General features: G+C 36.2%; 1 protein-coding gene, 1 long non-coding RNA gene and 1 pseudogene across 2 annotated transcripts; all 3 read left to right on the top strand.

The window, feature by feature from the left end:
- Positions 1-7007: 7007 nt before the first annotated feature.
- LOC121420421 lies at positions 7008-16477 on the top strand (annotated as a pseudogene).
- A 5271-nt stretch (positions 16478-21748) lies between these two features.
- LOC121420420 lies at positions 21749-25163 on the top strand. The gene is made up of 2 exons (XR_005970756.1): positions 21749-22555; positions 22626-25163. It is a non-coding gene; the product is annotated as an uncharacterized LOC121420420 (long non-coding RNA).
- Positions 25164-30191: 5028 nt separating this feature from the next.
- On the top strand, positions 30192-51145 carry LOC121420419. The gene is made up of 11 exons (XM_041615047.1): positions 30192-30690; positions 35150-35479; positions 36015-36250; positions 37828-37924; positions 38584-38691; positions 39516-39584; positions 40372-40533; positions 47075-47236; positions 48617-48653; positions 49507-49586; positions 50749-51145. The coding sequence occupies exons 1-11, from the start codon at positions 30567-30569 to the stop codon at positions 51009-51011; spliced, it is 1668 nt and encodes a 555-aa protein (XP_041470981.1). The 5' UTR covers positions 30192-30566; the 3' UTR covers positions 51012-51145.
- The last annotated feature ends 16607 nt before the right edge of the window (positions 51146-67752 follow it).

The following is a 67752-nucleotide window of genomic DNA, read 5'->3' as shown; positions in this document are numbered from 1 at the left end:
TATACTAAACCTACTACCACCACTACCACTACTACTACTACTTCTACTACTACTACTACTACTACTGCTGCTGCTGCTGATGATGATGATGCTGCTGCGACTTCTACTACTACTACTACTACACTCTAAAAATGAAGAGCTAATTTATCACTTACAGAACTTGCACTTCGGAACTTTCTTTTTCTGGTTCAAATTTGAATTCCTAAATCAACACTCCGAGGTGTAGTCACTATTAAGTGTACTACTTTTACCGTGTGAGTAAAAAAAAACACACAAAAAACATGACACCTCACGTATCCCTAATATAAGGAAAAGAATTATTACATATTTCCTGAAAGGGTATGTTCCCAATAATGATCTGGTACCATATTTATGTGGTACGTGTTAAAGCTTGAATGACCAGGAGGTACTCTTTGCAGTGATGTAAATTTTTAATTGCGCCAAATTACGGCATGACTGCAAAGAATTAATCTATACACAACAAAAAAAGTAAGTCCCCCCTAAATCAAATTGTTGTAACTTTTGAACGGAATTATTTTGAGATATGATATTTCGTAAGTGGTTTTCTACACTCATTAGACAACTCCTGGGCAAATATGAGATTGATCAGTTGAGTCATGCATGATTAATCAAAGATTGAATTAAAAATGACGATCTTTTAAAGTCACAAGAGTCGTGTTTCAGATTGTGCAAATACAATGTTGGACAAAAGTTTTTTTTTAGTTGAATTTTATGGTGTTAAACTGGTTTACTGTCTATCATTTAGCCACTCCACACACAATTTTGATATCGTATGTTCATGGTTGAGTGAGCACATTGTATTGCAGGGGCAGCGGAAGCGGTGGGAGGGGGTTCAGCCCCCGCCCCCCCCCCCCCCCCCATTTTTTTCAAAAGCATGTACAAAATGTAAAAAATTACCATACGATGGTGATTTTTTGCATGGTCATCACCCACCCTCCCACTTTTGGCCCAGCTCTCCCCCCGTGGCGGACCGTGACCCGGAGGAGACAAAGCATTGGGGGGGGGGGCACAGCATTGTTCACAGACAATGCAGTGCCCCCCAATGCTTTGTCTCCTCCGGGTCACGGTACGCTACTGCCCCCCCACTTTGAAAACCGTTCCGCGGCCCCTGTATTGTGACGTATCATCATAGGGGGTTATGGTAGTATCATTTACAACTTGTTAGATCATGTTAAAATTTGAAAATGCTGGTGGCTCCCCCGATTATAGGCCCCTCCCCCATTTTAAAATTCTGGGTCCACTACTAATTTGCCCATAAATTAAACTGATCATGAGAAATTGTTACGAAAAATACATTTATGCCGTATAAAAAGTGTTCATTCCTAAGTTTTCGAATGTGCTCGCTCAACCATGAAAATGTGTTAAGTTCGGAAAGTGTGTGGTGATAGAAACGATGAATGATAAAACAAAAACATTTGAAACCGAATTTGCCCTCAACATTCACTTTATTACCCTTTAAAATGAGTCTGTGACATTGAAAATACCAATTTTCCCGCTTTGATGCGTGCTCACTCATCCGTGAATAAACATATCGATTTCATTTTTGCACAGAATTCTGCCCATAGGTTGATAAACATTACTGCCAAATGACATTGCTAAAGACAGCATTGAAAAAAAGTTCCACCATATTGAATGAGGGGTTACTTATTCTTAAACATATGCACCCATAATGTACACAAGTCTATGAGAGAAGAAGTCAAAATTTTCACAAATCTGAAACGAGGGTTTGTTTCACAAAAACCGTCCATGATGGACGGTTTTTGTTACTTCTGCCAACAGTTATTTCATGAAACTTCGCACATGGCTTCAGAGTAACACTATCCAAAATGCGCGCACACCAAAAAAAACCATTCAAAACGGCACAGAGTGGGGCCAAGGCCTTGAAATTTCTTCTCATTTGCATAATTTTCGAATATTGTGTGCTCATTGATCATTAAACATCGGGATTTTCATAAAAATCAAATCAAACGAACTATGCAAGGAGGTTTTTAACAGATATCCATAGTTACGAATTGCATTTTTTTCCAATAACGTAAAAAAGAGAGCATCACATTCATTCAAGCGTGAATGTTTAATTAAACGCCTTTGAATCATTGAAGCATATTAAATGGTCGTGAACATAACGAAAAAGTTGAGAAAAGATCATTTTCAGTTACCAAAATGAAACAATACTTGCCTATGATATTTGAAAATCGTATTTTTTGTTTTTAATAAATGTTCATTGAACCGTGAACCGATGAATATTGTTGAAGATACTCTTCACAAAAATAACTGTCATCATATTCTTTCTTTCTTACTGATACAAATGTGTAAAAAATCCAATTATTGAAAATTTGGACTTGTGTTTATTCAACCGTGAAATTTGGCCAAAAAAGTTGTATCGCACTTTAGAAAGTACCTTTTACAAGCCTTCTGACTTTTTTTCATGATAAGAATGTGGAATTAGTTCCAGTAAAATGGAATCAAAGTCATGATATTGGGCTTGTGACTTTTGAAAAGTGACATTTTTGCCTTCTGACGGTGCTCACTGAAGCATGACGCAAAATAAGTCCACAACATTTACTCAGGGGGTAGCTTATAAAATTACCTACACGCTCATGTAAAAATATACTAAAAACTCGCATTGGTTCGGAAATTATTGATGTTTGTTTAGGGGGGGGACTTACTTTTTTTGTTGTGTATATATGTCAATAAACATGGGTTGCATTAAAATCAATTTCTACACACCTTTTCAGTGATGTATATTTTATTTTTAATAAACACATTTTCATATCAATTCTTAAGTTAATTTCATTAAGATGGATTGGCAAATATGTTTGCTAACTCGTAGATCTTGACATAAGAGTGACATCTGGATTCATTCATCGCAGTGTTGCCTTACTTTGCCGCGCAAGTCCAAATTTACATCACTGTAATAATTACCTACTGATCATCCAAGGGTGACTTACAACATAAATATGGTATCAAATTATTCGGGAGAAGATACTCTTTCCAGACATATATAGTGATTTAGTATTTATGACATATTTTTCCTTAAAATGGGGATTTGTAAGGTGTCAAGTTATTTATTACCGGGCATGGTGGCTCAGTGGTAGAGCGTCCGCCTCATGAACGGGAGGTCGTGGGTTCGATCCTCGGCCGAGTCATACCAAAGACTTATAAAAATGGGACCTTCTGCCTTCTTGCTTGGCGCTCAGCTTTTAGATTGGAGAAGGGTAATAATAACATGTTATGTTATGCAGGGCCCGCTGGTAGAGCAGTTTCCTAACTGAAGTGGCTACCCTGGGTAAATAAAAACGTTATTATTATTATTTATTATTATTACTCACTCGGTATAACTACCATCACCACTTAAACATTATGAAATAATTAGGCAACGTATCAATGCGACACTTTATATAATTCTTGTTAATGTATTAAAAGGCATTTATCTCGATCGTATCAATTTCAACAATGAACTACTTTTTTTTTAAGAAATATTTGTCGATATTGATAATGATAAACACCTATTGGTAAGCTGTATTTGTCCTATAATGTATGTGAACTATAGCCACTGTGATTTATATTTGGCTGACGTGGATCGCCATAATTAAGAAATCTCTTCTTTTCCAATACCAATGTCAGCTAATAGAATGCTAGTTAATCGGAAGAATAACTTGATGTTTGTTCATGGGAACATTCAAAAGCATAATGTGCACAATGCACCACAAAGCTCAACAAAGAACGTGACATTGTCTGCTTGCGTGGGTTGGAGGGTTTTGATAATGTCACATTGGCGCGGGGTGGGGCTGTCGAAATGTATTTGTGGAGCAAGAGGGGGACAGAGACAAAAATAAAGAGAGAGGGAGTGAGAGAGAAAGAGAGAGAGAAAGATGATGGGGGAGAAGGGGGGGGGGGCAATGGATATCTGAACGTATGATACTTTTTTCTGTTTGTCTTCACTCTATTATGTCAATGTTGTCTACTACTGTATAAAGCGCTATAATACACATGTGAATAGCGGGTTAGCCGATTCTTTTGTTTGAATTAAATGGTGTATGCAAGCTTGAATAAAATTTCGTTTTTTGTCAATATACATCAAATATATTTCCTCGCACTTAAAAAAATAATTTCATGTAGTGACACACTGCTTCCTTTTCACGACTTCTTAAACTGATTGCCCCCTTTTAAGGTCTGAATATATATAACATTTCCAGCCTGTACTAACGTTCGCAGTAGTCGATTTGTGATATACATGATATATGTCGGTTCGAATTCCTAAAATAGTCCTTAAAATGTCTTTTATTCTGGTCTGAATATTAACATTTTTCATTTTTCAACATTTCGTTGGTGAAATACTTATGGTCTTAATGAATACCTACAAAATATACTCAGATTGCCCCTCTTAGATCTAAATTTCCAAAATTTTCAACTCGCGCTTCGCGCTCGCGTTATTTGATCATTGAGATACATATCCGTTTAATAGCATTGTCCTTAAAGATTTCTTTATTAGGTCAGTATTCCTTGCTTTTGAGTGCGTATCCCAGGTGCACTTAATGCCTTGCCCGTACCCCCATGACATGACCCATAATATGCCACTGATAATCATAACATAATTATAGACTCATGTTTTTATATGAATTAAAGATAATCAAAATCACTAAGAAAATATGGTTCTAAACAAATAGGATCTACTTATAACATTCACAATTTGAAGGAAAAGGTTTTTCATCATAACCACTAAGCATGTACCTTACAGTCAGTGGCAGATCGGGGGGGGGGGGGGGGTACGTCCTTCCGTGCCCCCCCCCCCCTTAGAGAGCTATTATCAAAATTTGTAATGTATAAATATGCTGTATGTACCAAAGTTTACCCCCTTTTGAAAGTGAGGAATTTTTTGGTTTGCTTTTCAATTTTTCTGCGGACACTATGACCTTTGATTGTCGGTTAAAACCTTTTTTATTCTATTTTTCTGTATGTCAAATTTTCATCTGGAGAATGTGCCTACCTTTTGGAAAATCCCGGATCCGCCCCTTTCTACAGTAGTTGTTTAAACAGTTGTTTAAAATCTAATTCAACCAAGTTTATTTGTTAGTATTTAATCCTCAATAACTTCAGCATTGCTTTTAAAACTGTTAAACAACTACTGTAAGGTTCATGTGATAACATCAGCATTCAATGTTAAACAGAGTTTATACTGGGCATTAAGGGTTATGCATGGATGCAAGCCTAATCATTATTATGAATGTTCATGCAAGAAAAAAAAACACCATCCTATCTTTTCTATGTACATGCTTTTACCGCAGAATGAACTTTGGTACAAACAGAACAAGAACGGAAATATCGCAATTTCCGAAACCTGTTATAAATATCCAGTGGGCAAATATTATACAGATATTGACTAATGGGGTGTGTAATATAAACATTCTTTGGACCGCCGGATTTATATTTTCACGAGGGGTTATATTTTCCCGAAGCGCGCAGCGCTGAGGGAAAATATGATCACGAGGGAAAATATTAATCATTAAGGCGGTCCAAAGAATTTTTTTACACATCCCATTAGTCAATATCTGTTATATTAGATAGCCTTTAATGATGTAGATAAAAATGGCCTAACGATGCGTGCAGCCTGTTGTTTACGATAGTCACAGTGATTGATAGAACTGGTATAGATCTAGATGTAACTTTAGTCTACTACTACTCTAATGCAGTGAACGGCCCTTTTCTAATCAAATCAAGTTTGTTTTAGGCCTAGCCCTAGATCTAAGTTAGAGTCCAGTTCAGATACTTTAGTCTCACATATTTCATTTCCGTTTAGTTGGTAACATCTAATCCACAAGAGGGCGCCATACACGTAGAAAAGTATATTCACGGACCGGTTGGTCAATATATTCATCGAAGGTGGACCGGCTGGGAAAATACACGGATTTCGATCATATCACGTGACGCGCAATTGACCAATCGCGCTTGGCTATATGTCTTGGCTATCTAATATATCAGTCTATGATACATATTATATCATTATGTGCAAGTATTTCCTGCATAGTTCAGTATTTTTTTGCTTTTGTTGACTTTACAAAGAGACAGTGATGGACAATAGATGATAAACTAAGGTCCACGATTTTTAAACAAAACTAAAATGTTAACACTTTGAAATGGAAATTCCGTTGATACATGACATAATCTCATTGGATTTTATTTGGTTTATTTATATTTGCTGTCTTTTGTAAAACCCTTTTTTCGTTTACAAATTCATGTTTTCCAGGAGAATTCGAAAATCCCATGCTGTCCCCCAATCCCATGTGGTTAGGACTTAACGTCGAACTTCACCCTGAAGAAAACTTTGTTGTAAAAATAGCAGAAAAAATTGTAAAAAATATTGGTGAAGGTTTGAGGAAAATCCGTTAAAGAGTAAGAAAGTTATGAGAGTTCAAAATTTTGGATTTGTGACGTCATAAACGAGCAGCTGCCCCGTGTGTTATGTAATATAAAATGCATGAATTTCAAATTTTGAGTGGCTCCTGATGACTCAATTTTGTTTTCTATTCATGATCGGGTGTGAAGTGATTTGTATATTGATATACAAAAGGTACAGTGAAAACCAATTTCAATTTCCTGAGAAAATGACTTTTCATTTATTTTTTACTATTCGCAATGTAGGAATGCTGCTCGCATATGACGTCACAAATCAAATAATTGAAATTCTAATAACTTTTTAATTATTTGATGAATTTTTCTCAAACCTTCGGCAATATTTTTTATTATTTTTTCTGCTATTTTTACAATAAACTTTTTGTCAGGGTGAACTTCCCCTTTAAGCTCCCACATACAAGATAAAGAAAAAGGGAATACTGACTTTCCTATCAATTTCTTAGACAAAAATGAAAGAAAATAATTTGTTTATAATCATTTTGGAATGGGGGGGGAACTAAATGGGAAATGTCGTAGGCCTAGAAAAAAAATCACCAATGATAACCCTCCTTCACCCCGACTTTTTGCAGCCCTTGTAGTCACCACGAACCCAACCGCAACAGCTTACAGGGGCAGAAGCATAACCCTTCCCTGCCGGTTCGAGGGTAAACCGACAGCCGTCTACTGGTACAAGCATAACCGGACTGCACCCGACGCTGAACCCAAAGTTCCCGTGCAGTATTTTCAAGGAAAGGTGTTCAATGATGAGGAACCGCGGTTCAACATGACCGCGGATTATTCGATGGTCATATCGGATATCCGGGTCGAAGATGAAGAGATGTATTCATGCAAACCGGTTTTAGAAGACGATTCGACAGGAGAAAGTTTCACAAATCTAACTGTCATAGGTAGGTTTGATTGAGACGTAACGTCTGATAATTTCATTAAAAACAGAAATGAGTGTGGTAGAGTTTCAACGGGTCACAGTTTATGCTTAATGTTCTCCATACTCCTATATATATATATGACGAAGACATGAAGTTTGCGTCGAAAAAATTGTAGAATACTTGGAAAAAAACTCTATTGTAACTGCAATGCATTACCTCTTGTGTGTCTTATGTGTGTCCAACACGCGAAATGTAATGTAATTTTATATATATATATATATATATATATATATATATATATATATATATTATATATATATATATAGATATCATCGGCAGTATTATCGAAATTTTATTAAATTCAATGCTGAATAAAACGACTAATCTGTCAAAAATATCTATAGTATATCTCAATTGAAATTAATTCATCGAAACCTGACTTTTTGAAAGCAATGTTGGCCTAATAACGTGATATTCTGTCGATCGAGTCTATTTCCTGTTTGGGCAACCTTTGGAATGATAATCTGTTGTTCGAATCTGTGCCATGAATGATCATGGCTATCTGCATGGTGCATACACGATTGGTGACACAACATTTGCTCCCGCGACAATTGCTCCTGCGGCAATTGCTCCAGGTTAAATTTTGTCTAAGATGTAAGTTTAGGGGGTATCATGGTGTTAAACCAAGGGTTGAAGATTGTCATTCGATTAGCGTGGGGAATTTAGAGCGGTCCGGCGACAATTGCTTCACTCTAAATTGCCCACGCTAATCGAATGACAATCTTTTGCTCCGGCGACAATGCTCCGCTCTAAATTGCCCACGCTAATCGAATGACAATCTTTTGCTCCGGCGACAATGCTCCGCTCTAAATTGCCCACGCTAATCGAATGACAATCTTTTGCTCCGGCGACAATGCTCCGCTCTAAATTGCCCACGCTAATCGAATGACAATCTTTTGCTCCGGCGACAATGCTCCGCTCTAAATTGCCCACGCTAATCGAATGACAATCTTTTGCTCCGGCGACAATGCTCCGCTCTAAATTGCCCACGCTAATCGAATGACAATCTTTTGCTCCGGCGACAATGCTCCGCTCTAAATTCCCCACGCTAATCGAATGACAATCTTTTGCTCCGGCGACAATGCTCCGCTCTAAATTGCCCACGCTAATCGAATGACAATCTTCAACCCTTGGTTTAACACCATAGAACCAAACTATTACTTATATTAGTAGGCCCTAAGGGTTATCAATTAAATCACTGTCAAATTCAATCGTAAATCATATTATTTTCCTCCTAAAGCAATCTAGCATTCTTACGTTGGTTGGCATTTAAATACAAAAATAGCACTTACGTAAGATCTTCATAAACGGTCTATGTTCTATGATTGCAAGTGATAGTTATTAATCGAACGCTCTCAATTGCCCTTTTCGCTATTTATTGGGAAACTTAGAATCCCATCACACTATTGTTTATGGTAAAAAACTGTGACCGTTCTATACGTTTTACTTCTTGCTTCTGTTATATTTTTTTTATAGTATAGTTATGCCGATTAAGAGTATTGTCAGCATTATAAAAATCATGTTTATTATCATTACTGTATCTATTATTATTGATATTATAAATTATCATTATTATTATCACTACTACACTAAAACATGAACTGAATTATTAATATCATTATTATCGTTATCGTAGTTGTTATTATCAGTAGTAGTACTAGTACTAGTAGTAGTAGTATTACTATTATTATTATTACTATTATCAGTAGTAGTAGTAGTACTGCTACTACTACTACTACTACTACTACTACTACTACTACTACTACTACTACTACTACTACTAGTAGTAGTAGTAGTAGTATCACCATCATCATCTATCTTAATGTTACTTGCATTATAACAGCCTTAGCAGTACCCCTCGAGCCAGTCGTCCCGGACTGCAAGCCAACCGAGCCCGGTAAGTGCGTATATGAAGTAGAAGGAGTAGTCAAAGAAAGTTTTGAGCTCAGATGCAAGGTCGACGAGGTGAAACCAGCCGTTACACTGTCATGGATGGCTCAGGATGGGGAGAAGAGAGCATCGGTGGAAACTCCTTTAGGCCCCGATGAAAATGGACTTTTTAGCGTTGTTTCAGTGTTTACGGTGAGAAATATATTTGTTTCATTTATTCTCCACTCGTTGGTTTGATGACCCTCTTCAGCCACAGACTGTTCTTCTGAGGGGTCCAGTGTACACGTTTAAAAAATGCAATCAGTCCTATACAAAATAACTTACGACTACAAATTACGAATACAACAAAAACAAAAAAGTGGGTTTGGGGATTGCGGGGGTGGGGTAGCATGCAGTAAGGGGGAATTTTAATAGATGTTGAACTAATGTCGTCCGAAGTTAATTATCTTGACAAGTTTCAGGTAGGATGTGCGATACTAACTTGTTCCATAGCTTTCCGCCTTGAAAGAAGAAACGTCTTGTGCCATATTCAATTTTGGGGGCAGTTCAAGACCCCTACATGAGGCAAATAGAGAGATATACTAATTAGATACGTACTGGAAGCGTAGTCAAGCAATTTTAAGTAATCAAATCTGATGAACTACTGAAGTATCTTTCTCATGAAATAGGCCCATGTGCCAGAGGTTCACAATTTACGGCCCGCGAAGCTTCTCAATCTGGCTCCTTTTAAACCACTATGTTACAATATGAAATATACCTTAATATAATCGCATTTATGACCATGCAAGGAGCCATGAAAGAAAATGATAGTCCAGATAATTTGACTTTTAGCAAAGTTCAATGAATTTTGAGTCGTATCAGTCTGTACTATGTACAGTAGTTTATGATTTGATGTTATGAAGATAAGCCATTGCACTTATTACATCACACAGTTGGATTTAAATGTAGTAACTAGTTTCAGCATATTTAGATTGGACGCCAGAGTGATGTAAACTTGTTTTGTTTGTTTTTCTTTGTAACATTGATACATGTAATGTTATTTTAATATGTACACACGGACGTTCAGAAGAACAGCCATTGGCTGAAGTTCGTTTACCGTGTTGAAATGAAATAAATGAATGAATGAATACTGGTGGGATTTGTATAATTTCTACAATGAACATGTTAAATAATTCATACCAGACCACCTTGACCAGTAAACATCTTGCACCAGTTCCTTCGTCTGGCGATCACTAATTTTGTACCAAGGTTTCAGGAACTTGTTCACTTTCCCACTGAATGAAATTGATTCAAATTAGGAGAAACTTCAATTATTAGAATCTACGACATGCAGCCATGGTATACAAACCTGTAAAAGATCCTTTCACTACACCTGTGCCCTCAGTTCAAATATTTGTTGAAACTGACATTCATAAGTTTTGATAATACAACTTTCTTCAATGATTACTATTGAATATGGTTGCATTTTGTGTATTTGCATCAACATGGGTTATGGCTAAAGACAAAGAAATAAAAGATGACAAAAGAATATCACGGCCCAGTTTCACAAGACGTCAACGGTGGCCTGGGCTGACAACACTCACAACAGACAATTTTCGACTCATTTTTTTTTTTTTTTTGGGGGGGATAATTGAAAACAAATGAAAGGGGAAAGAAAAATAACTCCTCTTTTGAGGTGAAAGAGGGTGCCCTTAATATTTATATTTATATATTGATCAAAATTTAAATGACTGATGTCACGGCTAATTCACATTTTACTCACCTTTACCTCTGCTTTCTCTTAAAAAAAACTTGCAGGTATTTCGAAACGAGATTGGAGAGAACTTTGTTTGTAAAGCCACTGGTGAGAGTGTAAACGGAACATCAACATTACTGGTAACGGTAAAGTATCCAGAAAGTGAGTAAATTAAGCTCCATTGTTTTTATTTAAAGTTTTGACCACCGTACCGAGAACCAAGATTTTGAATAAACCTCAGTACCATACATGCTATAACTTTTTCAAAGAAGAAAAACTGGACAAAAAATTGGGATTTTGATATTTCTCCGTTCTGACGGCGGCATATCTGCAGATTAATGAGTAGATGTTATATCGCGCCAGTATAAGAAAAAAAATCATGATATTGGCGTATATGTAAATGATATCTAGGTGGCAATGGGCGTATAAATAATCATGGCCCTTGGGAAGCATCCCCGAAATTTTAATAAGGGGTTCTTACTGTATTGTCCATCGGCAGCATCCCCCACGAATGAAAATCGTTAACACAGCGCTGTACATAATTGCGAGAGAGCAAACCATGATCAAAATATTAGATATTTTGATGTAGATTGAATAGGTTAATGAATGCCATTTGACACAGAAGGTGATGTAGATTAATACGTCCAGCTGCCTCAATACTTCAGAAAATTCGAAATCAATCTTTATCATTATATGCCTACAATAATCTGTGATCATTTATATCTAACATTATTTTTTCTCGAGATATGACAAACTACCTTTGACGCGAATATTACACTTTACACAAGACGTAAAATTCTGATGAGGGATACAGTAGTCGATCACACCGCCAACCTCCATGCGCAGATGAGGTGCTCATAAACATTCCTGTGGAACGCCCGCGCTAAAATGCATTAAGTCAGAAATATGAAGGTTTTTATTTCAACATTCATTTTCTGCACAAGTTTAATATCATAATCAAATGTCTCATTTTGTTTTTATTTTTTATTTTTCTTCTCGTTTCTTTTTTTCTTCTTTAAAAAAAATTTTAATCAACAGAAAAGGGCCTCTCTGGCGGAGCGAAAGCGGTTATCGCAATATTTCTGATTCTCCTAATCGTCATTTTCGCATTGAGCATCGCCTATCTATTATGGAAAAGTAAGTGAAATAAAACATAGGAAGATCTAAACTTTTTTGGAAGAAACACGACAATACAAATTTTCCCATTGTTTACACCATTTTGTTTAGTTTATTGAATAAAGGCGGTATACTATGAAGATTACGATTGGAGAGGCACTGTCCGTGAAGCCCATTTTCGAGGCATGAAATTATGTTATATTCAAGGTTTGTCATTCTGCGCATGTGCAGAATATTTTTGTATTTTAGCAATGAACAAGAGCCGAAAATCAAATGCTACCTAAAGCGATCGTTTGTTGACCCTTTCAAATGCTCATTATCCACCTCTCCCCTCCTCGTCAAAGAAAATTATTCAAAAGTTCTTTCATGTTTAAGAATTGTAATTGGCGCGATAGGGAATAAAAAACAACCCCAAAGAGTGAAACTAAACATGTGGAATGTGATGGATGATAGGTGTGAATAAAATAACTTAACTTTGAAGAAATTACGAATTCTGTGAATGGAGGCTATGTGATGTGGTGGGGGTAATGCAACAAATCATATGTAAAAAATAGAGAGCTGAGGCAATGTAAAAAAAGGGAGTAGCTGAAGGGGAAGGTTATCCTGTCGAAGAAACTGTTGTAAAAAAGATTTAAAAAATAATACTAAATATTGGTGAAAGTTTGAGGAAAACCCATTAAAGATTAAGGAAGTTATTGGAATCTTAAATCTTGGATTTGTGACGTCATTAACGAGCAGCTGCAACATATGTTATGCAATATAAAACACATGAATTTCATTTTTCAATGGACCCTAATGACTATCTTTGTTTTCTTTTCTTGATGATTGATCGGGCGTGAAATTGTTTGTCTATAGATATAAAAAGGTACGGTATTTTCTGATAATTGACATTTCGTTGATTTTTTACCATTCGCTTTGTAGGAATGCTGCTCGCATATGACGTCACAAATAAAATAATCAAAATTCTAATAACTTTTTCAGTATTTTATTGATTTTTCTCAAACCTTCGGCAATATTTTTTCATTATATTTTCTGCTATTTTTACGATATACTATTTGCTGGTGCGAACTTCCCCATTTATATGAAAAATCACTTTGTTTATGACGTCACAATACAGAACGAAAGAATCAGCAGACGGAGACAGACGTAGACCAGATCGAGCCCTTAGCCCCATTTCAGGGTAAGAAAGGAAGATCGTATTGATACAAATACCCATAATAATACTCGTTACTATCTGAAAGGGGTGATATGCAATTAACACCACTTGTTACACCCTAATGAATAAAAAAGCGTATTTGAAATAGCACAAATATCATTATATCAAAAACGTCTGGTTTGATCATACGATTTAAGAAATTATTTGATCACTAATAAATAACTTTTTGAATAATAGAAAAATAATCAATGATAAATAATCCCCAAAAACAATAAATAATAAAATAATCTTAAAAAATAATAAATATAAAATAATACATGAAAATAATAAATAATAACAAAAAAATAATAAATATTTTTTTTTCATCGACAGCAATTCATAGGCCATGGAAATCTAGTCATATCTATCCATCACGGTGGTGTAATCAAATCTCGCTAATAGTACAATTATTATAAAACATGAAAGTGTATTTGAGCCTTCGTTTCACAACCATGCTGAGGTGTTGTGTAAATATTTGAAAGGCATGCTATTCATTTCAGAGATCAAAATTGTAAGTGATTATAATTTGTATAGCAATCACTGCTGGAAAGAGCCCAATGTGCCACACTGTATTCGCAGTGTGAAAATCAGTCATATTGCAAAGCACCTTCACACTGTTAACGGTAAAGTCCACCTCAGAAAAATGTTGATTTGAATCAATATAGAAATATCAGACAAGCATAATGGTGAAGATTTTATCAAAATGGGATGTAAAATAAGAAAGTTATGACATTTCAATGTTTCGCTTTTTTCACAAAGTAGTTGTAAGCACAACTCAGTGAGAGAATTGATGATGTCCCTCACTCACTATTTATTTTGTTTTTTATTGTTTGAACTATACAATATTTCAATTTTTATAGATTTGACAGTAAAGACCAACTTGACTGAATCATTACGTGTTGTTAAACAGTGGTTATTCCACATGTTCAGGGCAAAATAAAACTCCTTTTTTAACAGGACAATGAGGAGAAATATGAAAATTGTCTTCACACTTAAATCGAAGAATATTGACAGTGTGAATTAGACATTTACATAGTCTACTATGTGGTCACACTTTGTCTCACTGTGCTATGTCCAAAATGGGTTTAACGCGCAGTTTACTTTTGCTTCCCGTAGGTGACTTCAACGAACTGGCCGAGAAACTACGGGGTTACAAAACCCGGAGAATTTTCCAACTTGGAGAAAAAAGAAGACCGAAGTTGGCCCAAGGTGACCCGATTAGGAGTATTCGGAGTGACGCATGCCGGGAAGTCATCTCTTGTGAGATCTCTCACCTATTCTCTAAAAGGTATAAAAAAAAAACAGATCAAAATTACGCTTGGTGATCATAAAAAAAATCCATTCCATGATTTTCATTATTTAAAAATTTATTTTGAAATTCATTTTGTGAGATAACAGAGCTGAAACAATTTCTCTAATTGATCAATTTTCCCCTTCTTGTGGAAGCTCCACCAATCAAAGTGTCTGATATGGACCACGTGACATGGAGGCTTTTAATGAGCTATAGGTTTATAAACCCCTCAAAAAAAAATTTGCAACTCAGTTTTGGGGATGATATCTTTTTGATTAATGAAGTATAAAAGATGAAACTGGTATCATTGCAAAGCTGAATTATTCCTCTTTACATGCCATTTGCTGTGATTACGTAATCATGGAATATTCAATCACCCTGAACATTGAGAAAAGTGAGAAGTGAAATGTTGCAAAATACATTGATTTCTAACAAGAGTCTCCATTTCTATAAAATTTCTACCATGCAGGTGACAGTGAATGCACTCGGTCCATCCTCGAAACAATTGGAAATTCGCTATTGAAAACGACGCATTTTGCAACATTTCATTTTTTACAATACTGCATATTTATCATTTCTGCGTATTTCCTGATAACACAAGCATTACAAAAGACACATGATCGTAAAGAGGAATAATCATACTTTCCAATTATACAACTTTTACATCTGATGATGGCACATTAAGAAATTTATTAGCACTCAAACTTGAGTTGCAGAACTCTTTTGAGGGGTTTATATCGATTCTAATTGGTTGATATTGGTGTTTTTATCAATATACAATGCAACTATTGCCCTGATTGGCCTATATTACATTGACATGGATAGCAAATGTTTATGTTACCGGGTCCAATATTCCAATCAAATGAACACGAAACCCTTGTCTACATTTGATGGCCCGTATTCTGAAGTTAGGTTTAACTTACTCCACGGTCTAACTCTGTGCTAAAATTATGGGAAGACAAAAATGTCAAAAATTCTGTTTTAATGTATATTTCTTATTTTTACTATTTTGTTTCATAACGATGAAAAATACTTCAGTTATCATTCCCAGACAATTGCGAACAATTTAGGTGCCATATATGACTTAATAAATTGGATTTGTACTGTAAGGGGATTTGTGCTCCCATTGGCTCTCCATAATTAAACCACAACTTCAAACAAGGGTGCAATTTAAAGCCGAGTTCAGAATACGGGCCAATGGGTTTATCTTTACACTGAAAAAAAAATAGAATGCTAATTTAGCACTTTCAGTGCCTGAAAAGTGACTGCACTACGAGTGCTCATTTCCTAGTTTAAACTTGAACTAGAAAATCAGCACTCGTAGTGCAGTCACTATACAAACACTGTAAGTGCTAAATTAGCACTTCATTTTTCACAGTGTAAGGGGATTTGTGCTCCAATTGGCTCTCCATAGTTAAATCACAACTTTAAACCAGGGTTTAATTTAAACCCGAGTTCAGAATACGGGCCAATGGGTTTATCTTTACACTGTAAAAAAATGAATGTTAATTTAGCACTTTCACTGATTGAAAAGTGACTGCACTACGAGTACTCATTTTCTAGTTTAAATTTGAACAAAACAAATTAGCACTCGTAGTGCAGTCACTATACAAACACTGTAGCACTTCACTTTTACAGTATAGATATCACACTGTAAGTGCTTATTTAGCACTTCATTTTTTTACAGTGTAGATATTTTAGTTTGGTTCTTCCGTTCTTTATTAGGAGATTTCATCGCGGTGGAGGTGGCCCAGTCCCACTCCATAGGAGGAGTCACCGTCATCCCAAAGGTTTTTGCAATCACCGATCATATATCTGTGGTCGATAACAGAGGGTTGAAAGATCTCGATGTTTCATGCATTACTGACATCATGAACCAAATGCGTGAGTAATCTAAATGCTTACTCGTATATACCTTACCTTGAGTTATTTATATCATTTGGCTGGAGGGGGAGGGCTGTCCCTGCCTTCTACCCAATTCTCACAAAAAATGGTGTGTGGGGTTAAATTGCAAAAAATAGGTTGAAATCAGTTCTGAATTTCACTTTATTTGATGAATCTTTAAACACAAAATTCATTACAAATTTTATCAATTTAAAAATAACCGATCTTTCTCGATTATCATTTCTTTATATGATTTGCTTGACCAACCACGACCCCAAGGACTGCATTAATGATATCAATGATTTTCATTCCAAGCGATTCTATTTTTTATGTGTACAATGAACAGTTAAATGTTGCAATAAAACAATACAACCCCGAAAATTGTACATAAAACTGAAGCAAATTAGCAATAAATCTGAGATATACATATATCTAAAAACAAACAATGGTGTGATTCCATTATGATGAATAAAACATGAGAAATGGGGTTTTAAAAGGAAACAGAGCTTGTAGGACAATTATTGCATCTGTGATTAAATATAATTTGTAAGTCATAGAGCCAAAATAAAATCAACTTAAAAAAGAGAGCTATGAAAAGGGCAGCGTCAGGGTAATTTGAGATGGGGTTTGGCAGAACGACCCATGGTGGGCATATAACTAGTGTAAAGTTAAACTAACCTCTTTGCTCTTTCACATCTGACTTTCTTGGACTTTTTTGCGTATTTTTTGCCGTTTCTTTCTTCTTTAGAAGGAAAAAGTAAACTCTTGGATGGAACAGTCGATTTTCCGATCCTGGTCTTTGAGTAAGTACTATCTTGGACTTAAAATGTCAAAGAAAAAACTTGTACTGTAGCATTAAAAAGAATATTCATTACAATTAATGTCACGTATTGTATTTCCATATTGTAGTTTTATTGTTATCATTTGTATTATTTATAATTTTCACTAATAATATAATAATATCAATAATTACAATAAATATAACGCTAATTATGTTTTCTATTCTATATACTTGCTATTATACTTATTAATTATAGATTATTGTTACCATTACTGTAATTATTACAATTAGTCTTGGTTATATCATAATCATCTTCATCTTTATTTTCTAACTTGATAAACGATCATTTTTATAAAGAGATATGTAATTCCTATTTCTATTGGTCATGTTGGTTGTGTCTTGCCAAATATTGTAATTTCTGTCCTGATAATGTTCTCTTACTCTGCAGCGCAAGACAACCTGTCAACGCACTAGAAAAGTTTCTACCGGACTTTGTGAAGGCGACTCGTAAGGAATTTGGTAATGAATGTTTTACTTATTTTCTCTCTTAAACGTGTCTTATCTACATGTATGCCCAATCTTACCATGATCTTACCATTTTAACTAGTCGCGGCACCATGGTGATCCTGGCGATCTTTCAACAACAACAAAAAAGTCACGATATAGAATCGGAGGGGGGGGGGGACTCGCCTCTATATATCGCCATACGGGGATGTGCCGCTCCAGTCGGTCGTTTTCTGAAAAAAAATCTTAAACATGGGTCTTGCTATTGCAAGAAATCCTTAGTCATTTCTTCATTGTTCATATTTTCAACTGAATTATCATGAGGTCCGTTTCTGAAAAAAATTCTAAGAATCTCCTGAAAAAGCCCCGGAAATGTCTTTGTTAGTCACAGTTGAGAGTACGAGTAGCCGGGACCCTGGAATGAGTAGATTCTACCTGCAGTATTTCCACATCTTAGTACGATAGCAATGGGCACCGGGGTACGTCACTCTATGCGTATCTGGCACACTTAGTCGACCGTATACAGTACCGTACATACATAGTGCATGCAAGCACATGCATTTTTTTTGCATTTTCATATAGGCCTATTTGGGTTGCATGGATATCAACGGATGCAGCCGCGATGCGGGGATCTATCCCGGGATTTTCCGGGAATTTACGGCCTGACCAAGTTCAAAGAATTAATCTGGAAAATGGGTTTATATTTTAAAGAAAACCCTTAGACATGGGTCTGTATTTGAGAAAAATCCTTAGACATAGGTACCTGTTCATGGTCAAATAACCATAACAGGGTTCCCACGGTCATGGGAAATCCTGGAAAAAATTGTCCTGGAAAGTCAGGGAAAATTCATGGAACTTGGAAAATTTGTGAAAAGTCATGGAAAAGTCATGGAATTGCATTTACCTCATGGCTATGGCAGCTTTCCGTTTTGCCGTGAATTGCAAAGTTCTCTCATCCTATTTATCATACTCTGCTGTGTCTGATTTTGGAAACCGTGCCAGGAGGCAAGTCATGAAAAGCAGCAATTCAGTCATGGAAAAGTCATGGAATTCTTTTCAAATTTCTGTGGGAACCCTGCATAAGAAATGGGTAAGGCTTTCAAGCCCCGAGCCTCACACCCCCGTCCAATCATAATCCAAATAACCCCCCGATAGAATCGTCATCCACCGCAAATGATAGAGAGCTACCGAGGGTGATTACATGCAAAGCTGTGTTACGGCCCTGCTGACACGAGCTCACGAGACAATCAAGAATTATTTGAGTTGGCAATTTGAATTCGAGGTACACCAATATCTTATTAAACACAGGCCTTCAGGATGAGGCCCACTCACGAACAATCTCAAAATTCCCGTATTCTTCCAAAGCAAATTGAAACATCAAGATGAAATAAATGGTAATTAATGGTGGACTGACAACTACAAATATGAACAGATTCTACAAATAGACCTTCAAATACACAATTAAAAATGAGTACGCCATTTTTATCACTCACTGGAATTCCAGCTAAATCCTAATGGGCTGGTGCCCTCCTGCATGCTGCTCCGTTCACCAATAGTTTAAGGGACAGGCCCGATAAGCTCATTGCTCACAAGAGCTTTAGGAAGTGGACGGCACCATGCTGCAGTCCCCAAAGGAAGTCGGTCAGATCAGGGAATAATGATTTAAATGCTATTCTATAACTGCAAAAGTATTTCAATTTCTTATGAATCCGGGTTTATCATAATTTTTAGGTTTGCTCGTTTGTTTAATATTAGGTTCTCACCCAGCAATTGTGTTCACCCATGCACGCAACGTTGGCGATAGACAGGACACCATCAAAGCCCAGGCCACCGGCATGGGTGCCTTGGACCAGAAGATTTACTTCGTGGAAAACTTCACGGAGGACCCTAACGAACCTTGCTTCGAACGGCGTTTGGAGTTCCTGCGCATGCTGAAGACAATGCTGCAGTGTGCCGATGAGAATCTGGTGATAAGAGACAATAACAAGGCCAAAGGCAATGGCGCATCAAACGTCGTGCAGATGGACTCGGATGACGCTTCTAGGCAAAAGGGGTTGTTTGGTTTCCTCAAGAGGAAATAAGTACCAAGTGTCGTACACAGTGCGTTCTATCCGCAAACCTGAACGGTCCCTTATGGTGACATGCCTGGAGGAAAGAAATGTCGTTTTTCGATAGAGTGAAAATTATCCTCTTTATAAAGGGGTGCTAAGGATCCTTGAAAGTGTCACTGGGATGTCGAGATAACGGAGATAACGATCTTGGGAAGTTATCGGAAGACGAGATCTTGGACCTCTTACATCCCTTCGAAGAGATGAATATAATGAGATCGCTTTATTTTGTTACGTCTCAAGGGCGTAGGCTGGGCCGCACTGGGTGCACGTGTACCCTTATAATGAGGCTGAGGAGTTCCGACACTGGCAAGCAAAACGAGATTCGTATCCTTTCTTATACTTCTGGTTTTGAAAAAATATTGGCAATTTCCAGTGACGTTCTAATAAATTCAATTCAATTCTTATGCTTTCAGCAGCTTATTTTCCAAACTTTAGTTCCTCCTTCCGAGGAAGTGCAACTCCCCGTGCTCAAACCAGCCTACGCCCTTGCTTTTAGATGCATGACTGTACTATTTATTTATTTTTTTTACCTGAGGGTTAAGATACGCATTAACATATTCTGAAAGTTCGAGGGAGCGAAGGGTGCGTTGCATTTTTATAGTGACACTAAGATTTGGTGAAACGAAACTATGTTTTCACAAAAATTCTTTGGGGCAACTGCCCCTGCGCTGAGTACGGCCGTGAAGAAAATAATTAGATGATGAAACCTTGGATGTCATCATGTATAAATTCATAAATATACATTGAATTATTATCGATTCGATTATTATTTATGTTTTTGGTATGATTTCCATTGATAACCATTTTTATTATATTCATCATTATTGTTATTCAACTACTTATTAAATGCCTATACTGATGCATTATTACATTGATATTTTATACCAATATTAATATTTTGTAACGCATATATGATAAAATGTAGTTTTAGCCTAAAGGCTATCGGTCCCCCATTCATGTATAGAAAAAAGATTTTCGATAGACGAATGAAATGTTATCGTATATGTTATTTGAATGGACCACAAATATTATATTTTGTCTTTCTATGAATAATCATGTTGAAGAATGTATATTAAGGCTAAGAGTTCAAATGGACTGTTCGAAATGCGCATGCAAAAATTATCTTAATTGGGCATTTTAGAGGCCAAATATAAACCTTTGTGTTGTATGCCTAACCAATGAACATATTGAATGGAGAATTGTGTATATTATGGTTATCATGTATAGAGCCTATGTGTTAGGGTGTAGAATGTGTGTATAAGTGTGTGTGGTATCATCAAATAACTAGGTATCGGTGTGGTTACAGCTTCAAGGCACTTTTTCACGATTTCTATTATCCCTTTTCTGTATATTTTTTATCTGTTTAAATCGACATCTTTTAACCACTCTTCTTACAACATGCACAAAATACATGTAAATGATTGCATATCAAGGTGCTACACATAAGACTGCATCTGAATTTTCAACCCCTTCTATGCATGCCGGAGATTTTTGTTAAAGGATAAGTCTACCCCAACAGGAAGTTGAGCTGATTAAAAAGAGAAAAATTCAAAAAGCATAATATTGAAAATTTCATCAAAATCTGATGTAAAATAAGAAAGTTATGACATTTTAAAATTTCGCTAAATCTATATGCACATCCTGTTGGTATGCAAATGAGGGGACTGATGACGGTACCCACTAACTATTTTTTTATGTTATTGTATGAAATATTCTTATGTTCTCCCGCTTGTCATGTGAAATCGAATTTTATTCCACCCTGAACAAGTGGAATTAACACTGTTTAACAATTTGTGGTTCAGTCAAGTTTTACATCATTGCCAATTCTGTAAAAATTGAACTAGTGTATAATTCAAAAATCTAAAACAAAAAATAATGAGTGATAGACATCATCGACTCTCTAATTTGCATATCACTGAGTTGTGCATAATGTTTTGAGAAACTTTAGAATTTCAAAACTCTTATTTTATTAAAATCGACATCTTTGTGGGATGGACTTGACCTTTAATAATAAAAAAGTGCATTTTGTATTTGGTGGGTATCAGACCTTTTCATTTAAAATTGTGAAATACATCCAATTAACACTAAAATGCGTCTCAGATTCGTATCACCAAAACCACAACAGTTTATAGAATTTAGTAAATGGCACTTTCCCCGTGGCAGCGAATTGCGGAGGACGGCGTTAAATCCCTTGAAAGGATGTAAAACACACGTGTATGGATTTCCCGTTGTATTTCTACTTTCCTACATGATCCCGCAGTTCTTAATTCGTTTACCAAGGAAACGAGATGTAAAAGAAAACAACGTGGAATTAAACAAAAAATTGGATTCAATTATTAACTTTAAAAGTGTGGTGGTGGTGGCGTTCATTTTTTCTTAAAATATGTGGATTAGATGTTTTTTTTTATTATTTGTGGAGCTATTGTGAGGATGCATTTAAACATACGTTAAATTTAATAATGAATAATTAGTATAGCTTTTAATGTAGTAAATATACATATATATTTTCCATGTAAATATATGCTTGTATCTATGCACGGCATTCTTCTCATATTGGTGTATATAAATGTTTGTTCGCTTATACCGAAGAGTGACGTCCTTAATTTTGCATTTCAGCATTTATGATACCATATTTTAATAGAGCATGATGACCCCCCGCCCCCAATACCAAAATTTATAATTGCGAATCGGTCAATGGGTGCCTGAGATAAGACCTCATGAATACATTGACTTCAATGGGGCTAATTATGTATTCATGAGGTCATATCTCAGGCCCCCATGGACTGATTCGCACCAAATTTGGGCAGTGAAGGTATTACATCATGCTCTACAAAATGTGATATAAAAAATTCTGAAATGCAAAAAAAATTGTGACGTCATCACTTCGGTGCACTCTATTTAGGCATGACCGGAACACGTGCTAAGTCGGTTACATATAAGGATATATCATTAATCGCAAGAAAAATGTCATCAGTGCTGCACAAAGTAAATATGTGTAACTTAAAAACAACTTTATGTAATATCAACAAGTTTTGTAACATTTTTTCACTCACTTTTGTTGTAGAAATAGACGTGGAATCATCCATGTTGTATACATGTATGTGATTTTGTATCAGTTTGGTCATGATGCGTTTAACATTGTTACCTAGTAAAATATTGGGTGATTGACTAGTTTGATTTAGCTGAAAATAATATCAAGGTTCTATCAGTCTACCCAACTCCATATTTCGTGTTACTTAAAAAAAACTTTTTTAGGGCATCCCACGTGTAAATTCCCACAACTCTTTATTTTCCGTGTATATGTGAACGTTTGAAATTGGTGATATCGTGCTTGAACTTTGAAGTGATTATTGCAACAGCTACCATTAGCTGAAAACGCCACATCAATTTATTTTATGTACAATTTTTTTTACTTGATGTTTATGAGATGGTAGATTTTCTCTAAAGGTATTTGTTTAAAAAACAACTAAGAAGAAAATAAACCCCACATCGCAATGCACGGCTTTGGATATATGGGACGACATTCCATTCGGAAAACTCTTTATTTTCATTTTGTGAAGTTACTTGTAGATTTTCATATGTCTTGTTTATACGATTAGAAAATGTATTTTTCTCAGAAAAAATCAATTTCACCACTGACTTTATTATATAAATAATCAACAGGCACATAGTTTTATGCTATAACTACAATAATAAAGATAGTTTCCTTTATCATTAAGTTTGAATAAAAAAGAAGAAATTGAGTAATTTAATCCACATTTGGTTACAACAGCTGCTATAAAAAATATCGACATCTAAAAACAAAAATGAAAAGAATGCATACCTCCATTTTAACGATTCTTGTCACACCTCTATAGATTTCGTTTTTTATTTAGTTATATTTTAGTAATTGTGTTATTAATTAATTATTTTAATAACTCCGACTTGATATCAGGATGATAATTCCTCTTTTTATACTCTGTAAGTCGACCTGACAACTCAACTTCAAAAGGGTTACGTGTCATCATAGTGACAATATAGGTGTCTTGTCATTTATTCTGAATCGCCCTAGCTGGTATAATAACTTTATGTCGCTATGACGATGGAGTGAAAATGATAGGGCTTTCAAATCGACTTTTGACGATAATGTTCCCAAATCTTGTTATTTTTCATATCATTTTAACGGTCCCGTATATCTAAACATGTGCAAGATAAACCATCAGCTATTATGAGGTATGGCAGTCTTTAGGTATATTATTACATTTAAAACCAATGAAAAATTTAAACCTCATTAATTATATACATAAAATGAGATGAGGCGAGGCCAACTCAACAGATGACGCAGGACACCGTGATTTGCTTTAGCTTTCGTTTTTTAATTGAGACTTCGTCAGAAGCGTCTGAAAAATATAAGGAGATACAACATCCAAGTTTGTTTTGCATATCAATGAATTATCACCAAGTTGAATATGTTTCATAATGACGGATTAATGAATGAACAAATAAATTAATGAATAATAAATTAATGAATAATAAATAATTAACGTTAATTCGATTAAAAAATAATGATATGAATGAAGAAGACATACCTGTAATTACAGACTATTGTGAAAGTATGACCGTATCCTATCTCGTTCTTTAGGAAAGTGGCAAAAATTGCAAAATGCAAACGTTGGTTGCTCGGTGGTGAAAGCGGAAAGCGCTCCGGCAATGCGCATATAATTTATGTCACAATGGATATGGATATTCATGAAATAGATATCGTAGGCTGGAGGATGATGACGAAAGCATTGTTTCTTACAAGTATAGTAATTAAATCTCTATGAAACGATATAAATTTTGAAATCAAATTGAGTAAAGATTATAAATAAAATTGTTGATAATTCGCATGACCTAAAGTCTCACTTCTCAAGCTTGGGTCATCTATAGATATATATGTATACATATATATAATATGTACATGTATGTATGTATATATTCGTTTTTAGTTTTTATATTGCATGCGCAATTAATAAATTAATGGTTTTAATTGTATTGATATGCTAGATAGCGTGCGTACATAATGTGTTATGGTCTCATGTGTTATGATTAATCTACGATTCGAGATACGAGCATTTTATTTGTTGCAAAATAGACGATATTGATGATGATGACGATTTGAAAATGAACGTATGGGTATCTAGGTGATGAAAGTAGTGCGATTGCAACTACCCACAATTTTCATCACCATCACATTTTGTGTCATTATTTATGACACTCTTGCAAATATCGCACGATGCATTTACTCTTAAATAAATTTATGTAACCTACTTCCGAAAATCAGTTTTGATCTATTCGATTTCACCCACCTTGACTTTGAGTGTGTGTACGTGCGTGTGTGTGTGTGTGAGGGTGGGTAAGGGTTTGTGTGTGTCTGTGTGTTTGGGAGTAGGGGTGTGCGCGCGTGTTTGAGAGAGATACCGAGACTGGTGTAATTGAGATAGAAAATGGAGTTATCGAGTGTGGGCTGACCTAAACTTACGGAAAAGGGGTTAATCGGGAGAGAAAGATAGAGAGAGAACGAGGGGGGGGGGGAGTGTGTGTATGTACGAAGCGAATCAAGAGGAGAGACGAAGATTTATTAACAAACGAACATGTGCAAATGTGTTTAACAATACCGTATACATGTTGATTAAAATACTATATTTTCTTATTAAGACTATAGGCCTACATCCTCAACGTATTTTCATTATTTAAAGCAAATGCATTCAAAATCATTGGAGGTAAATCATCCTCAGATTTACAATTCGGCGGATCTTTCAGAACGGAAAATACACTCATAATTTGAAAGAACATGATAGCAAAATGTGTAAAAAAAAACCCAACAAAACAGAGAACTGATATCACAATATTCTCCCCAAATAAAAAAAATTACAATGCTCAAATAAGTCAAAATCATCTCGGTTTGATTATTATTCTGAAAAGCGAGAAAAAAGGAATAACAAGAAGACAAAGCTTGGTCATCACATTTGGGACTTCCGAATTAAAGGGGAAGTTCACACTAACAAATAGTATATTATAAAAATTGCAAAAATAAATAATAACATATCGGTGAAGTTTAGAGGAAAATCCATCAAAAGTTGAAAGTTATTGGAACATTTTTATTTATGACGTCACATATGAGCAGCTTCACATGTATCATGAATTAAAAAAAAAATCCGTGATAATGTCATTTTCTCCTAAATTTGACAATGGGTTATGTTTTAACTTTAATATATTACTAAATTATTTCACTACTAGTTATGAAAAAAACTAAATTATTTTCAACCATTTTTAAAAAGTGAACTTTATGGGTTTAATATTACATAACATATGAGACAGCTGCTCGTATATGATGTCACAAATAAAAAAAAAACTTCAAATTCTATTAACTATCTTACAAGAGGAGTAATCAATTAGCACTGTCACTTCTGGAAGCACTTTCCCGGGGAAAAAATGAAAGAGGATCTGAAAAGAAAATAAAGGTCAAACGGTAATACTCGGCCATCAGACCTCCTCCACCTCCTGTCGAACGCTAGTTATGCTAGTGGTAAGACCTAGTTATTTTGGTGGGTGAAAGCGTTTTGGGCATGTGAGTCTGTATGAGGGTGTGTGTGTGTGTGATAGTGAGACGAGGTGTAAAATAAGATAGAAAGTGGAGTCCGAGTCAGAGAGTGGTGGGCTGACCTAAACATACTGAAAAGGGGTTAATCGGGAGAGAAAGAAAGAGAGAGAGAGAGAGAGAGAGAGAGTAAGAATAGAAACAAGAAGAGATACTTAACTTAACAAAAAACAACAACATGTGCAGATGTGGTTAAATGTCTATACGACATATTTTACAATATCTTATACATCTTAATTATGAAATACAAGCAGAGCAGAGGGCACCAGACCCCACCAGGATGTAGATGGGTGGGGCAAATCTGTACCTCAGTAACTTAAGATCTCTCTCTTCTTGTTTTAATTCGTTTACATTTATAATTGGAGTTGTTATATGTATTTAGGTATATCCAAAGGAACTCTTACTGCGCTAGCGCCATGAGCGTCTCTGGACGGTTTGTGCGCTCAATAAGACATCACTATTACCATCATTATTATCTAATGTGATAATAATAACAATATTCCGCTTTTATATATCGCTAATTACATCGGAACAACGTCTCTAAAGCGCTTAAAGATATGTTATTTCCCCGGTCATCGGATCCTGGTATGCCCGCGTACAATGTATGCACCTTCTCCACTCCCTTGGGAGCATTCCAAAAGAGTTCCAAGACTCAATAGCAAGGCATACTACATTTATAGACCTTCACATCCGACCAAGTACCCATTCAACATCTTGGTGGAGAGTAGCAAATTGTGGATCGACGCCTTGCCAAAGGACGTTACGCCATGGTGGGATTCGAATACACGACCCTCTGATTACAAGGCAAGAGTCAGAACCGCTACACCACGACGCTTGTTAATTTAATGACATAATCACATCGGTGCATTATATCGGAGGGCATTAGCCCAGTCGTTCTAGCACAAAATTTGACCAAACTTGGAACGAATTGCAACATAATTTTGTTTTTTTCACCACAGTGTATTTCTGTGAAGTCCCTATGCAACATACTAAAAGTCCCAAACTATCTGAATAGGGGAAAAGCATCTAATTTGCATAAATCCAAGATGGCTGCCAAACTTAATTGATGTGCCTTATCCTTAATATTTTTACACTTTTCACAGACAAATGGAAAATATTAAATGAATACGCATGTCACTATGATTTAGACATTAGAAATCGATTGCAATCGTTTTCTGGACGGTCCGGTTAATATTTTTCGAAAAATGTGAGAGTTTATGCCAATTTCCACGTTTCAGGTAACATATTTGCATGTGCATTAATATCTTTATTTTTTACCATTAACATCAACAACTATTGCAAAATGTCATCATTCGACACGTAAGGGTGTATATTACCGAGAATATTGATATGCTTCATGACAGTAAATGTCTTAACTTGTACCTTAAATCATCGTCCCACAAGAGCCTGTCAAAGGTGCAAATATCTTGCTTTTTGGAGCCCCTAATGTGACGAGATGGTGTTTTTGCTACAGAGAAAAGCAACTTTTATTGTCATGAAATCACAATTTGGAGACAAAAGAGCAGGCTTTTCGCTATCAGTACCTAAAAAGAAGTGATGGCACAACAAATCCTACCCCTCGGGGGGCTGCCGACGTCACCAACCCCTTTTTGTATTTCGCCAATTTCTTGAAAAATTCGCAATTTTTTTAGACTCATATTGAGGCAAAAGGCGTTTCCCATTTGCAGTAAACCACTTTTGTTTTGTAAGCACTGGGGGATCAGCTAAATGCAAAGAAGTGCTGCCACCGTGACAGCAAAGCCTAATACGGTCAACCCCTCAGGGGTTTGCCAAAGTCACATACCCCTTTTCCATATTTTGCCAATATACATGATATATGGAGAACTCTATAAATTCGGAGCCCTCATTGAGACAAAAAAGCGTTAGCCACTTTTATTGTCTTAAATCAACTTTGAAACGGAGTAACCTTTCTTCTTCCCGCTTCATATGAAGAAGTATAATGACAAATCGAAGCCTAAATCTATCAGGGGGATGATTAATCACTCGGGGGGGGGGGGGCCTTCCATTCACGAGTGGATACCATGCGCGACCATGGGGTCTCGAAAAGCACCCTAAACACACAATTTCCATATTCTGAAAATGCACCCCTTAACAAGTATTGGCGTGTGAAACCCTACCCTTAACAAGTATTGGAAACAAAACGATACTCTTGGCAAATATTCCTGAAATGAACCCCTAAACAAGTACAGGAATGTTTTATTGTTACGGGTCATTTGGTTGTCGGCTTTACCTTATTTGGTTTAGTACGACCCCACCTTCTACACCTCGCGCAAATAGGACTCTAAACACGTAGTGTTGGGGCAAAAAAGACAACCTTTATAAAACATTTTAATTTTGTTTTATCATCCCCGCAAATTCGACCCTAAACACGTAATTTTCCTAGCAAAATAGATACCCTTTTTCATTATTTTTATGTTTTTGACACCCTTATCACGTTACGTACGTAACGTGCCCTATCGTGAAAAGGACATCCTTTTTACGTTTTTTTATGGTCGCGCATGGTATCCACTCGTCAATGTAAGTGGCCCCCCCCCCCGGGTTAATCACCCACCCCTTTTCCGTATTTTGTCAATTTATGGGAAAATGTGCCAATTTGGAGGCCCATTTATAGGCAATACGGCGTTTCTGCTCTATAGGAAACCATTTAATTGTTTTGTAACCTCTGACTTGAAGATAAATAATTTTCCTCTATCAGCTACATATAAAGTGCTGTTTTCCCTCCTGATTAAGAAAATCGCGGGCAAATAACACTGATATTTAATCAAAATCTGACAAAGAATAAACAAAGATAATAATGATATTTTAAAGATTTGCATAATTTCGGAAACAGTTCTAGGCGTGTCATCATGCAAACTCAATAAGCAAACTGATAATGTGATATTCCTCGCTTGTTCTAATGCATTTATTATGTAAAATTTAGTTAACTCCCCTTTTTTCCTCAAAGAATTAAAAACAAAATCAACCGACAACTAAATCGATGCACTAGATATTCATTGCTACGATTTATTATAACCATAACCATATGTATGAAAATATGAAGTAGTGATTCACGTAATAAGAAAATAAAAAGTGATGGACATGAGAGGGATCGTCGTGGTCTAGTGGTTAAGACTCTCGTCTTTTAATCTGAAGGACATGGATTCGATTTCACGCCATGGGTGTTTTCCTACAGCAAGAAATTTACCCACATTGAGCTGCATGCACTCAAACCAGCTTAGGTAAATGGGTACCGGCAGGAAGTGATTCCTCAAAAAAACTGTGTGCACCGGAATCGGTAGACCAGCTTAGCCGGGGATAGGAGCCCCTTGATCACCTACATGTAGGACGGTGGATATATGCACCATACAGATCATATAATATTTCACTATTTTTATCATCAGCCCTCCAATAAATACGTGCATATAATTGTTTTACAAATATCGCTAAAATTCAAAATACCATAACTTAAATATTTGCTATCGGATTTTGATAGAATTTTCAGAATTTTGCTTGCTGAATTCTTTCCTATTTACTTAGATATAATTTTCATCCTGAATACCTCTTTATCCCATAGCTGCATAGATAGATATGATAATAATATCGAGACATTAGTAAGCCTACGCCGAAAATGATACCACGTTCTGGGTATAAGACTACCAAGGCGGGGAATTCCACGCAACATTTGACCCCAGTTTGCTCGTATTCAACCCATATTTTCACTAAACATCACCAAGTACATGTATTGCATCGTTCTCATGATCATTCTCTATTGCTCCCGATCTTCCTATAGCTACCATGTCTACTGTAACGAGATGCTGGAGTTACTCCGTAAACCATTATGGCAACTAAAGGCTCCAGACAGAAACCGTAGGATATAACCTCTTATTTCTGATCAGACGTCCTCTGCACCCTCTTAATTTGGTGATAGTTCCCCATGACGACGTGTTATACGTCAGTTATGTTAATATGCAGCATTAACATTGTATCAACGGATTCGGAGATGTATCTATAATCATCAAACAGCAGGATTTGATTGGCAGCCATCTAATGTTTTTTTATCAGCATTATCATTTTGAAGAATTATGGCGGCCGTATTTCCGTCACGGCCATTCTTGTCATCCAAGGCTACAACAATGTTCACGTTTAATCTCAGGAAAATGTGTTTCATCTTCATTGTCTTTCTGCATTGTTTTGTAGTTTCATCGTGTGAGTATTGATTTTTTTTCTCTCATTCTTCTCATGATGATGGATAAAGGAATCTCTATTAATATTATCTGCCCCTTTTCCTCATGATGAATATTAAAAGCACATTACAGAGTAGCCTCGTCGGGATGAGAAGATATGCTTTTGTTTTCACGATTTTTTGTACCTTTTTCTTGAGAAATGAGAAATAAGCAGTTTCGATATCTTTTCATACATTATTATAATAATAAATGATATGAAATTTATTATAATGAAAACAAGTTCGTACCGAAGATTGAATTACATGAATCTGTACAGAGTAAAAAAATTCATTATGCAAACAGGTAGTGAAGATGCCTAATACTCCTATGTTGGGCATTGATTACGATATATCAATACATGACATATATTAGAACTTAAAAAATACAATATATCCGTACGTAAATATAATATGATATAATAATAACAATACAATAGGGTTTGTATAGTGCATGAATCCACCTTGGTTGGCGCCCAAGGCGCTCCTATATTACCCTGGCTAAGCTAGTCTACAGTCATAATACACATTATGCATATAATATGATATAAATTACAAAGAGTTTTTCTGGTTGCAAAAGGGGTGACATCCTCTTTGGACCTTTCCGAAAGAAATCAGGGTTTTTTTTTAATCTCCCAGCTATATTCTTATGAGAAACTAAATTAGCATGATGTACTACCCTATGCATGTGAACATAAACTGGGTGTAAAAGAAATATACCTGTTTTCATTTGTTTATATACATTATTTTTAAATATAATTGTGGATCTACCCCCTTTAGCAACCACACTGAAATGCAAAATAAAAGCGTGGATAGAGATAAAGATAATGTTACAATTACCCATAATCGTGTTATAGCTGTGGGGCGATTGTAAAACTCAGTACACTTGACTTCTTATTTTGGAATGATAATAGCTTCTATTAATCGCTAAACCTAACCAAAACCAATTCAAACGTCAAGCCTAGATATGTATGATTTCGTTTTATTTAATGGAGTTGACAAGACTGTCAAGTTTGGAAAATGTTGCTACAATTTTATTGTCCGCGGTCTCCCCTGCTCTTGAAATGGGTTGGTCAATATTTTAACCAATATCCAATTCTATTAGGCAACGATGGGTCGCATTAGTCTGCAAGCACAGGCCCTCATTGAGACTGATTTAAAAGTGTGTCTCAAAGCAAAGACTAACTTAAATAAAGAGAAATGATATTTCAATTCAGCGAGCAATAGGTCCATCAGTACACAAGATATTATAGGCTGCACCTTTAGACCCTTATATATATTGATGGGTTTGTAAAGAAGATTAAGGTTTACTGAGACTTTTTGCCTAAACACATTGGTCATGAAATTGCCCAACTTTAGGTAAGTGAAAATTGCCAAATATGTGTTATTCCTCGTTTGAATCGCATTTATAATTAGAAATCAGGTAAAAAAAATTACGATTAATTAAAATTGGACTCGTGTAAAGACATCCCCCCCGAAAACGCCTATTTGGCCCTAATGCGTTGGAACTGTACAGAAGTTAGTACCTTCAATTCTATTTCGACTACTCGAAAATCGACAAGATCGATATAGGCCTACAGTATACCTAAATAACAATTTCCCGTAACTATTCCATTCCTGGATTATAATTGTACTTGTTAATAATGTAACACAATAAGTTGTATTATAGATAATTCATGATAAATTTAAACTCGCAAAATGTTTTGGCGAAAGGCATGTAAATCCATGTCTTTAGGGGAATTCCCATTAAAGCTTGCCTCGTGCTTGTAAACACCAAAGTTGTGAAAAGCATATGTAAGGGAAATTTAGGGTAGGAAGAGAAATAGTTTACAAAAGTTAGCAAAAAATCTAGTGGCGGATCCAGGGGGGGGGCACATCTATTTTTTTTAAATGTAGAAATTTCGTTTTTATCCAAGCGTATCCCCACCCCCGTTTGAAAGTGAGGTCCATTTTTCCTTGCTTTTCGAATTCTCCACGTAGACGAAATTACCTTAAATCAAGGTGAAGACTTGTTTTTCTTGTCAAATTTTCCGCGGAAGAAATGACATTGAATTTTAGGTAAAGTCTCTTTTTTTGGGGGGGGGGAGGGGGAGGGCTCCGTATCTGTCAAATTTCAATCGGGAAATGTGCCCTTTCCCTTGATAGAAAATTCTGGATCCGCCCCTGACGGTATCCGAAATATATAGAATAAACAAAATGATTTAAAAAATGAACGATTTTTTTTCTAAAACATGATTGTTTTCATTGAAGCAGAAGCTTTAAGGGACCCGGTTGTGACAAGTTACTATCAGATTAAGTAAGGATTTCTTTACAAGGTGAATCCAAATTATACAGGGTGTTTCAAAAAAGGGTAACCGAAATTCAAAGGTCAGCTTTATCAAAAATGCATAATATATATATATTTTTTATTTCTATTCTACATTAAGTTCGTATCTAATCATATTTAATATGGCACCTTGCTTGAGTCACAATTGTAACGGGTCACATAGTTCTGGTCCATCGAAGCCAAGGGTTCAAAACCCACTTTCCAAGTTTTAATGTACATGCACGAAACCCACTTGGTTGTAAGGGTTTTGTTTCATCAGTTTTTGTTTTGAATTATAGTGAAATGCTATCCCCTCTGTAAACGTTTTGTGAGTGACTGACATTTACATATCAACTGTCTAGCTTCAATCTCTGTTGAACAAGTTCATACCTTTCTTCAGCACCAACACCTTCAAGGTTTCACACTACCACCGTCGACGCTGCACTTCTCTTCTGATCATTGCATTACAGGATTGTGATCTCATGCCAATTAATGTGCTCAACCAAATTTTCATCTAGACACATTTATGTAACATTCATTTGCAAAGAAAAAAATCGGAAGGGTAAAATTTTCCCTAAAATTAGCGAGGAAAAACTGTGAAGAGACTAAAACCTTACAACAAAGTGGGTTCTGTGCATGTATATTAAAACCCAAAATTTGGAAAAAGTAGGTTTTGTACCCTTCACATAATTTAATAGAGCATGACTCTGTGGCCCATGACAACAGTGAGGTAATTAAGGTATCAAAGTTAATGAAAAAATTATGAGTTACTTGATTATGTAGATTATAAATCACAAGAATAAATCATGTATTCTTGAAAAGCTGACCTTTGAACTTTGTTAGAAACAGTATACAGTGTACAATCTAGTACACCACATTAAGTTTAAGTAAGTTATATTATAACATAATCGAAATGAAGGCTTTATGTACAGTATTTGTTTGTAACCAATATGTTAGCATGTGTTCACATGCACTCTATAATAATATTATTTGTTTAAAATGGAATTCAGATTTTTTAATCGTAGTTATGAACGAAAAAAAATTACGAATAGGGTGAATAAAGACGACATTTTGAACTTTTTTGAACGAGCTTTTAAAGGAAACTATTTTTTACCTTGTCAAGCGTTTTAAATCATTCACATCTATCCAGGCATATTTGTACTAATTGTGGATCATTTCCTATAGTCATGCTTTCGTTTGATCACAAATGAAGACCGCAATTATCATTCAAAGAGGAACACAAAACACATATGGGTTGTTTTGAGTTAATAGATGAACATCATCTGATGTTCGATGACCAGAGATATAATTTATATCGCCCGTTCTATATGTTCATTAAAGATGTAATTTACACTCTCTATTACTAAGTTCTTTGTTTTAATGAGTAATGCATCTAAACATATTTTGCCATTTTATCTGATTTTATTTTTGTATATTTGTAGACCCCGACTAGTGAGGAGAGCTTCATAACAGAAACTAGTTTTTCGTTTAGTCATCCTCAGGCACTAGTCGGTGGTTATTTATTCCTCTTGTATATATTCTTATTGTCTTTTGTCTGGAAATAAAATAAAGAATTAAATAAAAAAATTAAATATTTTTTCTAGAGAGAGTGATCATCATTATTGACACTTAAAGTAAATATAAATTGATCGAACTTTATTTAGACGCATCAATGCAGAGTACAAATTAAATTTGTAATAAAGAAAACTTATCCTTAAATATCCGTTTCATTCCATCCGATGCTTGAGGAATGGTTGCATGTTATATATATATGAAGCAAAATATTTCAAGCGGAAATTCACTCTGATGATAGTATGTTGGTGAATGTGTGATGAAAATCTATCAAAAGAATGAGAGATTAATTTTTAATGTTTTAAACACCGAGGAAAGTCATGGAGATAACGTTCAGGCGTATCGCCGTACTTCGCAATCTTGGCTTTTATTTGGATCATTAGACAACAAAGAATGTCTTTCGTAAAGCACTAGTAGTAGATGCAAGGACAATACCTTCAATCATTTTTTTTTTGCTTATTTGTTTCTTTCTTACAAAACCAGTAAACCATATGCATCTATGAAGGCCTTTTTAAAGAAACAGTTGAAATCTTAATTAAGGAACAAAAATTTACTTTCTCCTTCTTCAGCATTTAAAGTGTTCACGGAGCAATCAGTAACAGCAGTGAAAGGGGGAAATGTGTCCTTACCATGCAATTTCACGGGAAATCCAACTATCGTCTGGTGGTGGAGGCATAATTCAACAGGAGCCACAGACGACGACGCAAAACTCGTAGCCCGCGAGTACAAGGGAAATGTAGAAGGTGTAGGAATCGACAGGTTCAATATCACCAAGTCTGAGAACGACTACCGCCTGACAATACGTAATGTGTCTTTGCTAGACGAGACCACATATTCTTGCCAAGTAGAACTCGATAATCATAAAGATGAGAGGGGCTACACGAATTTGAATGTTATAGGTAAGTTTTAATTAGAACACTCATAATAATAATTGTAATAATATTTCGAGTTTATATTTGTTTATTCATATTATTTCCAAATGACGCAAAACACTTATTTAATTTTAAATCACCATTTGAAAGGTTGGAGAAGTGACAACATTTAAAAAAATGTCACTCCTCCAACCTTGCATAAAGTTGACTCCAGAATTTCAAGTATTTGATCGAAAAATTTTAAGTGGTAAATGCAATACTTAGACATATAAGGTTTGGTCATCTTCCAACCTTTCAATTGTCGATATAACATTTCATTTTTAGAGTGAAGTGCCTGATCACATAGACCTAAAACAACTTTCTCTGATTTTCCGTCGAACCTTAAAGATTTGGCATTTTTAATGAAACTTTTTATCCCCGTTTTTTTTAACTCAGATTTTCACTCGTGTGTGTTATGACATTGTATATCGGCCTATCCCGTTTTACCTGACTCAAATTAAAATTAATTCTTAGGTTTGCCAGAACTTTATAATATCAAACTGTTTTTAATAACCTCTGCAAGCTTTGGCAAAGCCCATGGAACCAGTCATCAAGTTATGTCATGTGACAACGCCAGGACACTGCACCTACTTCATCAACAAGGATCCACCTGAACATGTGAACTTAGTTTGTGAGCTCCATCAAGTTCGACCCGCAGCAAACCTGACTTGGATCAAGATTGATGGCAAACTGCGGGAAATCCCTCCCCCGCTCGTAGAAGAACGGAGTGGGCTCTACACCGTTTCATCTACATTACAGGTTAAGTTATTTGATAAAACAGTTTATGCTGCTGTCACATTCCCCCCTACGGCCGCCGTACGGCGAGTCCAAAATATCTAATTTTATTCAAACCACCCATATAAAGCTGAATCTTAAAACGTCTGTTATCGAGTCGCCGTACGGCTACCGCAGGGGAAAATTGACTGTTCCATTACATTGCAATTCTGAACTACAAAAAGAAATCATTCGAGGTTTAAACGAAATGTGTTCGAAGGTTAATTTGGAGAACACATTTTTCATTGTTTTTAAGTACAAAAAATTCACAATGAATATTTAAACTTATACTAACATTACCAAAATGACTAGATCCTTTTAAAGACAATTTGATGAATGGTAATATTCAGTCATCATGTTCTTGTACTTTACTTTTCATCTGAACAATCCGCCGTAAACCTGTTATTTCAAGCTCTCACAAAGGGAAAGTCAGACCCTTCAATGAATTTGCAGTGCAATCAAATGGCCAATTAAATTCAGTATTCATGTGGCTGCTTCATTATCAAAAGGTAAAAGAAAGTAGTTGCAGTAAAAAAATATATTTAATGAGAAAGTCTTTTAAATCAAGATTAATTGTCACCTAGATCTGGTACATTAATGTAAACTTATAAGGTCAGCCACTATGAGTGATATAACCTAGACGTAAAATGTTTGTTAGGTAATTGGTTATACAAGGCGTTTACCAGAAAAATGCTGTCCTTCCGACTTTTTAGGGTAGTTACCATAAACAAAAACTAAGTGTAATGTCACATGACCAAGGTCAAAGATCATTAGGATGATCAAGTATTACTGAAGATCCCTCTTGAGTTTTAGGTCATATGATCAAAGTAAAAGGTCATTTAAGGTCAATGAACTTTGGACATGTTGGGGATATTTCTTAATTTCCATCATAACTGAACGTTTATGGACCTGGTTCCTGAAACCAGGTCCAAACTTGGATAAGAATAATGAACTATTACTGAACACATTGCCTGGGTTTCAGGTCACATGACCAAGGTCAAAGGTCATTTAAGGTCATTGAGCCTAGATTATATTGGTGGATCAAAACGAAATCTTAACCAAGGTTAAGTTATAATAACTCTGAAAGTATATGGATCTAGTTCATGAAAAGCATCAGTGAACGTCCTGCGTGAGTTTCAGGTCACATGACGAAGGTAAATGAACTTAGGCCGTGTTGGGGGTATTTGTTGAATGGCCATCATACCTTCAAAAGTTTATAGATCTGGTTCATGAAATGTAGACATAAGGGTAATCAGGTATCACTGATCAACTTGCACAATGTTTTGGTCACACGATCAAGGTCAAATGTCATTTAGGATCAGTGAACATAGTATTTTATCTTCATATGAATGTTTTTTTGTGAATGATCATTCTATAGTCGTTTTCAAAGTCAGCACTGCTGCGCCATTGACTCGCGTATTAATTAATGCAGCCGACACTGCCAGAGGCACTCCACTTGTTTTATTTAGACAAATAAAACACTTGGGTGATGATTTTATTTCGTTCTGTTTGAATTCATTTTTAGATTATTAACACAAGTGATATTTATCTTTAATTGACAGATACCCAGGTCAGAGTTCGATCACCAATATAAATGCGAAGCTAGAGGAGAAGCGGTGAATGGGGTCTCTTCCATGACGGCGTCTTTTGGTACTAAAGGTACTTTCCTAAAAGCTAATGCATTTCTTTCAGGGATTTTATTTGATTCATTCAATTAGTGACGCATTCTTTCATTTTTCGAATTCAGTTTTTGCTATGTAGATTTTATCAATAACACGTAATTTATTAACATAATTTTTATCATTTTAATCATTAGGTGGATCCAGGTTTTTGAAAAAGAGGGCTGGAACCATGTTTTCAAATATTTATTTTCATTTATATGAGCTCTATACATTAACAAAAAACACAAATTAAGGCACAGACTGATAAAGCGAGCTCGAGGCACTAGCCCATTTTCTTATTTTTTAGATGATATTTATTATTTTTTAACGATACTGTGGCCTGACAATAGTTCCGACAGTTAATATGGAGACCAGCGCTGTTCAATAACTTATGTTAAACAGTCCTCTTGGTCTAACATTCTGTAGACGTGGTAGATATAATATTCTTCATCAAATATACGAAAGGTTACGTCTCATGAAAAGGGTCAACATTTTCACGAAAGGTTAGGCCTATGTTACGCGTCCACCACACACGACGCGACCTGATTGAACAGAACAACCCCTTCATCATGTTCATTTGACTTTAATCAGACGATTGTTTTTTTTTTCCAAATCACGACTTTTCATCTTGTTTTTCTATATATTTATCTATTTCAGGGTTACACTGGGGATATATAGTTCTCATAATATTTGCGATAGTCATACTAGGAGTTATATTCACATGGTTCTATCACAGACGTTTTGGCATACCCTGCTTATCACAAGGTAATTATTGGCACTTCCTATTTGTAATTTCGAAAATATTTGAGAACCATTTTTAATATCATCGTTTTAAAACAACTTCAGATGTATTTTCAGTGGAGTGATCAACAAATGTACAGGAGAGAAACATTTTATCATTTGAGTACCTATTTAATTAGAAGTATGGTTTAAAGCATGTTCAACATGTTCAATGTAACTCTGCATTTTTCGTAAAAAAATATACGTCACAAAGATCCCTCTTCGTTTTGGAGTGGCAGGGCAAGTGTATTTTGATAGAGGAAAAATTACCTGAAAGTGACGACACCCTTTTCCCTCGATTTAATAATAAGAGTTACGTGACCTAAAATTCTATTTTCGATTTTTTCCGGCGGTCTGTTCTTCCACACTTAATTCCTGTTCAATACTTGAAAATGCAAAAATGGTGCCCCCCCCCCATCATGCCCCAGTTCCTGTTTGAATATCATATCAAACGTACTCATTTCTATTTTTCTGCATTCAAGTTTTTTATAAGGCCTATCTAGAACTTGTATGCTATAACGTAACGATGACAACATCTCGGTCAGATTTTTTCTGTTTGTTTTCGTCTTGATTATTGTATGCATTGTGTTGAAAATGGAAACAAAACCAGAATTAAATTCTATGACATGAAATATTAGTCAAAATTTACTAGATGAATACGTGTTAATTGCGTCGATGAAACAGTATCAGGAAACACGAATACGAAATTTTTCTCTTTAATTATTGTCATTGAAAGGACATGAGTTGAAGTCGCATTAGAAAAAGCAAGTTTTCAGAAATATCACTTGCTATTTTCATTCCCAATCTAGATGGAGCAGGACCAGCATATCAACCCCCGGTTTACAGAGTACCTTCAACATGTTCAAACGAAGTACAAAGTAAGATTGATTCGAAAACGTGTATTTTATGACGGGGGAAGGGGGGACGTGCATGGAATCTTACTTGATGTGCAATTCAAATTTAACACTAGTGTTTCCATATTGTATTCAGCAACATAATAACAAATAATGAACACTTGAAAAGTTATCAAAATTTCAACAGCACTGTCGTGTGCAACACGTCCTTCATTTTCACCATAAGATAAAATTCCCATGTGGCAAAAGCTTGGTTGTTTGCTCAATTGCTTCGTTAAAAAAATAGTACAGGGGCCACGAAATCTAACCCTAAACTTAGCATACAACCATATTGTAGCCTTAACCCTATATCTTGGTCGACCGAGCAAATGTCATGTCACCTGGAAAACACACATCAGAATGCTCATTTTTGACGTTTTTGTACCCATTTATTGACCCCGTCCCACATGCTTCCATATGAAAAATTGTGTGAACAACCCCATTTTATATTCATAGATAGATTCAAGATAGGGATTGCGAAGATATCTAGTTAATTTATTAACTAGATATTTATTAACTTAATTAATCAAGAGTTAACTTTTTGTTGCAATCCTTTTCCTATGATTGTTTTATATATAAGTGTACAATTTGATGAAGTTACTAATAATTTATCAAGAATAGAGAATTGAATTTTAATTAATCATTTATTCAATTTGATGTTAGGTAGGCGCATTTCATGAACGCCATTGATCATCATTACCAATACTATCGTTACTACCATTTCATTATTATCATTCTCCTTATCAAATTTTGCATCAATTCTACATTGGAGGTCTTCGAAGTGAAATACGGAAGTACAGCCATGGATCGCTAACGGACAAGGTTCTTGCGGAGGGTATTGCATATCCAAATGCGCCGATACGAATGGCAATCGTTGGTCTTACAGGTGCAGGGAAATCTTCCTTTATCCGGTCCTTAAAATATGCGTTCTCTGGTGAGCTTTTGTTACTTTTTTTCCAGCCATATATTACATTCCAGACCTGTGGAAAATAACTATCATAATAACACCAGAGGCAACACAAGCAGTTACAGAAAAAAAACAATGATAACAGCCATAGAATAAGGGAAATGAGGATGTCGACGATCAGGTTTGTAATGATAGAAATAGTAATTAAGGACACGATGATGATACTACTCCTGGTGATGATAAGAATAAGAACGAGACGGTAATATGACACCAACGATGATGAACATGGGTGTAGTGGTTCTTGGTCTTGGCTACTGAGGGTTGCGTGGTCGAATCCCATTGTTGTCTAATCCACACTTTGCTACTCTGGACCCAGGTGCAAAATGGGTATCCAGTGAAAGTCATTGTTGCCTATCCAGTGCTACGAGGCGGAAACGGGGGGGGGGGAGGACGGGGGACCTGACCCCCTCCCCCCACTAAATTTGAGGTGGGGGGACGATCCCTCCCCTATTTTTTTGTTGATAACCTTTTTTTGCCTGTCAATTTTGTTTCCTGCACCCCCCCCCTTAATTCAGGTGGACCTCCCTATAATATTTTGATCCATAACCTTTGGTGGTCCGGTTACAGCCCGATAGACCGCGGATCCGATAGACCGCGGGCCCGATAGACCGCGGGTCCGATAGTCCGCGGTGTGTGTAAAATTATTATCAGGACAATATAGTGAAATCCATGTCATCAAGAGGTCAAAAGGTCAATGATACGAGTCCATGGGGTTCTAAAACGATGACCCACAGGACAATCGCCCCCTGACATCTACTTCAAGTATTATCCCCATATTTTTATCGCCGGGACTGTTACCCCCCCCCCCCCCCCGGAAATATAGCCTCTAGACGCCATACGGAGCCTCTAAAATGCCATCGACTTGACGAAATGGCGAGATACTTTATCTTGCCATGTCGACTAAATAAGCTTATGTCCGCATGGCGAGATACGTTATCCTGCCAAGTCAGTCCACTTATAAAAAGTTATATGTTAACATGACGTGATATTGTATCTTGCCAAGTCGACTTAAATATGTTACATGTCAACATGGCGATATATCGGGATTCTTGCCGGGACTTGTACACTTCATATCTCGCCATGTGGACATATCGACTTGACAAGATAGAATATAACGCCATGTCGAAATAATGAGCTTACTAATTACTTAGGCGGCGGAAGCGGGGGGGGGGGGGGGGCTTTCCCCCCTAACTTTGAGGTGGGATGACGGTCCCCCTAAATTTTTAGTTGAGAACCTTTTTTTGGTCGTCAATTTCTTTTCTACGTCCCCCCTAAATTGAGGTAGACCACCCTAAAATATGTTCCCCCCCCCCAATTTTGGTTGATAACCTTCTTTTTTTTCCTTGTCAAAATATTTTGGTGGTCCCTCCTAAAAGTTTGGTTGATTTGCTTGTCAATTTTTTACCTGTGTCCATCCCAAAGTTTCAAGTGGATCCCCTTAAATGTTTTGCCTTCGGCCGCCAATGATTAATTAAGACATGGTAAGATAAAGTACCACGCCATGTCGTCACGTTAAGGCATTTTCACAATTATTATTTTCATAATTATCTGGGGTAATTGTCTGGAGAGTAAATTTCCGGGCGGAGGGGTAACAGTCCCCGGCGGTACAAAATATGTGGATAATATTTTCCCTGAAGTAGTTGTCAGGGGGTGATTGCCCTAATTGGGTTATTGTTTTAGAACCCAGGCGCGGATCCAGGATTTCGTGGGGAGGGAGGGGGAGCAAATTTGACCTGATGTTTGGCGCCCATGTGTACTTTTCGAAAAATGGCGCCCACTCCCTCCCGGCCAGGCTAACTTGAATTATCTTATAATCACATTAAACAAAAATAAAGACCACTTTTTAATGTGTTCTTGAAAAAAAATCCATGAATACATAAATACCAAAAGGTAGGGGGACACAGGGGCGGTTCCAGCCTTCGCCAATAGGGGGGGTGGGGCGCAAATTTGTTTCAGCCAGATTTTCCCCGATCGGCAGCTCGAAGATAATTTTTGTTTGTTTTTTTTGAAGAGGTAGTCCTCATTAGTCACTTCTTGGCTTTATTCTTATAAACTAATACATAATATCATAATCCTCATTATATAATGCGAGCCCGAAGCGCGAGCTAATTTTTTGGGAAATTTTATGTATTTTTTCCTAAAATTTGAACTGATTCTGGGCAATGTTTGTTATCCTGAAAAAGACATGTATGCAACTTGATAATTAATACGAACGCAAAGCGCGAGGGGTAATGAACTGATGAAAAAAGGTACCTGTTAAAGTAGCATTTAACAATCAAATAATGCGAGCGCGAAGCGCGAGCTGAATCTTTTTGAAATTTTCACCCAAAGAAAGGAAATTCTAAGCACTTTTTTTAACTCAAGCAGAAGAAGTATATGAGGTAAACAATTAAAGGAAGCGGGAAGCGCGAGTGGAAAATTTCTATATTTAGTCCTATATAAGAACGAGACAGTCTATTCATGATTTGTAAATCCTAAAAAATATGAGTATTAATAATGCGAGCGAAAATCGCGAGCAAAAAAAAAAAATATACGTTTTGAACTGGTACCTGTTAAAAAGGTACCTGTTAAGGACTGCTTGCACTTAGCCATGAAGGCGTCACATATTTAAACAATCAAAAAATGCGAGCGCGAAGCGCGAGCTGAACATTTTTGAACTTTTTTAAAGAAAGAATGGAAAATTTCAATCAGTTTTTGAAATGGTGAACAGGATAGCTATGTAATTTAACGATTGATGCGAGCGCGAAGCGCGAGCAGAAGAAAAAATCGAGATTTAGACCTAAAAGTGGGCCACTCTGTTCATGTTTTGTAAATCATCAAAAGGATTAGTAATATGGGGTCTTCCTACATTAATAATGCGAGCACAAAGCGCGAGCAGAAAATTTTTGACATTGTGATCTGAAACTAGATAATGATTTCAATTAGAGAACAAGTTGGGCATCTGAATAAACATGCGCGAGCGTGTTTCATATTTAGACCTAGAATCTAGGCATTCTAAATACAACTTTAATCATGAAAATCATGAAACTTTGATAGTCCGATCTGAAAAAAGAATCATTTTCAGCTTTATATTTCTAGCACTTTGTAGAAAAATTGTAAGGTGGATATGGATCGCACTTGAAAAAGAGCTGATATTATTATTACTTTGAGTTTTGACATAGGACCGGGACATCCTTACGACATGCCATCATATGAAAATGATGACTATCTTCCTATTCATCTTGCTAAGCGCGAGATGAAACAAAGGGACAATTTAATTATTAAATTGATATCATATTTATTAATGCCTAATGAGGGCACGAAATCTGATGATATCATGGCATAAAAACTGGACTTTTTACTTTTGTGATTATGAACAGGATGCATCAGTTGATATATTTTTAACTATTAATGCGAGCGCAAGTCGCTAGCTATATTTTTTGATAAACTGTCATGAAAAGGGGATTTTAAGTAGTTTGTTGTATAAACAATATTAAAATATTTATATAACTCGCCAATCAAAATCCGAGCGTGCAGCGCGCTAGCTGATGCGTCTTAACAATCAGACAAGAAAAGGGATCTTTTGAAAACTTTATGGAATACACGAAAATATAGGTACCTGATAAATCAAAATTTGGAGCGCGTAGCGCAAGCAGCAATGTTAACATTCAAACCATAAAATTGACATTTTTACAGAGCACTTTTTAAAAACCAACTTGTAAATTACACAAAATAATGAAAGTTCGATTTCCGAGGTGAAATATGTGTTGTATATTGATTTCCAAACTTGATATTCGAACTCCATATTGAACAAGATATGTAAATCACCTAATAGGCAATGCGAGCGCGAGCGAAAGTTTTATATAGTTGCACGAAAGATTTTTTTTATTTTCCAAGTCTTCCCCTCATCTTTTGTTGTGCCTTCGTCGTTCTTCTCTTCCTTTTCTCCTCTCTTTTTCCTCCTTTTTCCCATTTTTCTTTCCTTTTTTTGCTCCGCCAGAGGGGGGGGAGCTCGGCCCCCTGGATCCGACTATGGGGACAACGGGCCGGAAAATATGACAAGGAAAAAAAAGGTTGTCATCGCCAAAGTAAGGTCATCTCGTCCAAAACACATGTTTTATTTCGATTTAGAATAATGTATTTCTACGATTATAAAAGACCAAAATAGTAGGGGGACATTTGATATTGTGTCCCCCTACTATTTTGAGTAGGTGGGACACGTCCCCCCTGTCCCCCTGGGATTTCCGCCCATGATGTAATATCAATGGGAGCGCGAAGCACGAGTGATTTTGGGGGGTTTCAATTTGGTTTAACTTCTCACCAGAGTAGGCCCTACTAGAATATTGTGAACGGGAGCTATAGTTTCTGTACTGTTGTTTTAATATACCCTTCAATATTATAAATGATAACCTCTAGGGAATATGCAATCTCGACTAATTATCCTCATCAGTGGCGTATTTATTCAGCATGGATGCAGGGCGGCCGAGGGCACCAAGATATTTAAAAAATAAATGAAATGCGGGGGGGGGGGGGTAGACGTTAAAGAAAATCTGAGATTTTATTCTTGAAAAACACATTGAGGTATCTCACAAGGCCTAAATAAATAATGAGAACGCGAAGCGCGATCTGATTTTTTTTAATAGAAATTTCCTGTATTTTATCTTGAAAGCCTAAGTCAGGGGCCAACCCAGCTTCCGCCAATAGGAGGAGGGGCCATTTTTTTCACCATATTTTCCCCGATCGGCCGCTCAGAGTTGATTTGTCCAAATGCCGTAATGAGCCAACAATTTCGAGGGGGCTCGATATGGCGTATCGCATAAAATTAATAAGAAGTTGGCAGTGAGCGAAGCGAGCAAGCAAATATGTTGACACTTTTATTACAAAAATACAAGGTTGTGATAGTATAGATTTTGACATAATGTTTGAAAAATAATAGTATATTTCATCCTAATCCCTTTCCTTTTCTCTCTATTTTTTCTTAGCCTTGATTCTCTCTTTTTTTGTTGGGGGGGGGGGGGGGGCAAACGCCCATGTCCTAACAGTCATTTCCTAAATTTACTTTATAAGCAACATAAATGTGTTATAATCTCATAAGCCATATGCAAGCTAAAAATTAAATTTCATGTATATTGTCCTGAAAATTTAACATTCTGGGCAATGTTTGTGAACCTGAACAGGACGCGTATGTAACTAGATAATTACCACGAGCGCGAAGCGCGAGCAGAAATGTTAAATATTATGGCCTGGTCGAAAAGTTAGCCATTAAGACGATACATATTTCAACCATTAAACTGAACATTTTTTATATTCCAACCTAAAAAGGCGAGATTTCAAATCCCCCAATGGGACATTCGACATTCACTTCCATCTCTCCTTTTCTTATTTTTCTTCCCATCTTTCTCTCTTTTTAATATTAGTCTCTTCCTATTTTTTCTTCTTCTTTTCCCCCTTTTCCTTTCTTTTCTTTTCTTTCTTTTCCCTCTTCCTCTTTTTTTCTCTTTCCCCCATTAATTATCCCTCTATCTTTTTCTTTCTTTTCCCCTTTTTTCTCTTTTAATTTTTTTTCTTCTCTCCCTCTCCCTCCCCCTTCCACTCTCCCCTTCTTTATTGTCTTCTTTTCCCCTCTTCCTCTATCTCTCTTTTTTTCTTATCTTTCTTCCAGTCTTCCTCTCTATTTAAATATTCTTCTCTTCCTTCTTTTTTTTCTTCTTCTTTTTCCTCGTTTTCCTTTCTCCTTTCTTTTCTTCTCTTCCTTTTCCCTCTTCTCTTTTTTTCTCTTCTTTCCCCCTGTTCTTCTCCCATTTTCTTTGTCTTTCCTTTCCACCTCTTACTCTCTTTTCTATTATCTTCTTTTCCCATCTTCCTCTCTCTTTTTATTCTTTCCTTTTCCCCTCCCCCCTCTTTTTTGAGCTGGGGGGGGGGGGGGGGTGGGTGACACAGTTCCTCCTCGCCCCCCATGGATCCGCACCTGATAGAACCCCATGGTCTTGTATCATTTCTCCTTTGGACCTCTCGATGACATTTGAAATATCTGATCATAATTTTACACGCACTGCGGACTATCGGACCCGCGGTCTATCGGACCCGCGGTCTAACGGACCCGCGGTCTATCGGACCCGCGGACTATCGGACCCGCGGTCTATCGGACCCGCGGACTATCGGACCCGCGGGCTATCGGGATGTCCCCGGTGGTCCCCCCCCCCCTAAATTTTGCCAATGTCCAGTACTGTGTGCACCTCAATAGCAAATGACTGGAATACTCTACAGAGAGTGGAGGATGTGCATACATTGTTGGTGGGAATGACTGATAATAGATCTGTAGCGCTAAGATTATGTACGATGTATGTCTTAGAGCATATAAAATAACCAGAAAATTATCAGCAATATCATTCAAAATAACACCAATTACGATGATAATAATGATGCTTATAAATACGATAAGTGATAATAATGAAACAACCAATGATAATAATATTGATGTTAAACAAATGCTTCGTAACATGACAAGTTCTTTTATTTTTTTTTGAAGGTGTGTATAGCAAAGAGATAGAGGTCGTCGCAGGATCATCTGCGGGTGGAGTCACATTGGAACCAACCTTCTATGAAATCACGGATAAAATACACATACAAGACAACAAAGGAATGCGTGACTTAAATATTAATAAGACTAAGAAGATAATGACAAATATAAGTAAGACTACTTTTAATTATGATATATATCAGATATCTATGGTATAACAGTGTAGACCTACTCAAATTTAAAAGATAGTTTAGAAAATTTCAATTTATTTGTAAACGTAAATTATGATTTCTACTTTACCTTTAATTTGATGTATATATAAAAATATATCTTAAACATTCACGAATTATCATGTACTCAAACTAACCATGCATATTTAGCCGTCTGTTTTCTTGTGTGAAATGAAGAATATATGCATAAATTATAAAAAAATCTATCATTTGTGAATAAATTAGCATAACACCAATCCTACGTACACATTGCAGATCAAATAAAGCAGAATGGGTAATGGTAGTTTATTAACAGAGTGAAAAAGGAAAAAATCATAAGTCGTAATGTTTAATACGCATAGCCCACTGGAAGAACATGTAACTGAAGTGGTTTTCCTGGATACATAAGAGTTATCATTAATGTTATTATCATTATCATTATCAATAATATTATTATCATTATTATTGTGAATATTATCAGTCCGACCTCTCTTATCCGGCCTCCCCTTATCCGGATCTCTCTATTATCCGGATGCACACTTGCCGAGATTTTTTTTTTAATTCAATCTAGTACCGGTACGTGAGGAAATGAGATCTCAATCTAAATTCAATCCTATACATAAACTCACTTTGATTGCATATATTTCCCAACATAGTAACCCTACACCATACATATTTTTTCATGAAAATATCTCACCAAAATCACCAAAAGAACTTTAGGAATTATAATTTCCAGTAAATCAGGGTGCAGCGCAACTATTTCATCACGTTTCTCTGTTTGTTTCGCGGGAAAAGCAACACACGTCTTGCTGGCTAACTTTGGGCCTCAATGTGGACAGCGTCATCTATCATGTTTGAGCCCACAGTCAGTGTAACAATGGCTGACATTGCGAAGCTGCGACACCCGCCGCGATGATCTAATTTTAAAACTTGGTTTCATCGAGTCATTCTCTTTCTTTCGAGGTATGCTCAAAGTATACCTCAGTCATTATAGCGGGTAAATTATCCAAGAATTTTGGCCATCGATCGATTGCATTTCCATAAAAACACTGCCTATAATTTGCACCAACTCTGCAGTGAATATTTCTGTACCGTGCGCCCACTTCAACAGTGTAGCTACCGACGGTGGCCTGGGGAGGCATCCGGCAACATAGCTGCGTGCATTTAATATTAGGTCTCCCAGATACAGATAAATCCCTTCCGGATTGCTGCTGGTCCCAACGTGTCCGGAGAAGAGAGGTCGGACTGATATTACAATTATTTTCATTATTATCATTATTTAATCTCCGATTTCTCCCCTTCCTGTTATCCTCTTGACGTTTTGTCATTGATCTGTCATCAGAAGAGCAAGTGATATCTCTCCTTATATTTGTTATTCGGTGAGTAATTATTTTTCAATAAAAAAAATCATGTCCTGAACTTTGGTAAATGATTAAAAATATGAACTATTCTAAATCTCTGTCCTTAAAGTTATCGTATAACATTGAGATCGAACGCACTCTCGGGTATATAGGTCTTTCTTTAACAAAGAACTCATTTGGACACTTCCTAAAAATCAAACAATTTCATGTTAGAAGGCTATACGAGTATTGCATCCTGAATTGTTCGATTTCATAGTTAAGGATAAATTTAATATTTGTTTTTATTGAAGAAAAAATATTTTGCCAGGTTCCTAAATTATAAAGTTTTCATCCTTTGCGCAACATATGGTTTATGATAGACACTTTTATTCACTAGATTTTTTTTACATAGAATTGATTTCAAAGTTCGTAACGGAATAACTTCACACTGGCAAAACTTAATACAGGTTTTGTATTATAATTTACTCTGATGAATTGATTATACTTATCACGAAATGAATAAAGAATTAAAGCGTAGAAATTCTTCCATTCCTCATTTTGGTGAAATAGTCACGCATCAGATAATATTGAGACCCCACTTTCATGATTCGCAACCGTATTGAAACGGTGATCTTAATCGTGTAATAATGGTAGTATTTTATTTTTGTATGGTGTCTTCGAAAAACATTTCTTAATAATTTCAAAACTTGGTAGTGATGCAGAATGTTGTAATCATCAGCATCACACAAACTTGCTTTGGGCTCATTTTAACATTACTGTTTGATACAAACTGTTTTGGCCTTGAGCGACATGGCCTTCGAAATACATTTCTAAGTTTCCCTGCATTGTCAATTTTTAACTAAAAATTAACAATCCATTCTCTTCCCATCAGTCCAAGTGATGTACAAACCGATGTTGAGGCCGTCACCAAATTTCTCATTAAACTATCCAAAGCGGTGAGGACCGAGTTCGGTAAGGATTCCTATTTTTTACATTTTTTAATTTTTTTAATTTATTTTTTATTTTGTTTTTCGACTATTTATATGGTTTTAAAGCAATGGCGTTGACCGTTGCAACAACAGTCTAAATCTCACTTGTCCCTTTTACCTATACCTTATCCATGTTAACCCATAATGCATCATTTCTAACGCAAGGGTGTAGGCTGTGGGCGCACTGTGCACGTGCATCCTCCCACCAAGGCAGAGGAATTCCGACACTGGCAAGCAAAACGAAATGTTTACCCTTTCTGGTTTAAACAGCTGATATTTCACACTTCAGTTCCACCTCCCCGAAATGATGTGCCGAGGATGTGCACCTCCCCCATGCTCAAACCAGCCTACGCCCTTATTTTATATCGGGTATTACCTTTTTAATATCGTGGCGAAATTGCGATACCTATAACCATTCTACCTCCATGCTCTAACGTTAGTTAACGGTGCTCCAGGGGTTTCGTAATTCGGTGAGGCGTTGTAAAGTTCTGAAAATTAATTTCCCGGGATCCACTATGTCCTGATATCCCTTGACGAGGGATAAGCTATACTTGAATTGTTTATGTACTAGCCTACTAAAGTTAGGCCTGTACTATTTGATCCGAGACCGGCTTGATATCGGACAAAAAATTGTCGTCTTGCATCTTCAGTGCTGAGTCGAGAATTAAAATGTGTTTCGTATTCTGTCGCGTACTGCATGCGCACGTCCCTGAATTTTTTCAACTCATTTCATTGACTCCCTTGGCATGCTTGGGCGTACAGCGTGTGGCTCGTTACCGTTGCCTAGCTGTCAACAAGGACGCAGCGTGACGGAGCCGACCATTAGCCAATCACACACCTTATGCTGGAGGTGTGTCCGGAGAGAATTCCCGCGGTATCGTAGGCACGCGCATTGATATTTGAGGGCCGTATATCGTTTGCCAATAATGGTTTCCTGTATTAAAATACACATCTCCTCTCGCAAACGGCCTTATTTGCTATTTTCGGGGCTCGGTGAATATAAAGGCGTACTCTTAGTGTTGTATACTTTCAGCATTAGGCGTCAAGGTGTGTTATTTTGTGGTGGGGTTCACTACCTTGAGCACAATAGCTCAAGAGGTGTTCGTACAGCCTAATATTGACTTGATTTTCAAATTTCGTTGCAGCCACCTATCCAATGGTTATTGTGACGCATCGGGACAAGATACCAGATCAGACCACAAAGGAAGTGATACGCGATAAACTCGTCAACATGGATATAATCCAAGACAAAATCATTTTTGTCGAGAATTTCACAGAAAAGCCAAAAGACAAGTCCAATAGTGAAGACTTAGTTGAAGAGTTCTTGACGACTTTATACACAATGCTCACAATGGCTGATGGCAATCTTGTACAACAGTTGAATAAAACACAATCTTTAGCTGAGTAAAGAGCCAGCATGCCTGCTGCATCAACAACTAAGATGGGGGAAAGTTTTAAACATTCAATCTTTTTTCTGTTTCTGTTTATGGTAACTCCCGTATGAACTCGACAGGACAGCATTTTGCTGGTAAACGCCAAGCTGGTATATAACCAATTACCTAGGAAACATTTTACGTCTAGTTTAATCAGTCATAATGGCTGACCTTATAGACGACAGAAATATATAAGAAATTCTTAAAACAAAGAAATGTAATCGCTGATGTGGTTTACGGTACACTAGGCGAGAAAATGGAAATTTGAGAGTAGAGTAATCGTTCTTGAATGTTGTCCTGAAAAAGACTGTAAACCAGAAGAGATTGATGAGTTGAAACGGCTTGAGTAGTAGGATGGATAAGGAGGTGCTGGCTTGAGTCGGCGAGTAGAGATGATGAGCAGAAGCAGTAAAGAGACTCGACATTTCGGGCAGGTTGACTGTCCGTCTTCATTATAAAAGATAAATATATAAGGACAATTAATTTTGCTTTCGCAATTTTTCTTTGTGAAAACCTTTGAATAAGATTACAAAGATGACATTTGGGGGAAAAATGAAAATTTATAATTGAATCTTATTCATAATAAAAAAAGGAGATTTTACTTGCTTGTGGTAAAGAATGTTTGTGGCCAATTTCGACGCAATCGCGAGAACGGCGGACGAGATCAGAATGGGACCATCATCCCCCTCCCCCCACTCGTCAATACATCCCAAATAGCCCAGTCCTTTTAGGGTTAAGTGAAGAGAAGGAAATTGGTTTTGATTATCCTTGTTGTCCAATATTTTTCAATTTTTACAGTATATTTAATTGATTATGCGCTCCACAATATTACTCTCATTTTAATGGAACCAAACATATTCGATGATTTGTTTAAAATATTATGCTAATGGCTCTGTATTTAATAGTGATGACAAAAAAATGTTTGTAGTTTCAGCAACCGTTGACTTTGGGCCAACATGGAATTTGATCAGGAGTGAATGGCAATATGCAAATTGCTGTGGACGGACTAAGCAGTCATTTTTTTTCCAAATGAGTGAACTTCATAATCTTTTTAGATAAATTAGCAAAGTATGGTTGTAGTGCAAGTAGTCTTAAATGGTTTCACTCGTATCTTGCTCATCGCAAACAGTATGTTTCTGTAGAAAATAATAAGTCGACAATTAAAGATATCAATATAGGTCTTCCCCAAGGGTCGGTACTTGGCCACTAATGTTTGTTTTATTTATAAATGACCTACCAAAGAGTATTCCAAATGGATCTGTGTTCATGTATGCCGATGATACGACCATATCTGTATCAGGCACATCTAAACACGACATTGAAACACAGCTTAATGAAGTAATGAAGCGAACACATGAATGGTTAATTCGAAACAAGCTTATTCTCAATGTCGATAAGACTAAGACAATGCTACTTGGTTCGCGTCAAAGAGTTTGCACATTACAAGATAAAAACTTAGATATTATTATAGACGGAAAATCCATAGCATGTGTAAATGAATATAAATGCCTTGGTGTTATCATTGACTCATATCTAGACTTTAGGAGTCATACAAACAAAGTTGTAAAAGATGTTAAGCAAAAGTTGGGTATTTTGAGGAGACTGAGATCTACCTTCTCCGCTGAACAATTGTCACAGATTTACTGGGGGTATATAGTGCCCCATATTCTCTATTGTTGCAATGTGTGGACAGGGAGAAGTGATGTCAATTACGATATCCTTAATCGCCTACATAAAAGGGCAGCATACTTAATTTCACACTTAACTTGGGAAACCCCGTCCAATGAAGTATTTAATAAATTATCTTGGCCAACATTGGACAAACTCTTTTGGAAATCTGCCTGCTGCACAATGTTTAAAATAATTCATGAACTTGCCCACCTATACTTTCACGTAGAATTGTACTTCTAGACACCGTACTAATGAGGAACTCTAGACGATCAAATAAACTGATTTTGAGACTCCCAAAATGTTCCACCTCTTTTTATCAAAATTCTTTCCTTTATTCAGGTGCCACAAAGTGGAACAACCTTCCGGACGCTACGCGACTAGAAAAGCGGCCAGCCTCCTTTAAATTACTCCTAAAATGATATAATCACAGATAAGAATATGACATCACTTCTCATACTTACAGCACATGCTACATGTATTGTGTTTTATTAGAAATGCATGATCACTTCCTCGATTTGGTTTTTATCCTATGCTATCTTATGCTTTTCTTAAGAATATGCCTGACTGGTCAAATATTCCATAATTACCTTTGCTCCTGAACTCTCTCTCTCTGTTTACCTCTGGCCCTTTCTCTCTCTCTATCTCTTTCTTCCTATCTTACCACGTCCTTTTACTTTCTCATTCCAAATCTTATTCTGATGTGTATATATATTTTCTTTACTTATGTTTTCTTTATGTTATGAAATATATGTTTTTTGGTATTTATGCAGAGCCCTGTGGAAGACCAGGGATTTTTAATGAATATTTTAATTGTATATATTGTGTAATTTTGCATATTTGTTTGTATAAAGCTGAACAGGATACTCTGGATAAAGATGTGAAATAAATAAAATAAATAAATAAAAAATCAAATGCCATAATTTCGCTTTCATACCGGTAAAGCCTATGCCGTTATTTATTTCTTTCCTCAATCGATCGTACCTCCAAGCAGTCCCCAACAGTGCGCCCACATGTGGGTTAATCAGGAAGTGACGTTCACATACACACGATTTGAATACAACTTTCAACGTTTTGTTGTTATACCTTTACATGCAGTTAGTAATACAATGTCTAATTACATATTATGTAGTCTCGACATTCTTTGATTTTATCCGTTATGCAATTCAGTCATGAGGTGAACTTCCTATTCAGAGATGCAATTACCAACGGCTTTCAGATTTTTGGATTAAAGAGTTCGTAGTTTCAGCAATTGCTACGAACGTAGAGGGCAGCAACACAGCCCAACTAGACACTTATAATTTTCATCATGTTACCATGGAGCTAATAGCTCTATGATGTTACCTTCCAATATTGTATGTGGTATTCTAATTCGTATTGTTTGATCTTTGTATATTCTTATTTGAATATAGTGACATTATATGGCACTGAGATAGATCCTTGTCATTTGATTAGTTGTTTGATATCGATCACTCAGCCAATATTACGTGGAATTTTAGATCCATGCGATTTTGTGTACTGCTCGCTGAGACCACTCCAGTGTAAAGGCACTACGCGTATCCAAATGCAGTATTTGAATACCATTAAAGAGAAATTCCAGTAGTTGCAGTAAACACTGATTTCATGAGAAAGTCTGTAAAACAAGGCTTAATTGTCAGTATATCATCGAGGATCTATATCTGGTACAGTTACATTAACTGATCTCTGTGAAATCTTGAAATCTACGCTGAAAAATGTTCACACCGAAGATCCCAACACAGATAATCGCACGTGGGACAATGTATAATTATTGCTTAGAGCGTCGGGCCCGACGCTCTACCCAAATCCTGTGCTTAATTATTTGCTGATTTCTCAGCAATTACACAATTTCTTCCAGAATCCTTTGGCACAAGCGTTTTATTTATACAAACAGACACTTTGGTGGTCATTTCATTGGATTCTGTACGAACTCATTTTGATATCGTTACCAAAACTAACATTTACCTTTAAGTTTGCCAAAATGACTTAGAGTTTTCCAGAACTATCCATCAATAACGTAATCACACTTGCTCAATTCGTCAAATGCAGTAAATGTATGCGATTGTGTTATTTCAATGTATAGTTGGACTGCTGTACTCTGAATTTGCAATATACAAGTGGATTTCTGTACTTTTGAAATAAAGGAAATGAAATAAAATCATAATTATGGATCTTTTTATAAATGATACTTAAGGAAAACCAATGTTATGCATTTACCTCTTCAGGTCATTTTGTCTCATGGGACCTTGTATATTCTATAAAATTAACTTGTACGTTTTAAAGAAAATAAATTTTGTATTTTTCGAGTGGATTTGTAGTTACGTGATCATGTACAAGTCAATGTCGAGGAATCAACAAGACTTGCCATATCAGTAAATAAACTAATTATATATTGTTTTAGATAATCAATTGTTATTAGACGGCTGACGCGACTGTTTCAATATAACAAAGGTTTATTTGCACATTCGAAATGTGCGTGTAGTAATCTGCAAATCATCGTTATTCTGAGTCAGAAAAAAATGTCCCATTTATGTAAAGTTTTCTTGTTTGTGGTATGAACAGTTAATCATATATTTGTTAGTATTTCGTGATAGGATTATTCATCCCACACATTTTGCTACCATTTTTATAAGGATTTCTGCATGCATGACTGATTATGAAACAATCCCCGGAAGGAGGTAAAATCTTAGTTGCGCAAAATTGCTGGGTAAATAATGAAACAAACAGTGTAAAAACGTGTGCAGACAGAAAGTCACCTCCCAATCCTTACAGGCATACACTCTTTCGCACACTCGCGCACACACACATGTACAACACAATACCTCTCCCACAGACACCATCTCCCAAACGAACTTGTGGTTGCACGGGCCTAATCACAACTGGCAGGCCATAGATATTCATTCGAGCCAACCCATTGCTCAATTTTTCAATTTGATATTGCTGATTGACAAAAATGAATGAATATGACTGACAATGTAACACTGATTCTAGGGAGGGTACCTACTGAACTTCCTTTTTCCAAATTGGAAATATATATCACCACTATGGAACTATACTTTTACTTTTATTTTCAAGGTGCCCTTTTCTAGTAAGATATGGAATGTCAGATATTTATCCTATCCACTGGTAGTAAACATTCAACCCTCGAATTTCCTAATTTTTTATGAATTTTTTTAAGTGTCATTTTAACACACGGCTTAACTTGGGTAATTGCTTCCATATCAGGCACACCATCATGAAGCAGTTGGCAATTGCTGATCAACGAAAGACATAACCAATAAGATAAGGGAAAATGACGAAATGAAAGCAATACTTTATGAAGTGTTAACATGGTTTAAGAAGTTTTTATGAAGTGTTATGTGGGTAGGAGAGAGAGAGAGGGTGAGTGGATGTGTGTGTGCGCGCGCGCGCGCTCGAGAGAGAGACACTTAATGTGTCATTTGAGGGTGTTTGTGGATTGGGTGGGATGATGGGTAGGTGTCTCTCTGCTTATTTTTCCCACACTTTGTTTCATCTTCACCAACAACTTGTCGCAACTGAAATTTTACATCCTTCTGAAGATTTTCTCGTAGTCAGTCATGCATTCTAAGATCCTTGTGAAAAATGATACTAAATTATATAGGGAGGATATTTCTACCAGGACATATCAATAAAAACAATGATTGAATATTCATACCTCAGAAAAGACAACTTCAAGCTGATGGGAGATTTTTCTGACTCACTTTGTATATTGCGTTTCCAAAGTTCGAAAAGTACGTGTCAAAGATCGAGTAATAAAAAAAAAACCTTGCCACATATTACATAGATCAACATTTTGCCTCTGTTAATAAATTAGTTAAAAAAGAGATTGATATGACTGATTAAAATCATTGCTTCTATAATTCTGAGGGTATTTGATGTGTAAAATAAAAATGATTACTCAACTGTTTAAAGGCCCCCTCACACATGACCGAATGTAGGCGGAAAAAGGGTACGAATGGGAAAAATGAACGAAATGCACGCGAATTCAACGAATTCAAATAAAAATTATAGTAAAATCATGCGATCAGTATCTATTGTCAAATTTTATCAATGAACGGTAAGCAAAGGGTAAATATAACATGCGAAGGATATTGATGTTTTCGGTTCTTCTCTTTAAGAAAATTGCGGCCAAAGGCGAGCGAAGGGTTGATATAATCCAATAAAAAGAACGAACAGTGAGAATGGTTTGATATGGCGCGCGGTTAGAAACGAAGACGAGGGCCTAGATCGGGTAATCTTGTACGTTTGTGTCATCGTGTTGCTTCGTTAAGAATTCTTTCGAGATCGATCCACTTTGGCAAAAGCACGATGAAGGTCTAAATAAAAAAAAACACACGAACGATTGCCGCAGACTAAATAAGAGATGCGAATTCAAACAGATGACCAACGATTTTTCGATTCGTCAGGAAATTTCAAGCATGTTCAAAATTTCCGCGCGAATTTGAATAATCGCAGCTGTTATTTCAGAAGATGTACGAACCCAAACACGAAGGGTAAGTATGATTTACTGTCAGTTACCATTGAAAAACGATTAAAAAAAAATGCCTTTCGCCAACCATCGCAAGGCATATTTTAGGCAATTCGGTTAGGTGTGAAAGTTAACACACAAAGAACACAGAACTCAATTTTAATGTCATGATTTATTTTTTAGGGAAAAAACGGGGTTTTGTGATGGGGTGGTCTATAGTCTTATAGTTAAATTGGCATACATCGCTTAAAAAAATATCATTCTATATTCACAATATAATCGAGGAAACCGAGTATCAATTTGACAATTCAGTCATCATGATGGCAGACAAGGTCTAGTTGTTGTACAGAGGTTGAAAGGCAAGAACACCCATCACAATCCCCGCTTCATAATGCAGACAGGTTATATACACATATCAGGGATTTACATGCAGTTATTAACATTAACATAGCTTACATACTATGCAATATTTTATGCGTTTTGTTGTTTTTATACCTAGGTCTGTTTATCTGTTTATCATGTCTGATTAGCTCATGACTCATAATGGGCAGAATTTCTGTCGAAATTCTCAGAGTAATAAGCAAAAAGAGATCAAGCACTGTAACATATATTTGCTTATCAGTAGAAAAACACAAAGATTAAAGGTTAAACATATTGTGAACGTGACTTCTTGCATGTGAAAAGATTTATTTGCACATTCGAAATGTGGAAGTTAAATATTAACACATTCTTGATATTCTGGAAAGTTAATAACATGATTACATCTACAAGCAACCGATTCAGTCATCAAATTTCAAAGATTTAAAAATTGTGCAATTGGAACTGTCACGAACGAAAACTTCATGTTTCTTTGTTCCATATATCGCTTCATAAGTCTTTCGTTTTAACATCGCGCAGAAATACCAAATGCAGCTCATTAGGGAGGCTCAATGACAAATGGGTTTGGAGTTGCTTCCTTTAAAGAAATATTTAATGAAACGGATTAACTCAAATTAATAGGGATACTACCACCATGTTCGCTCTTATGAGAGGATGTGCCTTATCGACGGTTCTCTGTTGGCTGTTCATCGGAGTAGTGTGTAAGTATCATTCCTGGCAGGTTTAAAGATATCATCAAAACTGTACATGGTAATGTATGCGCGTGTTTCAGATTAAGACCTAGAATCTGGGCATTCTAAATACATTTTTTATCATGAAAATCAACAAAGAGGGCTTAAAATATTTGATATTTTGATCTGAAAATTAAGCTCTATATCTCAAGCACTTTTTAGGAAAATTGTGAGCATGATATGGATCACATAAAGAGCTGATATTTTTCATTAATAATAATAATAATTATACTTGCTTATATAGCGCTTAATACTTACTTTGTCAGAAGTCTCTAAGCGCTCTACAGTATATGCAGCATAATTACCCTGGCTTTAGCAGTGCAGCTGTTACGCGCGCTGCGTTTCAAGGAATAAATTTCTGCCAGGTACCCATTCACCTCACCTGGGTTGAGTGCAGCACATTGTGGATTAATTTCATTAGTATTAGAGTTTTGACATAGGACCGAGACATTCTAAGGACATTGTGTCATCATATGAAAAGGATGACTATCTTCCTCTTCCTATCCGCGAGATGAAACTTGTCGATATTTCATTTTGAAAAAGGACAATCGTATCTATCAATCTAATTAGCCCAAAGAGAGCGTGAAATCTGAAATTATGGCCAGAAAGTTAGATATTTCATATTTTTGATAATCTGTCATGAAATTGGGAATTTAAGTAGTTTATCATACAGTGCGTATCAAAAAAGTTTACACTTAAAAAAAATCGTGTAAAACTATACACTTGTAATATCCTGAAGATTTTTCCACATTTTTACTTTGGTACAGATCCATTTAAGCAAATGACGATATAACTGTCAAAAAATATTTCCACTTGGGTGAGTACAACTTCCTTTTGAAAAGTTAATTAAAAATGATTTGCGCAGAACTTTGAAATAGTTATGCGAATAAAAGTAGACCTTAATCATGAAGAACTCGTGGAATTTAGCTAGTAAGATTGATTTGAAGATATATTTTACTTTTTAAAACTTGTTTCCTTGCCCAAACCACTTCGAGGAGTGTATTGCGCCCCACCCCACTCCCCCATATACCGAGGCCATCGTGACGATATTTGCTTTACACTGTGCTGTGATTTACATAAAATGGCTAAGGCTTGATTTTCATTTTGTTAATCATTGTCAAGCTTGGGAAAAGTGTGGATAAACAAGTATTGAATGAAAGATGAAAAGTAAACATACTTTAGATGATAAAAACGAAGTGAAAAAATGCCAGATGTCTGGTATAAACTTGTTTTTTCAGATTCAGTTAATCCTTAGATCCAGCTGGCACAAAAAGGGTAAAGGTTGTGTTTACTTAGTGTTGAAATTTCAATTTGGGTGGCAAAATTGTTACAAAATGCTTGAATGTATCCGTTTTATTTCATTTGACTAAAAGTGCAAGGGAAATGTTTGAGAAAAGTTTCGCAGGGTAAGTTTGATTTCGCCCTTTCCCTTTGACACAGCCATGACAGCGTACAAACGAGTATTTCTGCACAAACAGATTTCAGCGAGCTTTACAAAAATGGACAGTGCTCACTCAAGTGTAACATTCTGTCAAAACTTTTACTTTCATTTAATAGATGAGACCCAAACCCAAGATTATATGTGAAAAAATTACCCACATGTTGTATATTTTTTAGTTCTCAGTGCTTTTTCAAAGTGTAAACTTTTTTTGATACGTACTGTATAATCAATATTGAGATATACATAACTCAGCAATTAATGCCAGCGTGCACCGCTAGCTGATACGTTTTGACAATCAGACCCCAATAGGAATATTTTGAGAACCTTATGGAATACTATAAAATAATATGTACCTGAAAAATCAAATTTTGCGAGCGCGCAGCACGAGCAGAAAATGTTAATATTCAGACCACAACGCTGACATTTTTACAGAGCACTTTTGAAAATTAATTTGTAAAACAAACAAGATAATGAAAGTTTGATTTTCGAGCTGAAATATGTGTTGTATATTTTAATATTTGAAGCTCCATATTGAGAAAGAGATGTAAATCACCAAACAGCCAATGCGAGTGCAAAGCAGGCGAAAATTTTATATATGTGAAATTAAAGATTTTGTTTATTTTTCAAGTGTTCCCCTTATTTTATTCACCCGTGTTCCTATTCATATTTTATCCTCTCTATTCACTCCTTGTTTTCTTTCCCCCCTTTTTTAATGCTCCGACAGTAGGGGGCCCGGGCCCCTCGGGCCCCTCTTGGATCCGCCTATGTATGAAAGAAATATAACGGTAAAATAGAAAACACAATATATACCTCTGTTTTTTTAGTCTTGTTTACCCCGCCCCCTTCTGTTTTTTCACTTCTGGAACAAGGGAGCGTTCGACCCATAGTTTCGCCGCTCCGTTCCTGTTCGATACTTGGTAGAGATTTCGCATTTAACTCTCTACAACGCATCGATTCCTTTGAGAATGTAATCAAAGTCACAATGGAGAGCTGAGAGGCTTTTATCGAAAGTTGATGGACTGGGAGAGCAGATTTGCACCAGAGTGACCAGACGAACAATCGCAAGGTTTTGTCCAGAGTCTAGCGATTCCGATGCTGTCAGGGAGACCGTTTCATTTACAGTTTTTCTGACAAGTTGTCAGATCTGAAAACTTTCCTTGATTTTGATTGGTCGAGGAGCACAAATGATATGGTAACTGTCGGATAAAACAGAATTTGTCGGGAAAAAAGTCCAACAAGTCATTTGATGAAACGCTCCCCCAGCTCTCCATTGTGAATTGACTTTAAATACATTTTCAAAGAAATTCATGCGTTGTAGAGTGGCAAAGTGCGGAAAGTCCGGCTATCCTGCAATCAATGTAGCGACCGTGTAAAGGAGTTTCCGCTGTCGACTGCAAAATTGTCAACTGCGACCTATTGTGTATGAATGATATAATACAATAGTTGTTTTTACTATTTCATTTTTATGTCTAGGCCTATGTATGTTACGCACATGCGTTATGAGTGAATTATACTGATTACGCAGATTACGACGAAAACATTGCTTAGATTGGAATATTACACTGCAAAACACTGTATTGGGGAGTAATGTAAACCTTTAAAAGTAATTTCATTACAAACTCTTTAAAATTCCCTTTTCATGACAGATTATCAAAAATTTCAGCGCGCGAAAACATATATTAACCCCGCAAGCATCCTATTTATAAATACAAATGTGGTTAAAATGTCCAGTTTTGCAGGCTTTATAATATCAACCAATCTTGCATTCTCATTATGTTTAGTACATCAATAGATAAGATTGTAGCATTTTCATGAATTCCTAATAATTATTGTTTACATTTCAGAAGGGAATATCGACAAGAATTATCCCGCGCTTGGGAAGAGGAATGTGAAGATTGACATAATTTTTCATATGACGACATAATGTTCTTAGAATGTCCCGGTCCTATGTCAAAATAATAATAGGTCAATATCAGCTGTCGCTTTGCGCTCGCATCATTCATTACGTACAATTCATATCCACTTCACAATTTTTCTACAAAGTAGTTGAATTAGCGCTCAAATTGTTTCAGATCAGAATATCAAAACTTTTATGCCCACACGCTCGCGTTATCAATATAGTAACATACCCAATTACACAATCTATTCATGATTTCCAAAATATGAATCGAGTGTCCCGCCTTTAGGTCTTATTCTCATTTTTTCCGCTCGCGCTCGCATTATTTAGTTATATACCTTTCCTGTTCTTGATTGAAAAAAGTGCTTAGAATTTCGATTGTTTAGGTCAGGACGTCAAAAAATTTTAGCTCGCGCTTCGTGCGCACATTATTTGATTGATGAATGGTTAATGGTATTCATGGCTAACTGAAAACAGTCCTTAACAGGTCCCTTTCTTATTAGACCAGAAAAATTTAGGGTAATAAAAAGGAGGGATCACGTAACAGTACCATTATACTCTGCTATGCATGTATTTCTTATCAGTATATAAACATATATTGATATATCGTTAAAAAGATTGTGATTAAAACGGTTAATGTGACATGAAGTTTTCGTTCGTGACAGTTTAGAGTGCACACTTTTTAGATCATAGAAATGTAATTACTGTATGAGATGCTTATCGGTTGCTTCACATACAAATTTATTTGTAGTGACAACGCATAAAGCGAGCAGTAATGTTAATATTCAGACCATAACGCTGACATTTTTACAGAGCACTTTTCATAAAAAAACAATTTGTAAATGAAACAAAATAATGAAAGTTTGGTTTTCGAGCTGAAATATATTTTGTATATTTTAAGCTCCGTGTTGAGAAAGAGAGGTAAATCACCTAACAGGCAATGCGAGCGCAAAGGGCGACCGGAAATTTTATACATGTGACATTAAATATTTTGTTTATTTTCAATTGTTCTCCTTATTTTATTTTATTCACTCATGTTCTTACTCCTTTTTTATCATCTGTTTCCCTCCTTGTTTTCTTCCCCCCTTTTAATTCTCCACAAATAGGGAGCCCCCCCCCTTGGATCCGCTTATGTATGAAAGTCATGAAAGTAGTATAACGGTAAAATAGAGAAAACAATTTATACCTCTGGTTTTTGCAATCTTCTTGTTTATTCCACGCCCCTCCCCCTTTCTCTATTTTTTTTCACTTCTGGAACAAGGGAGCGTTTGACCAATAGTGTCACCGCTTCGTCCCTATTTGATACTTGGTAGACTTCGCATTTAAAGGAGTGGTCCAGGCTTGAGATATTTATAACGTATTTATAACGTAATCCTTGTCTTTAAGAATGGCAGTAAAGCGCTAATACCTACCTATAGACCCATATTAATTATATCTGTTTTCAGCAGGATATTTGAAAAAAAAGTATATGAAATAAAAATAAAAGTTTATTTGTGATTCCAAACAAATAGACCGTAAATAGACACAAAGAATGCAACTTCTATGAAGAAAATACAATAAGATTATTGTATCAATGATGTTGAAATTTTTCATGAGAAAATGCAATATACGAAATTCGTACGTGTCACAGTCGATGATAATATGTGTTGAAACAAACCATTGGCATACTAAATAGAATCGAATGTGACCTTCCGTTAGATATTCGTGTACAATTATGTAATACAATGATACTATCACATCTAACATGTCTAAGTTATTGCAATATCTTACTGGGGAACTGTGCAAATTATTTAATGTTAGAATGTCCCGGTCCTATGTCAAAATAATAATAGGTCAATATCAGCTGTCGCTTTGCGCTCGCATCATTCATTACGTACAATTCATATCCACTTCACAATTTTTCTACAAAGTAGTTGAATTAGCGCTCAAATTGTTTCAGATCAGAATATCAAAACTTTTATGCCCGCGTTTCACGCTCGCGTTATCAATATAGTAACATACCCAATTACACATTGTATTCATGATTTCCAAAATATGAATCGAGTGTCCCGCCTTTAGGTCTTATTCTCATTTTTTCCGCTCGCGCTCGCATTATTTAGTTATATACCTTTCCTGTTCTTGATTGAAAAAAGTGCTCAGAATGTCGATTGTTTAGGTCAGGACGTCAAAAAATTTAGCTCGCGCTTCGTGCGCACATTATTTGATTGATGAATGGTTAATGGCAGGCGCGCCGGAACACTTGCAGTTTTGGGGGGGCAAAATCCCGAAGGGGGCACAATATTTTTGACAGCGTGAGATACCGAAGCGATCGAGCGGGAGAGGCTGTGGGAGCCCCCCCTACGGTAAGCCTTTGTGTAAAATGGAGTATAAAAGTTGCGTTTCTGAGAACATTAAAAAATAAATTTCTTGAGAATTAAACAATATTGGAGTTCCTTTTGCTCCTTCTGTTTCCCCTTTTCTTACCCAGACTGGTGTTTCTTCATGATCAGGGTCGCAGTTCAAGCAAATTACGAGCCTTATTGCAAACGAAATTGTTTCAAACCAATGTAATATAGTCCTTTGACCGTACGCAGGCGGGGGCCGCCGATCGAGAGGGCAAAATTCACCAAAATTGTGCACGAAATCCTTCAATTTTATTCTAGAAAATGCAAAAGCTCCCCCATCACAAGCCCCCTCGCTCTTAAGTTTCTTCGAAAATTTAGGTCTTGCAGCTCCACCCACTCCCGGATGTTTTTTTTTTATTTTTGCAAACGTCCATGAATAACAAAGCTGGGATGAACCAGAGCTAGCTGCCATCTCGATCTGATTAGTAACAGGTAATGGGAAGAAGTTTTGGAATCTAAAATACATAAGTGCTATATCATATGAGCTGAAATAGTATCAGACAAAACGCTTTCCAATCATGCCAATGAAAAGGAATAGAGGAAAATACGGGGCTGTGAAAATATCTTAAGATCTTTTTTATAGTTGAGCAGTACTGTAACGCTTATTTTTTATTTTATATTCTTTATTTACATTTTTATTCATATCTCGGATAATATGAGTCCGGTTAAGAAGACACTTTCACAGATGATTTCATTTTATTTTATGAATGGGATTCACCATTTTCACAATATGAATTATAATCCTCTACACATGATTATTCTGTGTATAATTTTCTGATAACATGTCTATATTGAGTTGAAATGACCTTGGTATTTTCTTTAGGGCACTGTCTTGTTATCACTGTATCAACTCAATTTATATTTAGTTGAAAATGAAATAATTGAAACAAGTTTCTCGAGATGTTATGGTTTCTGGGCTTGACAGCTATGACATAGATCTCGGGGGGGGGGGGGCACTTCCATTCACGAGTGGATACCATGCGCGACCATGGGGTCTCGAAAAGCACCCTAAACACGTAATTTCCATATTCTGAAAATGCACCCCTTAAAAAGTATTGGCGTGTGAAACCCTACCCTTAACAAGTATTGGAAACAAAACGATACTCTTGGCAAATATTCCCTGAAATGAACCCCTAAACAAGTACAGGAATGTTTTATTGTTACGGGTCCTTTGGTCGTCTGCTTTACCTTATTTGGTTTAGTACGACCCCCATCTTCTAAACCTTGCGCAAATCGGACTCTAAACACGAAGTGTTGGGGCAAAAAGGACATCCTTTATAAAACATTTTAATTTTGTTTTATCATCCCCACAAATTCGACCCTAAACACGTAATTTTCCTAGCGAAATAGATACCCTTTTTTCATTATTTTTGTGTTTTTGACACCCTTATCACGTTACGTACGTAACGTGCCATATCGTGATAAAGACATTCTTTTTACGTTTTTTTTTGTGGTCGCGCATGGTATCCACTCGTCAATGTAAGTGCCCCCCCCCCGGACATAGATTCCATTATGTTGCTCGAGTTACTAGTGTTCACGCGCATTAGTGATATCGGGTCCGGTCTGAGCGTTTCTGGGCGACCGCGCGTTTGTTAGACGACACAGCCAGCATCATAGAGTTATAAACCTAATTATTGGTGGACCACTATCAATTTGCCATTCGCTTTTAGTCTGAAATGTATTCATTAAAAGGTTAAACGTTATCACACTGTAATAAGATGGAAAAGGGGCTTATCAAAGGTATGTTTCACAGAGGAACTGTTCGTCAAAAGACGCGAGGCTTACTATGATAATGTATTTGCCCCGTCAGGGGCAAAATTTTTTCATTTTTTACAATGGAAATGACAATTTTCAGGCAGAAAAGTGCCTTCGTTTACTTTTGTCCTTAAATAATTTATCATTTTTGTACTTTCAGGGGGGCACATTGGGGGGGGGGGGGGGGGGCAAAATCTCGTTTTGCCCCCCAAATTTTTATTTGGGGGGGCAAGTGCCCCCCCTGCCCCCGCTTCCGGCGCCCTTGGTTAATGGTATTCATGGCTAACTGAAAACAGTCCTTAACAGGTCCCTTTCTTATTAGACCAGAAAAATTTAGGGTAATAAAAAGGAGGGATCACGTAACAGTACCATTATACTCTGCTATGCATGTATTTCTTATCAGTATATAAACATATATTGATATATCGTTAAAAAGATTGTGATTAAAACGGTTAATGTGACATGAAGTTTTCGTTCGTGACAGTTTAGAGTGCACACTTTTTAGATCATAGAAATGTAATTACTGTATGAGATGCTTATCGGTTGCTTCACATACAAATTTATTTGTAGTGACAAAGCATAAAGCGAGCAGTAATGTTAATATTCAGACCATAACGCTGACATTTTTACAGAGCACTTTTCATAAAAAAACAATTTGTAAATGAAACAAATTAATGAAAGTTTGGTTTTCGAGCTGAAATATATTTTGTATATTTTAAGCTCCGTGTTGAGAAAGAGAGGTAAATCACCTAACAGGCAATGCGAGCGCAAAGGGCGACCGGAAATTTTATACATGTGACATTAAATATTTTGTTTATTTTCAATTGTTCTCCTTATTTTATTTTATTCACTCATGTTCTTACTCCTTTTTTATCATCTGTTTCCCTCCTTGTTTTCGTCCCCCTTTTAATTCTCCACAAATAGGGAGCCCCCCCCCTTGGATCCGCCTATGTATAAAAGTCATGAAAGTAGTATAACGGTAAAATAGAGAAAACAATTTATACCTCTGGTTTTTGCAATCTTCTTGTTTATTCCACGCCCCTCCCCCTTCTCCAGTTTTTTTCACTTCTGGAACAAGGGAGCGTTTGACCAATAGTGTCACCGCTTCGTCCCTATTTGATACTTGGTAGACTTCGCATTTAAAGGAGTGGTCCAGGCTTGAGATATTTATAACGTATTTATAACGTAATCCTTGTCTTTAAGAATGGCAGTAAAGCGCTAATACCTACCTATAGACCCATATTAATTATATCTGTTTTCAGCAGGATATTTGAAAAAAAAGTATATGAAATAAAAAAAAAGTTTATTTGTGATTCCAAACAAATAGACCGTAAATAGACACAAAGAATGCAACTTCTATGAAGAAAATACAATAAGATTATTGTATCAATGATGTTGAAATTTTTCATGAGAAAATGCAATATACGAAATTCCTACGTGTCACAGTCGATGATAATATGTGTTGAAACAAACCATTGGCATACTAAATAGAATCAAATGTGACCTTCCGTTAAATATTCGTGTACAATTATGTAATACAATGATACTATCACATCTAACATGTCTAAGTTATTGCAATATCTTACTGGGGAACTGTGCAAATTATTTAATGTTAAAATATTTCGCCTACAAAAAAAGGGGAATAATAATAGAAAATTCTCCATATTTAGCTCATTCCCATCACATTTCTGTAAATTAAAGATTCTGAAAATTTATGATCTACACACCTTTCAAACTGCATGTTTTATTTCTTCATACTACATGAATCAATTGCCTGAAAGATTCAATGGTTATTTGAAAAAAAAATGCAGCATATATAAATATAATACAAAACTCTCTGAAAAGTTAACCACTCCTTTTTACCGTTTCAATTTCTCAAGAACAGTCATAAATGTTTAACTTTCAGGTGTAAATACATTGAATGTAAAAAAAAAATGGCTCGCGCGATTTTGAGT

Source organism: Lytechinus variegatus, chromosome 8 (assembly GCF_018143015.1).
Source record: "Lytechinus variegatus isolate NC3 chromosome 8, Lvar_3.0, whole genome shotgun sequence".
Lineage (NCBI taxonomy): Eukaryota > Metazoa > Echinodermata > Echinoidea > Temnopleuroida > Toxopneustidae > Lytechinus > Lytechinus variegatus.
Note: the sequence above shows the minus strand (reverse complement) of the source record. Positions and strands in the feature narration are given on the sequence as shown.

What these genes read in the sequence shown, in the direction of transcription:
- LOC121420419 (XM_041615047.1), top strand. Translation starts at nt 30,567, where the DNA reads ATGGCGGCCGTATTTCCGTCACGGCCATTCTTGTCATCCAAGGCTACA. An exon ending in TTGTTTTGTAGTTTCATCGT is followed by an intron (nt 30,691 to 35,149) that starts GTGAGTATTGAT and finishes CTCCTTCTTCAG; the next exon opens with CATTTAAAGTGTTCACGGAG. An exon ending in CCGTTTCATCTACATTACAG is followed by an intron (nt 36,251 to 37,827) that starts GTTAAGTTATTT and finishes TTTAATTGACAG; the next exon opens with ATACCCAGGTCAGAGTTCGA.